General features: G+C 44.5%; 1 protein-coding gene across 1 annotated transcript; it reads left to right on the forward strand.

The window, feature by feature from the left end:
- Positions 1 to 23,893: 23,893 nt before the first annotated feature.
- Positions 23,894 to 56,667, forward strand: LOC138800449 (heparan sulfate glucosamine 3-O-sulfotransferase 2-like). The gene is made up of 2 exons (XM_069982119.1): positions 23,894 to 24,598; positions 55,564 to 56,667. Exons 1-2 carry the CDS (start codon positions 24,081 to 24,083, stop codon positions 56,180 to 56,182), a joined length of 1,137 nt encoding a protein of 378 aa, XP_069838220.1. The 5' UTR covers positions 23,894 to 24,080; the 3' UTR covers positions 56,183 to 56,667.
- The last annotated feature ends 15,422 nt before the right edge of the window (positions 56,668 to 72,089 follow it).

Here is a 72,089-nt window from a genome sequence, read left to right on the forward strand (position 1 = left end):
GAGGATGTGCAACATAGTCTGAGGCATGACGTTCCTCTTTCTTGGAAGGATCATACCTCTTAGCAGTAACAGCTACCTCTCCTGGCATCCTTGCTCAGTTTCCCACCCTGAGGGATAGACATCCAATAGAGTACCATCCCAAGCAGAAGAACAGAACAGGACATCAGAACATCAAGACCCGTAAGGGACTCCACCAGCATCATGACTAGTGTTGAGCAGAGGCCAAACTGTTTGGGTTCAGCAACATTCTCCAAACCTGAACCCTTTGCATTTAAGTTCCCAGGGCTGCAGAAGTTGGATGCAGCCCTAGGGAGTCCTGGAAAAGTTGGGTATGGCCTATGGTCTATGGCTGTATCCATGTTTTCCAGGGCTCCCTAAGGCTGGATGTAATCTCTTCGGCCCTGGGGAGTGAAATGCTGAGCGTTCGGGTTTGGAGAACATTGCCGAATCAAAACAGTACGTCCTCTCCCGCTCAACATTAGTCATGACTACTACCCAACAGTCAGAGTAGAGTAGTTACAGGCAGCCACTCACACCAGTCAAGTGACAATTCCAGAACCTTCCTCAGTCCTCTCATAGATATTACCATAAAATTAGATAAGTGTTAGCCAAACCCACCAATATCATCAGTTTAGGCCACCCATCTAATGACTCTTTCTCAATGGATAATGTCGTAGTAATGAAGGATCAGGCATGTTGGATTTTTTTTTTACCTGCCCAATCGTTTTGTTAATTGGATGAGATACAATAACTGTCAGTCGAAAAAAATCACTGCTGTCTGAACCATAGCCCAGAGGCAACTGTAACATCTCCGCCCTATAGCTAAACACTGAACCCATAAAACGTCTACCTCCACCTTATGTCACATTTATACATGGTATACATTTATATGTTTTCTTACCTTATTGCTATTCCGTGTGGCTCCCTAATGATTCCGCCTGTTTCTTTTTACAGTACGTGAAGAAATTGGATTTGATTGATTTATTTTGTCCACCTTCTTATTCACTGTGTTAACCATGTACGAGAAAATCACCTCCCGCTTGAAAGTCGCAATTAAATTGGTCCTCCACGTGGAATAATGCCGAGAATGGTTAATATTTCTGTCCACCCGCAGATATAGATTTACATTGAAAATGTTCCCGGATCACTGGTTCCTGGTGGAGACTGCGAATAAGCCAGGATTAAATAGTCTACCAAAAGAACATATTTATTAGACTTACACAGCGACGTCCATGAAAGAGAGGGCCCCCATACCAAAGGTTAAACTAGGCCCCCTTTATGATGGTGCACATGTAGAGACCGGTGTTATTTTCTCCTCCCCACCAGTGAGACAATTCTCTGTTTCCTTTGCATTTTTGCCACATAGACCAAATAGGAAATATGACGGATGAACCAGGATGAGGCCTCGTCTCTCCCTCGGTTGCCCCTAGTAACCAATCAGATTCCACCTTTCATTTTCCAAAGAGTCTGTGAGGAATGAAAGGTGGAATCTGATTGGTTGCTAGGGGCGACTGAGCCAGTTTTACTTTATACCATGTTTGATAAATCTCCCACATAGAGAACCCCCAGAAAAAAGTACAAAAACTAGAAAATGGGGAGGAAGTGGCAGATATTTACATTTCTGGACTATTAGGTACAAAGATGCACTTTAATAGTAATATATTTGCTTTATGTATTTATTATCGTGCTTCTCCAAAAATAAGACCCACCTTGACGACCTAGCTTAATTTTGCAGGCTGCTTGGAGTAGGCCAGAAATATATATACTCCAATAAAAAAGCCCCAGTTACAGTCAGTTGACCAGATCCCTGACACTGGGTGCTGAGCATAAGCCAATCAGGGCCAGGCTTGTTATGCTCCGCCCCCACCTGCTCAACACAACCTGCAGGGGGGCAGGAGGGGTAAGAAGATGCACAGTAGGGGACATTAAGTACGGGGATGGAGGGGATGTGGGCCAACTATAGAGGGGGGAGGGAAATATACAATATGGGGACTACCTGCAGAGGAGGGAGGTATACAGTATGGGGACTACCTGCAGAGGGGGGAGGGAGGTATACAGTATGGGGACTACCTGCAGAGGGGGGGAGGGAGGTATACAGTATGGGGACTACCTGCAGAGGGGGGATGTTTTCAGTATGGGGAAACAACTACAAAGGGGGGGGAGTATACAGTTTGGGGACTAACTGCAGAGGGGGGATGTATACAGTATGGGGACTACCTGCAGAGGAGGGATGTATACAGTATGGGGACTACCTGCAGAGGGGTATGTATACAGTATGGGGACTACCTGCAGAGGGGGGATGTTTTCAGTATGGGGAAACAACTACAAAGGGGGGGGAGTATACAGTTTGGGGACTAACTGCAGAGGGGGGATGTATACAGTATGGGGACTACCTGCAGAGGAGGGATGTATAAAGTATGGGGACTACCTGGAGAGGAGGGATGTATACAGTATGGGGACTACCTGCAGAGGAGGGATGTATACAGTATGGGGACTACCTGCAGAGGGGTATGTATACAGTATGGGGACTACCTGCAGAGGGAGGGATGTATAAAGTATGGGGACTACCTGGAGAGGAGGGATGTATACAGTATGGGGACTACCTGCAGAGGAGGGATGTATACAGTATGGGGACTACCTGCAGAGGGGTATGTATACAATATGGGGACTACCTGCAGAGGGAGGGATGTATAAAGTATGGGGACTACCTGGAGAGGAGGGATGTATACAGTATGGGGACTACCTGCAGAGGGGGAGGTATACAGTATGGGGACTACCTGGAGAGGAGGGATGTATAAAGTATGGGGACTACCTGGAGAGGAGGGATGTATACAGTATGGGGGCTACCTGCAGAGGGGTATGTATACAGTATGGGGACTACCTGCAGAGGGAGGGATGTATAAAGTATGGGGACTACCTGGAGAGGAGGGATGTATACAGTATGGGGACTACCTGCAGAGGAGGGATGTATACAGTATGGGGACTACCTGCAGAGGAGGGATGTATACAGTATGGGGACTACCTGGAGAGGGGTATGTATACAGTATGGGGACTACCTGCAGAGGGGTATGTATACAGTATGGGGACTACCTGCAGAGGGGTATGTATACAGTATGGGGACTACCTGCAGAGGGGGGGAGGGAGGTATACAGTATGGGGACTACCTGCAGAGGGGTATGTATACAGTATGGGGACTACCTGCAGAGGGAGGGATACAATACAACAACAATAGAGAGGGGAGATATACAGTATGGGGGGAACAACCACAGAGAGGGGAGGTATACAGTATGGGGGAAGAACTATGGAAGGGAGAAGGTATACAATATGGGAACTACTTGCAGGGGGCATGTATACAGTATGCGGGAATACCAACAGGGACAGTATAAGAGCCTAATAACAGTGGGGCAAACAGTATGGCGGCTAACCACTGTATAGACTGGGGCTACAGTGTAGGGGTATACTGTGTTCTCCAAAAATAAGACCTACCCCAAAAATGAGCCCCAGCCCTTTTTTTATTAGAGAAAAAAATAATATAAGACCCTGTCTTATTTTCAGAAATAAAAACGGGACATGTCTCCTTTATTTATAGTAAGATACAGGGCAGTACAATCTAGATATAGGTAGACATGGAGACATTATACTGTCTGTATACAGTTTATTAGAAGAGACCAGGAGGCAGTACTTTCTGAGCACTCCTCCTATGATGGCCATATAATGATATCCATATGCCCTCATACACTGGGGTTGTCTTCGTAATATAGTACAATTCCTTTAATAAAGTCTATTTCTCCTTTCCTAATCATCGGTGTATGACTCCAATCCCCATTAGTCCTGTCCCTTTTCTTAACCTAATCTTGACTTTCTCATTCCACTTAAGCCCAACATCCGACACCAGGCAGGATTCGGCCCTCATGTATGATTCAGAGCTCATCCCTGTGACACTATTAAGTTACCGGCTGCTAACAAGCTGCTCTCCACAACAGGCGGCATCTCATACATACACTCTACCCTCTGGTCCCTTTCATCTAAGTAGCCCACACAGTATATAAGGGACGACTTATAGACAGTCCTGACCATAGCGATGACACATACTAATATAATAGTGTCAGGGTGCGGACAGCGGCGGGGGATGGGCTGACTGCGGCCTTGTTGCCTGATGTAGTTGCTTGCACAGCAAAGAATTAACAGATGGAGGATATGCAGACTACTGAGTAAAGGCTCCTTTATTTGTCCTAGGAGGTAAAGCTGGAAATATTCTATCATCAGAGGTATTTTTCATCTTTTATTTCCAGCAGGGCTGCGGCCGAAAGACAAGATGAGAAAAAAAAAAAAGATGAAAATAAGCCGGTATTCTTTTCTGCTATGCAGGATAGAGCGGCCTCTTCTCTTTCTGGAGTGAGCGCTAATCCCGGAGGACAATGTCAGTGTGGTAGTAAAGGCAGACGTCCCTGTTATTCTTCCCCTCACACCTTGGCGTTGTCTCCCATCCATCACAGGCGCTCGGCGCGGCAGAAGGAGGCCGTATAATGCTGAGGAATGGGCTCCACTTTCCAAATATTTTCTAGCAGGCACGCAGTTCTATAAAGCATTTAAACAGGGGCATTAGTCAGCCGCTAGTCTTACTGTTCCCTATCCTCATGCACAGCAGTATCCCATAAATTACTCCAAGGGGCGCCGCTATTACTGAATCCTAATGAAGAAATCATTAAAGGTCCAGATATGCCCTGGAGCGGAGATCAGTGGCTAAGCAGCTCTAAAGGAACGTTATCTAGAGACTTGTCTTATGACTCGAAAGAAAAGTTCTAAGGGTCCTCCAGGACCTTAACATTGGTCTACCATCAATATGTGATGACCTCCAAAGCCCCCACCAATCAGCACAGTGATGGCGCCCATGAGAGAGACACATCCCATTCATTGTCTCTGCAAGGGTTCATCCAGAATACTACAGCTGCTCATCCCATTCCCTCCTGACTGGCAGAGATTGAAGATTAGACTCACCATCAAATTGCTATAGATATGGTGTTCGTCTACCCCTGCCACCTCCTACACACATGACAACCAGTTCATTCCAACCAGAGACTCAGGTCCCAGTATTTGGGCACTGGTGATGATATACTTATCCCCTATTCTGTGGATAGAAAAAAAAAAACACCTTAAAGGGGAACTCCAGCCTATTAAAAAAAAAACTTCCAAACAATGTAAGGTTCCCCTGACACTCTTGAAGTGGTTTTATAGTAGTCCCGTTTCTCAGTTTTTCTGCCTGCTCCATTTCTCTTGCTGTTCCTTGTCCCCTGCACTACTATTAGACTACATTTCCCAGCAGTCTTTGTGGTGCACACTCAGTACGTTCTGTTTCTCCCGTCCCCGCCCCTCTCTGCACACACCACACATGCCTCCCACCCACTCCTGCCCTCAGTCTGTGCTCAGCAAACAAATTAAATGTGAGACAGTGGTCACATGATCTCTGTCTCCTGGGGAGGTGTGCAGCAAAGGGAGCAGGAGACAGAGTGGATTGCAGGGAGGCTAGTTTTCTTCACTTCCTGGATGTCAATCAACTTTCAATGTATTTTTATTATTTATTTATAGAAAATTATTGTCCCCATCTAGAGTTCTCCTTTAATGGTGGGACAACTCCTTTAAGGATATATTCTAACATGAATGGTTGATGCTCTGTGCAAAGTTTCTATTGCAGTCACACTTTAAGAGTACCTGTCATTAGGCGGCTTTACATGATCAGCACGCAGTCGCTCCTGCTGGTAACTATAGATATGTCCATGGCGGTTGAGTTCTGTTCACGAGCACTATTGAAGCTGCTGCTGAGACCGCGACCAATCAAAACTTTTTGACAAGTCCATGTGACACATCAGAAGTTTTTGTTATGACAAGTACACTCTGAAGTTTTGTTATGAATGCAGGTACAGAACACCGACCACACAGTCACTTTATGAGCATTGTGAGTTTAGGAAGTCCTGGGAAGGCAGAACAAACATTCACTCTCCCTTATGTCTTGTCCGTCAGTCATTACATTGCACCTAGGAGACAGCGAGGAGGTGTGAGTCTCACCTTCTCCAAAGACATAGCTTACAGACAGCTAACATGACACTCTGTCACTTGATTTTGTCACTTTGTCACTTGACTTGATACACATAGAATGTTCTCCAAGGAACACAATATGTGGTGCGGATGCCTCAAGGAAACAGATCCTATGTAGATATGTCTTGTCTGGTGATACGACTAGTGTTGAGAGAGCACTGAAATGCTCTAGTGTTCGACTCGAGTAACAAGCTCCATTGAAATCATTAGAAGAGTCGAGCATTTTGTTTGGTTCTTCCCTGCTCGGCAGAAGGGAGGGTGTCCGGCTCACCCTGCTTGGCAGAGCGAGGAGAACCCGACTCACATAAAAGTTATAGCTTGGCCTCTAGGTGGTTAACTTAACCCCCTGCGCTCTGTTGATGTATGTGTGTGTGTGTGGGGGGGGTGTTATACTTACCAACCAGGGATCCCGGCTGCGTCTTAACTCTTCATCTCCTTCTTCTACAATGACCCATCAGCGTCTGAGGTGGGACACCACTGCAGCTGCTGATTGGCTGAGCGGAGATTCCTGCAGTTTCTACTCAGCCAATCAGCTGATGTCCTGCTCATTATGGCCACCAGGGAGTTAAGTGGGGATGCATAACATCTCCACTTAACCTCTTGGAGGTATTATGCTTTTCCACAGCCATAAGCTTGGTCAGTTGCTTTTCAACAAGATTTTTTATTTTTTTTCCTAACAAGTATCCTGATGCTGGAGCGAGTAGTATGGTTGGATTAGCATGCTCACTCATCTCTAGATGCAATATGGACCCCACTGTGCACACTCGTGGGCTGAAGGAGATGTGTCATTCATACTGATGAGCATCTAGAGATCACAAGGCTGCAGTGATTATTGGGTTTAGTGCCATCTGTGTAGATTTTAGTATGGATGACAAGTCTCCAACAAACAGGCTTAGTGGGCAGGGGGTCTGGTCGCAAGTGACATCCACATTGATGGCTCTGGAGAGTGGGGACTGGTAGGGTTACGTGGTAGTACAAGTAACTTATCCAATCACCTGTGTAACAAGTGGAGAAGTGAACCTCCTCCTGTGCAAAAGAATTAATCTATATAGCCTATTTGGATGTCAGTAGCAATGACCACTATATTTTTTAAACCATGTCCCCTGATGAGCCCTAAATCAGATTGAGGGAGAAACATGTTGGGGCATCAATTCTGACATTTATGGCCAAATAGTGGACAAATAGAGGATCACCAGTAAGGATGATCCAATGTAGATTCAGGAAACAAAAGGAAAAGATAGGGACCTTATCAGCTGCCTGCACCCTGTCTTATCACCAACAGCTATCACGTGGGTGCTAACTCTACCAAGTGTAAGGGTACTATTGTGGTGCGGTGCCATGGGGAGTTGGTGGTCTCCCTGCCGGGTCAGTTGGTACAGTGTGTGGGTGCGAAAGGATAGGCTAGGGTCCAATGCTTAGAATCAGAATAGAACAGTTTACTTGAAGTAGCAATACAAAAAAAATACGTTGGTAAGAACACAGTTCAGTGAAATACAACAATACAATCTTGCGAGTTACTTTGGTGCTTGTAGTTGAGGTAGAGACAAGGTGCTTTTAAAAAAAGAGCTTTGTAGAAGAGAGAGGAGAGGGAATGCCTGAGGGGCCTTGTACTCTGCCTGGAACAGTTGTAGGTATGTAGAAGAGAGACATAAAGAAAATGCTTGTACTCACATATAGACACTAGTCTGACTGCTTTCTGCCCTCTAGTTGCGGGCTACCCGTCCTAGGTGGGTAGTATGAGCCAGGGCCGTACTGGGGCTGAAAAGCAGCCGGGGCACACAAACCCCACCAGCCCACATATATATATATATATATATCGCCCCCCGCGCCTCTCCCCCACACACACCCACACACCCATTGCGCCAACTATGTTGAGCAGAAGAATTTTTAGCTCTACTTAGTCACATAATTTTCTTACATATGTGAAGCCCAGGATTATCACAGACGAAAAATAAGTGTACATTACCAATATAATCAATAATACCACCATACACTGGCCATATAGCCACCAGATACCAGGTCTACACAGATGCTGCAGAATATTACACTAGAGAATAGAATACAGCAGTGATATCACATACCAGGTGTACACACATGCTGCAGAGTAATATACCCTGCAGACTACAGAAGAGTATACAGCAGTGATCAAGCGCAGTCACAGGTAGAATACAGAACAATTACAGAGGATCTGTCCGCTCTCCTGTCATTGTGCTGTTCCCCTATTAGACTAAATAAATTTTCCCAGACCCCTGACTAAATGGAATCTGCCTCTTACTCGCACAGAAAACACTTGATGATATTATTACGGTGTCACACACTATTAGTACTACTATATAATGTGTGAGCAGCAGGACTGTCCTCAGAAGATGCAATATTAGCTGTCAGCAGGGGTGGACACAGACAGCAGAGGAACCCTGTGCACAGAATGTGCCTAAGGCCCCCCCCCCCCCCCCCCCCATAAGCTAAGTGTCCCCCCCCCCCACTCTCCTCCCCAGTGGTTACACTGTAGTTACACACTTTTTTTCTTCTGCCTCTGGCCCAGCCATTATGACGATTCTCCCGTGCACAATTCGTCTCCACAGGATCTGCCAGACTAAAAATGTAGGCTCCTGGCATTAGCACCATCCTCACCTCTATACACAGTCTCCATGTATTGCCCCACACTGTAATAGTGCCCACTTTGTGCCCATATAATAGGCCCTCTCTGCGCCCCCATATAGTATACATAGCCCCCTTTGTGAACTCATATAGTGTATATATCCCCTCTGTGCACCCATAGGCTATGTTCACATGCTGTAAGAGTTATTATACAAAGGTAGGAAGAAGAAGCGTATGTGTAGTAAGTAGTAAGTCATCTTTATTAAGTACAAAAAACACCACAAAAAAAGGTTAAAACCACTTAAAAATGACCATGAAGGTCATATACATAGTGTGATGACCCCCACAATCATTGGGGTAACATCATAGTACTGGGAGACAAAGATCACAGGTCCAAATACAGTACACACACAACACAAGATGTGCACACTACACTGGAGGGTACCATGTTGTGGCACTTTGTGTATTTGTTTGGTTTATTGGTTCACTGCATATGATTTTGATTCATTTTTGTTATTAACACTATTTTGTGTATACTTTGTAGTGCCCCCCTCCATCTTGTGTTGTGTGTGTACTGTATTTGGACCTGTGATCTTTGTCTCCCGCTACTATGATGTTACCCCAATGATTGTGGGGGTCATCAGACTATGTACAGGACTGTCATGGTCATTTTTAAGGGGTTTTAACCTTTTTTTTGGTGTTTTTTGTACTTAATAAAGATGCCCCCTTAGTACCCCAAATAGTTATTCTATGCCCCATATCTTTAGACCATTTGTGCTCCATATAGTTGCCCCCCCTCTATGTCAATTATTACCCCCCCTCCCCAGCAGTAAAAAAAAAACAACAACTCACCTGTCACCCGTTCCCGGCCTGCAGCTCCTCCCCCGGCAGTGCGCATCTTCCCTCTCCTCTTCCGGCGCAGGCAGCTAGGTACAGGAGACTCTGCCTGGGCCGGACGTCACCGCAGCCTCTATCAGACCTCGGCGCATGCGTCTTAAACTTACGTTTTGTGAACATAGCCTAAAGTTATGAAGAAATAAAAGTTCCTCTCCATCCTTCACGAGGGAGCCCCCCTTACACGTTCACTACAATCTGTCTCACTTGGCAGTGAAAGGGTGTTTGCCGGTGCTCAGTATTAATTTCACAGTAATTAGCTCTAGGATTGCGGTCCCTATAGATCCCACCATTCCTGCTCCTGTGACTGAGAGGCTGGGTTTGTCCTGTTCTTTGCACAATGCTAATTGCCTGAATACAGATTTCTGGGTCACTAATTATCAGCAGCGCGGCTCGGCTCAGGGACACAATTACAGAGAGAACCCTAATTAATCAGGGGTAATTAAGAAACTTTATAATTCTGCAAGAGATTAATGAAGGTGCTGGAGCCGGAGAAATCAATGTGCACAGGCTGGGGCTCGGACTCTTGGCTGCGGGATGTATAGTCTCTCTTCTGCGGAGTCTGTAAACTGTGTCATGCGGTGGTCGGACTATGACATTGCAATGGGAAGGCGTCCAGTACTAGCGCCTCAGTATTTATCACATGACCAGTTTTCAAGTACTAATAAGTGAAGTGCATACAGGGCTACTAGCCGCGGCTGCTGCATGCATTCCCTAATTGCAGGCAGCTCCTAGACTCGCCACTTTAAGCAGTGTTAAAGTGGTTATTTGGTTAGGTAAAATACATGTTGAATCACCCCCTTCCTGGAGACTAACAATTCCTTCCATACTTGTTATTATCTATTTAGTCTCCTGCCCCCAGTTCTCAGATACTGCTTTCTGCTGAAGACACAAAAATGTGTCTTCTCCATCTCTCCATCCATCTCCTCCTCCCTCCCTTCTGAGACAGCTTATGTAAACAAGTCCCTGGCAGGCTTTATCCGCAACATTGTAGCTCCTTTGTAATGCAGGAAGGGTTATACTGAGGTCATGTTGCTGATGATCTCACTGTGACTAATCCTCCCAGCATTACAAAGAAGCGACATTGTTGCAGATAGGGAGTTGCTTATATCAGCTGTCTCAGAAGGGAGGCGGAGGAGGGGATCGAGAGCAGAGATAGACTGAACAGCTCAGAGACATTTTTTTGTGTCTTCTGCAGAAAGCAGCAGCACAAAACTGAGGGAAGGAGACAGATAAGGTATTGACATGTTAGAAAGTGTTAGTCTACAGAAGTGGATGATACATATATTTTACCTTTAGGTCCAAATGCAGCCTGCAATCTTGCCACTGATGCACAGGTCCAAAGGCCACCTGCAGTTTAGGTACACATGCAGCAGCCATAGCCAGAAGCACCACCTGTAAGAGCATCCGAAAATTCTAAGAGGGGCTGACAAAATGTGGCTGTTTCCTTAAAGTAGTACTGTCAAGAAAATATTTTAACAGGGGTTGTGATCGCAAGCAGTTTTGCAATATACTCCTTTTAAGTTTTTTTACATTTCCTATTAAAAAAAAGAGACCAAACACTGCAAGTCCCAGTCCCTTCTGCCATTCCTGAGCGCACACGGCATATACTTTCAAGAATATTTTACCAGGACAAGGTTCACATTGCATTTAATGGATCCATGTTTTAAATGGTTAGTTTTTTTTTTTTTAGAATGGAAGTCAATGGAAAAAACACAAATGCATCCGTTTTTGTATTTTTCAATCTGTTTTGTTTTTTTCCATTAAACAGAAATGTTAAACGGACTGCAAAAACGCAGTGTGAACACAGCCTAAGCTGGAGGAGAGAAGTCAGACTGCTCAGAATTGGTATCTAAGCGTAATAGTTACATGTAATAGCCGATGGCTGTCCCTGGCCAGTGATTGGCTGAGCGGGCTGTCAGCTCTGACAGGCCGCTCTGAAACTGCAGCACAAAGGACTGGGGAGGAAGCAGAGAACAGGAGGAGACCAGGAAAGTGGATAGCTGATGTAAACTGTTTGGGCAAAAGCTGCACGGACATCGCTAACAATGTCCGTGCATCCCTTGCTAAACGATTGTTGGGCCGTGTAATAGGCCCAGTAAACGAGCTCCGATGTAAGCAGATCTCGTTTACAGTATCGACCAGGCCTTCATTGTCCCATGTAAGAGAACCCTAAGGCAGTGTGTGCACCACTCTTTTAGTGATTACAGGCAGCAACATTTACAGCACAGGAGGATTGTAGTCGTAGTCATACATTGTCACTGCATATGGTGCAAATAGAATAGGGTACATAACCAAAAGTAGGTAATACTGACAACCATGTGCCCACATGAGAAACACGCAGTGGGACACTGCACAGCAATCCTATTAATCCATATGGAAGGCAATTTCCATCATCCCCTGATAACCCTGCAGATATCGCAGTGTGAGTGACCACCGTAAGCTTTGCCGCTCTTTCTATAACACTTACTTCTCCTTTATAGCCAATTGATGGATGTAGGTCACAGTATATTACAATGAAACATAAAAACAAGAATCAATGTTTAATCGTAAAAGTCTAAAGTGTATTCCACAGGGGACAATGACGGCATATTACAGACTTTATGTGTTAATCAATCCTCAGCTTGAGAACACCTAATAAGAAAACTTAATGAGAATCCTTTATAAAAAGCAGAAAATCACCCAGAATTATTTCTATAGTCATCCCACTCCGAGCGGCCGCTAAAAAATAAGGAAAAAAGAAAAACTTTTTATCCACATAATTAGCTATCATTATGGGCTGCCGCTTCTTTACTTCATGGATCCTGGATAAGTTATAGTGAAAGCCACAAAATCACATCCCCAGTTCATATAGTGTTAGTTTAGGGGGAGTCCAATTCTGGGCCCTGTTTTACCAACTCTATATAGATTTAATGGGGGAAATATTAAACTGGTGTAAAGTAGAACTGGCTGAGTTGCCCCTAGCAACCAATCAGATTCCACCTTTCATTCCTCACAGACTCTTTGGAAAATTAAAGGTGGAATCTGATTGGCTGCTAGGGGCAACTGAGGCAATTCTACTTTACACCAGTTTGATAAATTTCCCCCAATGCCTGTATAAAGTTGTGTGAGTTCATATAGACATTGGGGGAGATTTATCAAACATGGTGTAAAGTGAAACAGGCTCAGCCGCCCCTAGCAACCAATCAGATTCCTCCTTTCATTTTCCAAAGAGTCTGTGAGGAATGAAAGGTGGAATCTGATTGGTTGCTAGGGGCAACTGAGTCAGTTTCACTTTACACCATGTTTTATAAATCTCCCCTATTGTATTAGTTATTGTCTCACAGCCTGTATTATAGACCAGAGCTGAATTCAAAATTCTGCTGGTTCTCATTGGAAACAGTCAGCAAGTTTGTTGACAGACACGCCCCTTACAGGTTATCAGTGGCACAGATACTTACTCCTCCATCTGATTACTGTACAGTATCCAGCGTTTCTCGTTCGCGTGGCCGGACCTTCAGTCATTGAGCCGTGTAAAGGTTCATTAAACAAGCGCCAATCAATGAGATCGATACTCGTCATCGTGCGGCCCTCAGCATGTGTATACAGGCCCTAAGGCTGGGTTCATATACGTCTGGTATCCCTAAACTGTCCCAGATAGGAACGCCAATATACCAAGCTGGATCGTTTGCATTTGACTTCCCATTCATTGCCCCCTAGGCTAAAATGGGGCGCTGTGCTAGACCTCTGGACCATCTGGTATACTAAGGTAGTTGCCCTTCCACATGGTTTTGCCAGATGAAAATACACTATATATTGAACGCCTGCATGGTGGATAGTATCCTGCATGGTGGATAGTATCTGTGCTGAATCTCTCGATGAATAAGGAACGGGCCTTAATACAATGCAGAACTACAAAAGTTAAAGGGGTACTCCAGTGATTTTTTTTGTTGTTGTTTCAAATCACGTGGTTATAGAAAGTTATATAGATTTGTAATTTACTTCTACTTAAAAATCTCAAGTCTTCAAGTACTTATCAGCTTCTGTATGTCCTGCAGGTAGTGGTGTATTCTTTCCAGTCTGACTCCAGTACTCGCTGCTGCCACCTCTGTCCATATCAGGAACTAATCCCTATAGAAACCTTTCCTGCTCTGGACAGTTTCTGACATGGACAGAGGTGGCAGCAGAGAGTACTGTGTCAGTCTGGAAAGAATACCACTTCCCGCAGGACATACAGCAGCTGATAAGTACTGGAAGACTGGAGATTTTTAGATTTTCAAATAGAAGTAAATTACAAATCTTTATTACTTTCTATAACCAGTTGATTTGAAAGAAAAAAACATCGCTAAGTTTGCCCTTTAAGCAGCCATAGTTCTTATGACTTTTATAGGAGTCTTTTTGGTTGTCACTTTTTTGACTCCTAATTAGTGTTGAGCAGACATTCTGAACTGTTTGAGTTCAGCAACATTCTCCAAACCCGAATGCCCAGTGGTTGGAGAAATTGGATGCCACCCTAGGGCTGCCAGGAAAACATGGATACAGCCTATGCTGCCATTCAACTTCTTCAGCCACTGGAAGTCAAATGCTGAGCATTTGGATTTGGAGAATCTTGCCAAACCAAAACCCAAGTCCACTGAACACTACTCCTGATATATATATATATATATATATATATATATATATATATATATATATATATATATATATATATATATATAATACCATGATCCCTCTCAATGTTCTGGGCCCTTAAAGGGGTTATCCAGTGTTGAAAAACATGAAAAACATGGCTGCTTTCTCCCAGAGACAGCATCCCTTTCGTCTGCTGTTTAGGTGTGGTTTGTAATTAAGCTCCATTCCCTTCAATGGAACAAAGTTGCAAAACTCCACCCAAACTGGAGACAAGAGTGGTGCTGTCCCTGAAAGAAATTGGCCATGGTTTTCTAACACTGGATAACCCCTTTAATCGCTTTGTATTGGCACTTTAAGAAAGACTATAAGGGGTTGCAGAAGCTACATAGGACAAAAGACCCAAGGCACACATGTACAGTACTTGCCTCTGGTGCCCAGTGCTGGCAATGCCACCATGGGTGCCACCTACTTAGTAGTAATGATGAGCAAATACTGTTCGATCGAATAGTGAGATATTAGAATATTCGATATTCGTACAAATATCCCGCGAATATTCGATAAATATTCGATAAGCGTTCAAGTCCCCCAGCTTCCGGTTTCACCCTCCAAATGGTCAAATAGATGTCTTTCACTAATCGAATACTTGTTCCCATAGACTTTAATGGGATCAAATATTCGATCGAATATTCGAATATCTCACTATTCGCTCATCACTACTTAGTAGCATTGCGCCATCTATAAGACGTTCTCTTTATCACATTTTCATGTTCATAATCCTATTTCACCCAATCCAATCAATTCGGCCCAAATTCTGCAGTACGATTCCGGTGCAGACATCCAGCCGTGAGTGTCACTTCTGGGTGACAGATAAAAAATGACTGCATTTAGCGGAGATGAGATGCGCTCATTGTATGGGGTGGTAAGGCCTCCTAATCCTGTTACTGCCCCAGAGGCTCGCATTGCATTGCAGCAAAAGGATTAAACTCCTTCAAGAAGAAAGACCAAGAGAGACGGCGAGTTTATCAGCTCGTACAGATGTAGCTCGTGTCATTGTTGCACCAGATAAAACACTTTTTATTAAAGCCCCCACAATATCATAGGGTGAGTATAGAATGAGCGGCCATGGGAGCTTTGAAAGTTACAACATAATATCACGCCAGAGGGGATCATGAAACCTGCTGGAATGCTATAGAAAATCTGATGACATGCGGAAAAAAGGCTCCTTATCTCCGTACCGGGGACGGCGCCCCCCTGACTGGGGATGGGCCCTGCAACCCTCCTGGCGCTGCCGCGGCTCTGGAATTGTATAAACCGATGTGACATATTTCAGGAAGATCATGTCTGGGTATCCAGCGAGCTGGGACATGAGACACAAAGCAACATTCCTCAGTCACAGATGGCGAAGCCGGGGGTCCTCGTGTAACTAGCCAATAAAATCAGGACGGTAATGACTGCTCAGCCGTGGGACCAGCAGACCGAGCGTCTACAATTAAAGGAAAATTACAGATGTTAGTCCAAAGCCAGAAAAAGTCATCAGCATGCATGAGAACGATGTATCATGTTTCATACTACCTCATTAGGATTCATCTGATCATCTTAGAGGATGTGTATACTTTGGCGGTATTCTTTATGTCTACGATGCTCATGAGATTGAGAAAAAAGAAATGATAGAACATTAAAAAATGTTTGGTGTAGACAGTTTCTGAGTGTTTCCATGGTAACAGACTACAAACACAAAGGGTGTAGTCTGATCTTGCAGTAATTCTATTTATCCAACAGAAAGATGTGGCGGGGCGGGATTATAAGGAGGGACAAACGGCAATGGTTTAGGCCTCTCCTTTACCATAGAAGATATTAAAGAAACCCAAGGGTTAAACATGTATGTGAATTGCTAAGAGAAGAGGGAACAGACCCTATTGACAGCAGTAGTGGCCAATTATCCATTGCCAGGGTGAGTTTTGCTGTCACCATATATACTATTTTATTCAATGCTCTTCCAGATTGGTGAGATCTACCTGAGATTATCTTACTGAATTTTACGGAATCTTACTGCTTGGTTTAGACAGTTTCTGAGCAGGTCTAAGTGTTTCCATGGTAACAGACTACAAACACAGTGTGTGTAGTCTGATCTTGCATTCATTCTAGCTTTCCAACAGAAAGATAGTGGTAGGGCGGGATTATAAGGAGGGACAAACGGCAATGGTTTAGGCCTCTCCGCAACCATAGGAGATTTTAAAGAGTAGATCCTAGTTGACTCCAATAGTATCCATTGCCAGGGTGAGTTTTGCTGTCCCCATATATGCTATACTAGTCAATGCTCTCCCAGATTGGTGATATCTACCTGAGATTATCCAATGTCTATACACAGTTTAGAGAAGACCTGTGACCTCTTAAAGGAAAAGTCCAGTGAAATTAAAAATGAAAGGAAGGCAGGGGGGTGCAGGAACATAATAAAGAAAGTATACTTACCCATCCCTGTTCCCAATAGCGCTGCTCCCAGGTCTCGCTGACGAGGGGAAGGAAACAGGTAAGTATACGTTATTATGTTTCTGCAACCCCTGCTTTGTTAAATTTCACAGGACTTCTCTTTTAAGGCGAGACAAATAGAATTGTCATTTTGTCGACAGTTATTTCTCGTGACTTTCCCACACACATGAAGGTTCAGCACCACCCATCTGATTCGCCAGCAATAGTTTCAGCAACCCATATGCAAATAAAGGCTAAAACTGTCAACTGGGAGGTCACTATGAATTAGTTCTCAACAGGTTTATGACTCATTGAGAGCATTGGTGAATGACCCCTTGACAATCCTGACTGCAACTCTGTTCATAGACTGTCAAGGGGGAGATGACTGCTGCTCTCAATGGGGCATAACCCTGAGTGCTGAGAGCTCTTGTGACCGCCCAGTTGACAGCCAGGGCCCTCATTAACATATTGGGCATCAAAATTAATTGCCAGTGAATAGGAGGCCGGGAAAAGCCAAATTTGTGGAGCAAGAGTTCCGCTGGACAATGACAACAAACTTTTACTGTAGAGGATCGGTCTACCGTCCTGATGTGTCTGTTTTACTAAAGAACAACTGTTTTACTAAAGAACCGTTCTGCTGCTGCCACCTCTTTCCATGTCAGGAACTGTCCAGAGCAGCAGCAAATCCCCATAGAAAACCTCTCCTGTTCTGGGCAGTTCCTGACAGGGACAGAGGTGGCAGCAGAGAGCACTGTGTCAGACTTTAACTCTTTACACTCCCTGAGCCAGACACTTTACACCTGGCCCAGGCAGTAAATTGGCCAAAGCCAAATTGACCATCAAATCCAAAGAAAATTTCCGGGATTTTTTTTAGGTTTTATAATAAAAGCCTATAGAGAAGCCTATCATGAAGAAGTATCTCATAACCTTTAAAGTTGGATTTTATTTAATTTTTTTTTTTAGAAAATAGCCCCATATCCATAAAAAATCTATTTGCATTGAATTGAGTATGTAGAAAATCTTTAATGCCAGGTCAGCTGATGAAGCCGCACAGTTCATTGTGCATTGATCCCGGCATGGCAAGGACATTGTCACTACGTCTTCCATCCTTTTCTTCGTCCATAAATTTGCATATGGTGATGGGAAACATGCATTAAGTGCCATCCCGCTCCATTCATTTGCCTTCAGTTCACCGGTGACAATGGCAGAAGCCTATTATGCGCTGTTCTGCCCCTTCATCTATAATGCATTGTGGTGGAGAGGGGGTCTGTCCCTGCTCTGACCACTATAAGGCTGGGATCTCCCATACCCAGGGATATGACAGCAGATGAAAGCCGCCTCTGTGCCCCTTTGCCCTGGCTCTGGCTGCTCCTCTCATTAACATTGCAGGCTGGAGATGGACTTTGCAGAGAACGACTGTCTCAAAAAATAAACCTTCTCCGCAACTCTGTCAAATGCAACAGTACTGGATCAATGAGGGCATCAAAATGTGTCAGGTTACATGGTATCCAGCTGTCATGAAGAAGACATGCAGAACAGAGGAGCTGTGGTGTGGGCCCCCAGAGCCCCCGGCCCTAAGCCAAGTCTGCCGCAATCTCTAAGAAGACGATCGAATATCCAGACGGTTAGGACACTCTGTAAATTACACATTGTTCAGATGAAGCCCCTGAGATGCCTGATGATATATATATATATATATATATATATATATATATATATATATATATATATATATGCTGCGGCTCATGTAGAAAATGTCAGAGATGGGTTATTAAAATGCATTTTCCATTGTGTTTATAGGTTCATGGGCCCACTTATTACCAAGATCATCAACCTGGTAGCACTCACACCATAGTACCATATAGTGCTTTCATAATACTTCCATGAGGTGTCCATATAATTCTGCCACATAATACTTCTATAAACTGCAATAAAGTACTTTCATAACACTTCAATGCAGTGCCCTCACAATACTGCCTTAGGCTATGTTCACACTACGTATGAGTCCTGCCGTAGTTCGTACGCAGCCGTACATGTGCGGCTGAAAGTACGGCCGTGGGAAAAATAGACATGCGGCCGGATTGCGAACATGCGGGCGAACCGCGAACATACGCCCGTAGTACAGTTATGCTTCCCTAGCTTGTTTCGAAGCGATCTGAGGCAGGTCATTTACTTGGAAATCTTCGCCCAGCCCAATAAAACTCACAGAACCTTTTGGATCTAAAAATCAAGTTCAATTTGGCTGAAATAAGTACTCCGTACGGGACTGCATGGAAATCCACGGCCGTGAGCTGGAACATTTCCGTCCTCAAACAATGGTCTTGTTCATTTTTCACGGCACCGTATATGATCTGGCCGTAGGCTCATACGTAGTGTGCATTGTGAGGCCGTATATCGTATACTTTCAAGCGAACGCATCAACCTCAAAACTACGTGCGTATATTCGCGGTTCGCACTACAGCCGGAAAGATACGTAGTGTGAACATAGCCTTATAGTGCTATCATGCTGCCATATGGTACCTTTATAATACTGCTATATAGTGCCTTTATAATACTTTTTTATAAGGTGCCAACATAATACAGCCATATAGTGCTTACATACATCATACAGTGCCCACATACAGTGGTCACATATTGCCTTTATGATACTTCAATACAGGGTCTGCATAGTACTGCCATACTTCATACTGTGCCCTCATAATACTGCCATATGATGCTTTCATACTGCTTCCATGCTGTGCCATCATAATGTTGTCATATAGTGCCATCATGATACTTCCATGCACTGATTCTATAATAAAGCCATATAGTGCTTACATACTTCATATAGTGCCCACATAATATGGTCACATATTGCCTCTATGATACTTCAATACAGGGTCTGAATAATACTGCAATACTTCATACTGTGCCCTCATAATATTGCCATACTTCATACTGTGCCCTCATAATATTGCCATACTTCATACTGTGCCCTCATAATACTGCCATACTTCATACTGTGCCCTCATAATACCGCCATACTTCATACTGTGCCCTCATAATACTGCCATACTTCATACTGTGCCCTCATAATACTGCCATACTTCATACTGTGCCCTCATAATACTGCCATACTTCATACTGTGCCCTCATAATACCGCCATACTTCATACTGTGCCCTCATAATACCGCCATACTTCATACTGTGCCCTCATAATACTGCCATACTTCATATTGTGCCCTCATAATATTGCCATACTTCATACTGTGCCCTCATAATACTGCCATACTTCATACTGTACCCTCATAATATTGCCATACTTCATACTGTGCCCTCATAATACTGCCATACTTCATACTGTGCCCTCATAATACCGCCATACTTCATACTGTGCCCTCATAATACTGCCATACTTTATACTGTGCCCTCATAATACTGCCATACTTCATACTGTGCCCTCATAATACTGCCATACTTCATACTGTACCCTCATAATATTGCCATACTTCATACTGTGCCCTCATAATACTGCCATACTTCATACTGTGCCCTCATAATACTGCCATACTTCATACTGTGCCCTCATAATACCGCCATACTTCATACTGTGCCCTCATAATACCGTCATACTTCATACTGTGCCCTCATAATACTGCCATACTTTATACTGTGCCCTCATAATACTGCCATACTTCATACTGTGCCCTCATAATGCTGCCATACTTCATACTGTGCCCTCATAATACTGCCATACTTCATACTGTGCCCTCATAATACTGCCATACTTTATACTGTGCCCTCATAATACCGCCATACTTCATACTGTGCCCTCATAATACTGCCATATGATGCCACGGTGACTATTGCTGATTAAAAAATATTAGTATCTCCAGACACATTCCTCATAGCTTATACCACAATGACTTTACTGAAGACGATAACCCTTTGTCTGTGTATTGCAAATTGGATTTTTACTGATGACGCTCTGACAGGTGACTCACCAGATGTAATCATCACTTCTATTGTACTAAAAAAAGATTTCCTCCGACTGATAGAACTTTCCCCTATAAGTGCATTGGAGCATCAGCCAAACGCCCCCCCCCCCCCCCCCCCCTTACACACACACACACACACACACACTCCACCCCCAATATGGTGAGTGCCTTGCTATTGAAATGATGGGGGCCCCAAGTAATACAGCACAATAGTTTGATAAATGAGAAGGTTATTCTAATGCCTGCCCACTGTGTTAGTAATTGTGAACAGGTGTGACCCTGAGGCCCTGCCCAAAGTTTCCTACCCTGGTTTAAAAAGTGGCGTAAAGGTTTTATAAAGAACACAATGGACCTCATTAAAGTAGATGTCTGGAGATTCCTCCTGGTACTGACAAATCAAACAATAACCCATACTCACCTGCCCTGATCCCCTACCTCTGCCATTCCAACAGCCCTTGGTACTCTTTGTTTCTTCCTGCTTGTGATGACAGGTCAGCCTTGCCACAGCAGCGACCTGTGCATAGCAGTAGGGGTTTGGGGTGAGTATGAGTACTCATCATCAGAGACAGAAGGACCGGGGACTGTGCATAGCAGTGGGGGTTTGGGGAGAGTATGAGTACTCACCATCAGAGACAGAAGGATTGGGGACTGTGCATAGCAGTGGGGGTTTGGGGCGAGTATGAGTACTCATCATCAGAAACAGGTAGGAATGGGGACTGGGCATAGTAGTGGGGGTTTGAGGTGAGTATGAGTTCTCTTCATCAGAAACAGGAAGGACCAGGACTGGGCATAACAGTGGGGGTTTGGGGCGAGTATGAGTACTCATCATTAGAAACAGGAAGGACCAGGGACTGGACATAGCAGTGGGGGTTTGGGGAGAGTATGAGTACTTTTTATCAGAAGCAGGAAGGACGAGGACTGGGCATAACAGTGGGAGTTTGGGGCGAGGATGAGTACTCATCATCAGAAGCAGGAAGGACCGGGGACTGGGCATAGCAGTGGGGTTTGGGGTGAGAATGAGTTCTCTTCATCAGAAACAGGAAGGACCGGGGACTGGACATAGCAGTGGGGGTTTGGGGAGAGTATGAGTACTTATCATCAGAAGCAGGAAGGACCGGGGACTGGGCATAGCAGTGGGGGTTTGGGGTGAGAATGAGTTCTCTTCATCAGAAACAGGAAGGATCGGGGACTGGGCGTTGCAGTGGGGGTTTGGGAAGAGTATGAGTACTCATCATCAGAAACCGGAAGGACCAGGACTGGGCATAACAGTGGGGGTTTTGGGCGAGCAAGAGTACTCATAATCAGAAGCTGGAAGGACCGGGGACTGGGCATAGCAGTGGGGATTTGGGGTGAGTATGAGTACTCATCATCAGAAACAGGAAGGACCAGGACTGGGCATAACAGTGGGGGTTTTGGGCGAGCAAGAGTACTCATAATCAGAAGCTGGAAGGACCGGGGACTGGGCATAGCAGTGGGGATTTGGGGTGAGTATGAGTACTCATCATCAGAAACAGGAAGGACCGGGGACTGGGCATAGCAATGGGGGTTTGGGAAGAGTATAAGTACTGATCATCAGAAACAGGAAGGACCAGGACTGGGAATACCAGTGGGGGTTTGAGGTGAGTATGAGTACTCATCATCAGAAACAGAAAGGACCAGGACTGGGCATAGCAGTGGGGGTTCGGAGCGAGTATGAGTACTCATCATCAGAAACAGGAAGAACCGTGGAGTGGGCATAGCATTGGGAATTTGAGGCGAGTATGAGTACTTATCATCAGAAACAGGAGGAACTGGGAACTGGGCATAACAGTAGGGGTTTGGGGCGAGTATGAGTACTATTTTATTTTGACAGCACCTGGGCAAAAAAAAACCTTCAAACACCCCCCCCCAAAAAAAAAAAAAAAAAAATTCTATAATCAAGTTACATCAGTCTGTTCCGTATAAAGTCACTAATCACATTTGCATCAAATTTTTTTAAAGCATATAAATTTTAATAAATTCCTAAAAGAAATTGGATGTAGCGTTCAGGTTCTTTGTGGTGTTTAGGCTATTGTCTGACTACAGAGGGTCCACATTTAGTAAGGGCCCTATTCCACGGGACGATTATTGTTCGAAAAATCGTTAGATTGTTCGTAATTTAACGATAAACGACCAAGAAGAAATCGTCGGTCGCCTGATAAGAATTTGGACCTATTTTTATAATTGATCGTTTCCAAATCGTTCGGCGCAATAAGACATCGTTCGCAGTAGCGACGACAGGACGACCGCTAGAAAGACCATAAGTAACGGTGCATTTACACAGAGAGATTTATTTGACAGATTTTGGAAGCCAAAGCCAGGAATGTATTTGCAAAGAGCATACATCTCGGTCTTTCCTTTATGACCTGTTCTCTGTTTATAGTCTGTTCCTGGCTTTGGCTTCAAAAATCTGTCAGATAAATCTCTCCATATAAATGCACCCTAACAATCATCATGCCATGTAATTGGGTGAATGTTTCAGGTCATTCGCCATGACGGTCGTCTGCGATTGTTTATCGTTAGTCGTCAAAAAATCGCTTTATGGAATAGGACCCTAAGAGGTACTCACCTTTAAGCAAATGTATGTATGTGTGGACCTATAGATTTCAATGTTTCCAGAAAAAAAAACTGTTTTTTAAAAGGAAATTTGTAGTTTTCCCTACAAAAATATTGATTCTAAAGAAAATAAATAAATAAATAAATAAATAAATACATAATAATAAATAAAATAAATAAATAAATAATAAATAAAATAAATAATAATTAACAAATAAATAATAAATAAAATAAATAATTAATAAATAATAAATAAAATAAATAATAATTAATAAAGAAATAATAATAATTGGACTCTCAAAGGAAAAGGATAAATGTAATAAATAAATAAATAATAAATAAAATAAATATTAATTAATGAATAAATAAATAAATAAATAAGTAATAATAATTGGACTCTCAAAGGAAAAGGATAAATGTAATAAATAAATAAATAATAAATAAAATAAATATTAATGAATGAATAAATAAATAAGGATAAAAGGAAAAGGATAAATGTGAGGTGGGATTGCCCCTATCTGTGTCTATATAGCAGAGCCTCCATTCTGATCGCTGCTCTGGAGGCTGCTGCCAGCACAGAGGCTTGGCTGTGTTATACAGAGGCTTGGCTGTGTTATACAGAGGCTTGGCTGGCACCGGCAGGGCAGGGGTTAAGCGTTGTGTAATCCATCTCTGCCCCGCTTTAGCACAGGGTGGGTTAAGGCAGGAGGGTGTGGGATCTGGAGAGCCCTCCTCTCCCAGCTGATCTCAGGCAGGGGTGGGGGGGTGTGCCATCCCCGGTGCCGGGATCTGTGTGCAGCTCTTACCGGGACAGTCACACATGCAGGAGCCCGGGGGGCCACAATGTGGCCCCTGTGCATGGAGCCATGGCACCCAGACTGAGCCCCCGCAATGCCCGCAGGTATCTCTTCCTCTGCACCCTCTGCCTGTCCTGCACCCTGCTCTGCTACAACCTCATCCTGCGCGGGGGGCACCCCAACATGCACAGCCGGGGGTACCAGCACCTCAGCTGCCCCCCACTACTGGGGGGCAAGAAACTGCTGCAGAAGGTGCTGCTGTGCCCACACTCCGGGGATGCCCTGGGCTTCACCAACACGGACCTATCCTCTTACCCGGACTGGAGTGGCAAGAATCAGACTGAACCCCCCGAAATAAAGGGGACCCCTGCCAACCCGACAGAACACCAGGCGCACCCCACTGGGAATAGCACAGCTGCACTAAGATATGGGCACAAGAGGTTGCCCCAGGCTATCATTGTGGGGGTGAAGAAGGGGGGCACTAGAGCAGTCCTGGAATTTATTAGGGTGCACCCCGAAGTGAGAGCTATGGGCACTGAACCCCACTTCTTTGACAGGAACTATGAGAGGGGGTTGGATTGGTACAGGTAAGTGGAATCTGATGCATCAGTATTTCTAAGCTGCCTATCACTGCTACAATACAGAGCAACGACCGTTATCAGTAACGGTCCCAGAATGTCAGTTGCAATTCAAATTTGTTTTTCATAAATATTTAGCTTTTTGGCTTGTCACGCTTAACTGATCTGTCAGCAGTCATAAAATCCGTACTGTCTCTTTAAATGTCAGCATGTTCTAGTAACGAGTAACATATACATCACATATAACTACAGAGAAGAGCAGGGAGTATATATAATAGCAGTTTAATAGCTGTTATAGTGTAATAGATAATATTGATAATTAATTAAAATTTTCATAACGACCAATGAGCCAATCAGAACGCAGGACTCATACAGGTGCCATGTCCACATGTTTCTATAGGAAAATCTAATCAATCTTAATAGGCAATTTTTTTATTTTTTTTTTTTGTATTGTAAATGGGACTTCTTCCCCTTTAAATCAGTCCAGGATGGCACAGACATGGATCTGTGGGGTCACATGGCGAGAGCGTTTGCCATTTTCATCGTTTAAGGAATCACTGAGATTTCTAATTCTTCAAACTTGCATCTCGAGCCGGAGTCATTTAGAATGATGGAGCGCGGTTACCTAGAAGCATTGCAAGGACTGCACAAATCCCGCCAGCAAGGTGACCATGACAGATGGCTGGTAATATTGTATAATATTCACTGGAGAGCATCCCTGCAGTGGCTTCACCCCAAAAATTCCATCAGACCGGTGTATCCCAGCAGCAGCCGGTCTGGCCAAGGAGCTGGGATCACCTGAGGTCTTCCTCCTGGATACAGGAGACCCTCCCAATATCTTAGATAATTCAATCAGTGGAGAAGGTAAATATTTACCCCCCCCCCTGTGGGATCCCAGGGGGCACAAACTGGTTCCAACACCGTGGCGGTCATACTGGCGGTAATCACCGAGGCCCCCCGACTTCCACAGCCGCACATTAACCCTTCCATTGCCCCCGGTTTACCTTGTGGTAATTGCCTCCAGTTCATGTCGTAATCGTGTTTATCCGTCAGTCATCCGTAGACCATTGGACTACGTTTTTATGATATGCGTCAGTCAGATTACGGTGAGGGTTTATGGGTTTTGGCAATAGTTCCTTAACTCTTAACATAGTGCAGTCCTGATATACTGCTGAGATGTCATGTCACATATTCATCTACACATATAGTATACACATAGGAGTGCAACATAATGGGATGGATGATAGATGGATGGAGAGATAGGTAGGTAGATAGATAGATGGATGGAGAGATAGGTAGGTAGGTAGATAGATAGATAGATAGATAGATGGAGAGATAGATAGATAGATAGATAGATGGAGAGATAGGAGATAGAAGATGGATGGATGGATAGATAGATAGGTAATAATAGGTAGATGGATGGATGGATGGATAGATAGAAGATAGGTCAGAGAACGAAATACAGAGATGACAGAGTTAAAGTTATATTAAGAAGTTTGATGGTACCAGTCTATGGCTATGTTCACACATAGTATTTTGGCCAATGTTTCTGTCAAAATCAGGAGTAAAAACAGATAAATCCATTCCTGGTTTTAGTTGAAAAAATAATGAGGAAAATCCTGTATGTGAACATAGCCTATTAGTGCAAATTCTGAGATTGCAATCGCATAAAATATTTTATTATTGGGCTATGTTCACACACCGTTAAAATGGCGTGCGTTTTTATTGGGTGGCCGTCATAAACCGCGTTGCCACCACAATGTTTAATGAGTATAATGGATAGATAGATAGATAGATAGATAGGTAGATAGATAGGAGATAGATAGGAGATAGATAGATAGATAGATAGGTAGATAGATAGATAGGAGATAGATAGATAGATAGGAGATTGATAGATAGATAGATAGATAGATAGATAGATAGATAGATAGATAGATAGATAGATAGATAGATAAGGAGATAGATAGATAGACAGATAGATAGGAGATAGATAGATAGATAGATAGATAGGAGATAGATAGATAGATAGATAGATAGATAGATATGAGAGAGAGTGAGATAGATAGATAGATAGATAGAAGATAGACAGATAGATAGGAGATAGATAGATAGATAGATAGATAGATAGGAGACAGATAGATGATAGATAGATAGATAGATAGATAGATAGATAGATAGATAGATAGATAGATAGATAGGAGATAGATAGATAGATCTGCCTCCAGGATCACAAGTTTTTATATGGAAGTTGTTCTTATATTGATGATTCTTGGTTTTGGAGGAGGCTGGATCACATTAGTACATAATATGGGACTTGGGTTGATGTTGAAGAATTTGTTTGTTTTAGAGAAGTCATTTTCACATAATCCACTATGGAATTGTGAATTAATGGAGATAAAGTGGATCTCACTTCTAGATCTCCTTCTATAAGCCAGATCATATGGAAACAGCATCTCTCTTCTCTCTACTGTGCATTGTAAGGGCAGACAACAGAATGGACATAAGAATGGTGTAATGCTTCATATGCGCCCCATAGTGGCGCTGCAGAAAAATTGGACACATGCTACTAAATTCCTCCCCCACAGAATATAAATGAGGGGTCCGAGCAGATCATCCTATTGTTGGGGAACCCTCTTGATCAAAAAGCACAGTCCAAATTTGGTAACAGCTTAAAAGACAATTTTATTATTTGATCATAGGTGAACATAAAATAACCACATTCACCATCTACATTCAGCTTCTTTGTCTTGCTCATTAGCAATATAAAATCTTTCGGTCTGGCTTTGTAGTCTGGACCGCCCCCCCCTGTTAAATCTGTTAAATTACAGTCAGGGGGCGGGCCAGACTACACAGCCAGATGTCAATCCTGTTCAGATTTCTCCTGCAGAGTCTTCTCATTGTCAAACAAAATTAAAAAAAAAAAATCTAATTAAATTGGAACTTTGCTTATTTCTAGGTTTCCCAATTATTTAGTAAATAAATACTTAAATATAAAATATTCATAAGATCAGATCAAAAATTTTTTATACTTCTCGATGCTCAGGGTGAAATCCGTGGTGGTAAACATCCACCCTGATATCTCCCAACCTAAGATTCTGTGTGATTTCTCGTCGACATTGTTCACTGCTTCCCAATAATGGGTGATATCGTGCACAGCGAGGATTCATTCTTCCAGAAAAACTTCCCTTCAGCAAGAGCATTGGAGGCAGAGGTTACGGTGTACGAGCCGGGCGCAGACACTGCCGGTGGCCATATTTATCATGTAGACGCAGATGCTGGGGAAGGGAACTCAAGTGGAAAAGTGGAGTAATATATGTCTTGGTTACGCCTCGATTAGTATTTATGATGGAACCAGGGAGAATTCACCCACTTCTAGAGAAGGATCTTAAAGGGGTAGTGCACAAAAAAAAATCTTTCAAATCAACTAGCACCAGAAAGTGCCAGAGATTTGTTATTTACTTCTATTAAAAAAATCTCAGTCTTCCAGTACTTATCAGCTGCTGTATATCCTGCAGGAAATGGTGTATTCTTTCCAGTCTGACACAGTGCTCTCTGCTGCCACCTCTGTCCATATCAGGAACTGTCCAGAGCAGCAGCAAATCCCCATAGAAAACCTCTCCTGCTCTCCAGACTAGAAAGAATACACCACTTCCTGCAGGGTATACAGCAGCTGATAAGTACTGGAATTCTGGAGGTTTTTTATTAGAAATAAATTACAAATTTCTGGCACCAGGTGATTTAAAAAAAAAATTTGTGAACTATTCCTTTAAGTAATGTCTGTGGCATGCATGAATTATTAATATATTCTATTATTTTATTTTTATATTGTATTATTATATTCTGTCCTCTGACCTGTTGCCCTCCTGCTATCCAGCTAGAAAGCTGCATGTTGGGGGACACTGCTTTAGTAAATGAAATGGGTTGTCAAGGAGTTTACCTTCCTCCCATAGACTCTCTCTGGTCTGTAGGCTGTGTCTGGTATTATAGTATTTACTTGTATGGAACTGAGCTGCAATACCACACACAGCCCATGGATAAGGGTGGCGCTGTTTATGATCAATTTTAGTAATTCTGGACAACCCCTAAGATTTTACCCCCATCAGGTGAATAAAATGATAACATAATCCCATAAACCCATCAATTCTGAATTGACTTTCTAATTTTTTAATTTGCCACCCAACCCAATTCCATAGAAAAGTCTCCGAGTTTCATAGCCTGAAACACTCATAGAGTCACCATAAACCCTTAATAACTATTGAAATCTACTGTACCAAAATCTATGGTAGTATACACACCCTAGCCACAAAGCACCCTTATAAACACCTAGGTAGACCATATTAAACTCTATTAATTAACAATGCAAAAATTACAAGAAAAACTACCCCCCTCTCCCAACACACACCCACACAAGCTACCAATGAAAACAACCACCCATTCAAAGCATGCACACAAAAAGAAGAGTCTCAACACCAATGTATAACAACTATAAAGCAGGATCAGATGTGCAGTAATACAATCTATATCTATACAATAAACCACAATTGGAGAGACAATCGCATGATCTGAAATTACCATAGTAAGCACATCTTGTTCAAACATTGAGATGTAGGATTCCTCTCCACGTGTCTTGATGTGTGTTTTCTCCTCTTCATCAGGGAACACAGATTAGTGAGCTATAGGCTCTTTAATAAGAACCAGTAATAAGACCGACCCCAGCCAAGGCAATTGTTTAACGTCTCTGACTCACATGTCACTATTATACTTAAAGGGAACCTGCCATGTCTAACAAGCAGTCTGATCTACAAGCATCTGGTTAGGGAGCAGGAGAAGTTGAGGCGACTGATTTACATAGTTTTATTGTTCAATTCATATTCATGTATAGTTCAATTAAATCTCTGCACATTCTGGATTTAGGAGTCCAGTGGGTGGTCCTAAGGACTGACTGCCAATCACTGAGTTATCCCGCCCAATAAGCACAGAAAGAGGAGGGATGTCAATGGAGACAACATGGAGATTGAGTTACCATCAGACGCCACCTGAATCTCTCCCCCCGTTCCCCATTTTTTCATATCTCAGCATATAAGCTGAGTGCTAGAGATGTACTGCGCTCCATGTGGGTCTGTCCATTTACCGTCCTTATAGAATCAAATACACAGGTCTTAGGTTTCTCCTCATTTCTCCGAAAGCCAATAGACCATGACACAGCCAGCATGGCCCAAAGCTAACGCTAAGCTTCATTCTCCATGCCCTGTCCGAAGTGCGGAAGTATATGCCAGCCATCTCTACAATAAGGAATGCCTCCAAATGTGCCCATAAAAGCTACAGCTCTCCTCCGTGAGGCATTGACATGGTGGGTATCTGGCTCAGTAGTCCTCGCTATTCATGAGCACCAGCAGTCCTCGCTATTCATGAGCACCAGCTCTCTCTGCCCACCGGCCGCTGATTGTCAGTTGTCTGTCTATACTGTGTACATATATATATATATATATATATATATATATATATATATATATATATATATATACACTGTGGCAGATGGTTGTCAATCAGCAGAGGGAGTGATGTGGCACAAAACACATTCTCCTGCATATCAGGAGAGCAGAGTGATGTAAGTACACTGTTCTAGTTTATGCCGCCCTCTTTAAGGCAGCATAAACCTAGAGGCAAATTCCCTTTAAAGAGAGAAGACACTTCCCTCATAGTGTGTAACCCACCCCTCCGCCCAATACCTTATAGCTACCTTGGTACTATACCTTGTAGTACTGAGGCATATTCAAATGACACTCTAATCCCGGCTCCCGGTGTCAGGTAAGTAGGTATAGGGATGGAGCGGGGCCAGGTAGTCATGCTGCCTCAGTCCTCCTTCCAGCCATTCGTGCTTAATAAGCTTTAGTGTTATTCTGAATATGCAGCAGTACCACAGACTTGCAGGGTAGCTGTAAGGTATTGGGCAGGGGGTGGGTTACACACTATGAGGGACATGTCTGGTCTCTTTAAAGGGAATCAGTCTCTAGTTTATTGCTGTCTTAAAGAGGGCAGCATAGACTAGAACGGTGTACTTACATCACTCTGCTCAGTGGTTCTCCTGATATGCAGGAGAATACGTTTTGTGGCGCATCACTCCCTCCGCCCCCCAGCTGCTGATTGACAACTGTCTGCCACAGTATATATATATGTTGCAGTGTAATGACAGAATCCAGGGATTTCATCAAATCCTGGGAAATGATGGAATGAACACGCCGTTCCATCATTTCCCTAGGGATTTGATCAAATCATTTCACTGCAACATATAGACAGTAAAGATAGACAACTGACAGCGGCCGTTGGGCAGTGGCAGCTGGTGCTCATGAATATCGAGGACTACTGAGCACATGCACATGATGGAAATGGAGTCTTCACTATTCAGAAGGATATCTGCAAATCATCTGCATAAACCTACTGACAATCTCTTTAAAGGTTTTTTTCTGGGCTAATAGAATTAGTGGCCTTTCCTCAGGATCAGCTGTCTGGCTCCTCCCTGATCGGGGCCAACAACTTTGTTAGTCTGGACAAAGCTTTTTAGGCCTTTATATGTATTAGAAAGAAACCATTTGAACCTGTTGACTTTGGCAGCACCAGCTGACTATCTAAGGTGTCTCACAACTCTCTAACAAAAGTAGTCAGGGGAGAGAAGGATTGGGACGTTCATCCGGTATGGGTAACTTTAATCTTTCTTGGTCTCAGTCTTCATGCCCCTCACACCCGCTTTCCCTTTTCTCCATTATTAGTGCCCATAGGGGTATGTTACCTTTCCACATTGTGCTGTAAAAGAGATTCTTAAAGGGGTACTCCAGCAAAACTTCTTTTCTTTTAAATCAACTGGTTTCAGAAAGTTATATAGATTTGTAATGTACTTCTATTTAAAAATCCCCAGTCTTCCAGTACTTATCAGCTGTTGTATGTCCTGCAGGAAGTGGTGTATTCTTTCCAGTCTGACACAGTGCTCTCTGCTGCCACCTCTGTCCACGTCAGAAGAGGATTACTATGGCCATTTACTACTACTCTGGACAGTTCCTGACATGGACAGAGGTGGCAGCAGAGAGCACTGTGTCAGACTAAAGAGAATACTCAGCTTCCTGCAGGACCTACAGCAGCTGATAAGTACCAAAATACTGGAGATTTTAAAAAATAAAAATAAATTACATATCTATATAACTTTCTGAAAACAATTAATTTTAAAGAAAAAGATTTTTGCCAGAGTTCCCCTTTAATTGCTAAAACACTGCAGATTTTCTGCTCACATATTCGCACCCTCAACTTGCAGCAGGACTTCATGCCTCGCTTTACTGCTTATGGTGCATAATTGTTACTTGACTACAATCCCCTATAGACGCAGCATCTCCATAATCCTCAGCTTACAGGAACGGCCTGATCCTGCGCTTTGCTGCCGCAGTATATACCTGCACCCTTCCTCCTGATGTACAGGGTTGAGGTTCAGCACAATTTGTTAAAAAATATATTTTTTTCAGTAAAAACCTATTTGTAAAAAAAAAAAAGATCTGATTTACTCCAGGCAGGAAGAAAAGACACGTGAGCCCTGTGATATATGGCTGTGCTGGGGAGGAACATGGCACATACATTCATCATGGATACATATATACAACTTATGGGGGATAGGGTTCAGGTGCAAAACCCAATTCTGTCAGATGGAATAGCCTAGATGGCTGCGATCCCTAAAAAGCAGGGAACTGGCTGCCCTCCAGCTGAGGAAGAACTACAATTCTCATCATGCCTGGACAGCCAAAGCTAAAGAATTCTAGTTCTGAAGGGCCACAGGTTTCCCAGCCAGTCTATACAGTTTTCTAATCTAGTGGTGTGCATCCTGTTACAGAACTACAAGTCCCAGCATGCAATGCTTTACGGCCACAGTTTGGAAATTACCTACTAAGGGGGAGATTTATCAAACATGGTGTAAAGTGAAACTGGCTCAGTTGCCCCTAGCAACCAATCAGATTCCACCTTTCATTCCTCACAAAGTCCTCGGAAAATGAAAGGTGGAATCTGATTGGTTGCTAGGGGCAACTGAGCCAGTTTCACTTTACACCATGTTTGATAAATCTCCCCTAAATCTATAATTTTGGTGACAAAGTATTCCCTAACCTAGCATTCCCCAACCTGTGGCTCTCCGAAAGGCTGTCAGAGCATTCTGGGAGTTGTAGTTTAGTGGCAGGGTTAGGACTTTATCCTATAGCAGGGATGGAGAACTTTCGGCCCTCCAGCTGTTGCAAAACTACAATTCCCATCATGCCTGGACAGCCGAAGCTTTAGCATGATGGGAATTGTAGTTTTGCAAGAGCTGGAGGGCCGAAGGTTCCCCATCCCTGTCCTATAGTATAGTGACAGAGCCCCCTTAAAAGGAACTTATGACATTGTACGTGCACTCCTATCTGCAGGCATCATTCTCTAGAGGAGGAGGAGCTGAGCGGATTAATATATATTTTTGTAGGAAAATATTATATTTTCATCATATTTATCCCTGTATTTAGTATAATTGAGTCAAGTGGGAGGTCCTAATCAGTGATTGACAGCTATCTCTGTGTGTATCCATAGGAGGACCACCCATAAACTATATATCAATCTGCTCAGCTCATTCTGCTCTAGAACTTCCCGCTGGCAGATCAGACACTATGATTAACATAACAGGTTCCCTTTAATAGACTCTATCTTTTATCAGCTAGCGGATTGGGTCATGCCTCTTAGCATGCACATCCCGTCACCTCCACTTGATTCCATCTTCTTCCCTTGGATTATAAACTCATTTTTTAGCGCGGCTCTTGTGCCCATTGTATCTTGTTTGTTTAAATTATTTAATTAATGATGTAATTATAATAATTATCCGGAGTAATCCCGGCTCTGAAGAGCACTGCAGGAGACGCCGCTCTATCAATTCAGCCCGAGTAGGAGCTGTCTACAATAACGTCCTTCACAGGAGGCTCCTGTTTGAACAAGTATATCAGTATTCATGAATATTTCGCCTCAAGTATTTTGCTTTAAAGGGTTCTGGTTTAATATCACCTAAGTGAATAGAGATGCCCCCCCCCCAATCCCACTTTATTCAGGACCAGCACCTACAGCACAGATCAGGGCCTAGCACTTCTCTGCATTAAAGGGGTTCTCTGGCAAAAATCTTTTCCTTTGAAGTCATCTGGTTTCAGAAAGTTACATAGATTTGTAATTTACTTCTTTTTAAAAATCTCAAGTTTACCTATACTTATCATCTGCTGTATGTCCTGCAGGAAGTGGTGTATTCCTTCCAGTCTGACACAGTGCTCTCTGCTGCCACCTCTGTCCATGTCAGGAACTGTCCAGAGCAGGAGAGGTTTTCTATGGGGATTTGCTGCCGCTCTGGACAGTTCCTGACATGGACAGAGGTGGCAGCAGAGAGCACTGTGTCAGACTGGAAAGAAAACACCACTTCCTGTAGGACATACAACAGCTGATAAGTACTGGAAGACTGTAGATTTTTAAATAGAAGTAAATTACAAATCTGTATACTTTTTATTTTAAAGCAGTTGATTTTAAAGAAAAAGATTTTCTCTGGAGTACCCCTTTAAACAGACAACCTTCTGATATGAGTGGGCACTATGTAATTCTTTGTTTCCCCTGTGGTGGTGCTGCAGAAAAATGTACCATCTGATACTTCACCAGTTAATCACTACTCCTTTAATGGGTGAGACTTTAATTGTAGGTCATGTTACCTATACCCTGCCTTACCTGCAATGGTTAATCTACAACTCCCATTATCCCCTGACAGCCTACCTGATGGACGTTATAGTTTTGCTACTACTGCAGGACCACAGGTTAGGGAACACAGCATCATGGGGGCACCAAAAATTTACATAATCTTTGCTAGTCTTTTTAGATATAAGTTCTGGACAGCTTTAGTGCCCTCCATTATTATTGATGCTAGTATACTGCCCTCCACTATTATTAGTGCCTGCATAGTGCCCTCCATTATTATTAGTGCCAGCATAGTGCCCTCCATTATTATTAGTGCCAGCATAGTGCCCTCCACTATTATTAGTGCCTGCATAGTGCCCTCCATTATTATTAGTGCCAGCATAGTGCCCTCCATTATTATTAGTGCCAGCATAGTGCCCTCCATTATTATTGATGCTAGTATACTACCCTCCACTATTATTAGTGCCAGCATAGTGCCCTCCATTATTATTGATGCTAGTATACTACCCTCCACTATTATTAGTGCCAGCATAGTGCCCTCCATTATTATTGATGCTAGTATACTGCCCTCCACTATTATTAGTGCCTGCATAGTGCCCTCCGTTATTAATAGTTCCAGCATAGTGCCCTCCATTATTAATAGTTCCAGCATAGTGCCCTCCATTATTAGTAGTGCCAGCATAGTGCCCTCCATTATTATTAGTGCCAGCATAGTGCGCTCCATTATTATTAGTGCCAGCATAGTGCCCTCCATTATTATTAGTGCTAGCATAGTGCCCTCCATTATTATTAGTCCCAGCATAGTGCCCTCCACTATTATTAGTGCCTGCATAGTGCCCTCCATTATTATTAGTGCCTGCATAGTGCCCTCCATTATTAGTAGTGCCAGCATAGTGCCCTCCATTATTAGTAGTGCCAGCATAGTGCCCTCCATTATTAATAGTTCCAGCATAGTGCCCTCCATTATTATTAGTGCCAGCATAGTGCCCTCCATTATTAATAGTGCCAGCATAGTGCCCTCCATTATTATTAGTTCCAGCATAGTGCCCTCCATTATTAATAGTTCCAGCATAGTGCCCTCCATTATTATTAGTGCCAGCATAGTGCCCTCCATTATTATTAGTGCTAGCATAGTGCCCTCCATTATTATTAGTGCCAGCATAGTGCCCTCCATTATTATTAGTGCCAGCATAGTGCCCTCCATTATTATTAGTGCCTGCATAGTGCCCTCCATTATTAATAGTGCCAGCATAGTGCCGTTCATTATTAGTAGTGCCAGCATAGTGTCCTCCATTATTAATAGTGCCAGCATAGTGTCCTCCATTATTAATAGTGCCAGCATAGTGCCCTCCATTATCAATTGTGCCAGCATAGTGCCCTCCATTATTATTGGTGCTAGCATAGTGCCCTCCATTATTATTAGTCCCAGTATACTGCCCTCCATTATTATTAGTCCCAGAATAGTGGCCTCCATTATTATTAGTGCCAGCATAGTGCCCTCCATTATTATTAGTGCCAGCATAGTGCCTTCCATTATTATTAGTGCCAGCATTGTGCCCTCCATTATTATTAGTCCCAGCATAGTGCCCTCCATTATTATTAGTGCCAGCATAGTGCCCTCCATTATTATTAGTGCCTGCATAGTGCCCTCCATTATTAATAGTGCCAGCATAGTGCCGTTCATTATTAGTAGTGCCAGCATAGTGTCCTCCATTATTAATAGTGCCAGCATAGTGTCCTCCATTATTAATAGTGCCAGCATAGTGGCCTCCATTATTATTAGTGCCCGCATAGTGCCCTCCATTATTAGTACTGCCAGCATAGTGCCCTCCATTATTAGTAGTGCCATCATAGTGCCCTCCATTATTATTGGTGCTAGCATAGTGCCCTCCATTATTATTGGTGCAAGCATAGTGCCCTCCATTATTATTAGTGCCAGCATAGTGCCCTCCATTATTATTAGTGCTAGCATAGTGCCCTCCATTATTATTGGTGCTAGCATAGTGCCCTCCATTATTATTAGTGCCAGCATAGTGCCCTCCATTATTATTGGTGCTAGCATAGTGCCCTCCATTATTATTGGTGCTAGCATAGTGCACTCCATTATTAATAGTGCCAGCATAGTGCCGTTCATTATTAGTAGTGCCAGCATAGTGTCCTCCATTATTAATAGTGCCAGCATAGTGTCCTCCATTATCAATTGTGCCAGCATAGTGCCCTCCATTATTATTGGTGCTAGCATAGTGCCCTCCATTATTATTAGTCCCAGTATACTGCCCTCCATTATTATTAGTCCCAGCATAGTGGCCTCCATTATTAATAGTGCCAGCATAGTGGCCTCCATTATTAATAGTGCCAGCATAGTGCCCTCCATTATTATTAGTGCCAGCATAGTGCCCTACATTATTATTAGTGCCAGCATAGTGCCCTCCATTATTATTAGTGCCAGCATAGTGCCCTCCATTATTATTAGTGCCTGCATAGTGCCCTCCATTATTATTAGTGCCAGCATAGTGCCCTCCATTATTATTAGTGCCAGCATAGTGCCTTCCATTATTATTAGTGCCAGCATTGTGCCCTCCATTATTATTAGTCCCAGCATAGTGGCCTCCATTATTAATAGTGCCAGCATAGTGCCCTCCATTATTATTAGTGCCAGCATAGTGCCCTCCATTATTAGTACTGCCAGCATAGTGCCCTCCACTATTATTAGTGCCTGCATAGTGCCCTCCGTTATTAATAGTTCCAGCATAGTGCCCTCCATTAATATTAGTGCTAGCATAGTGCCCTCCATTATTATTAGTGCCAGCATAGTGCCCTCCATTATTATTAGTGCCAGCATAGTGCCCTCCATTATTATTAGTGCCTGCATAGTGCCTTCCATTATTAATAGTGCCAGCATAGTGCCGTTCATTATTAGTAGTGCCAGCATAGTGTCCTCCATTATTAATAGTGCCAGCATAGTGCCCTCCATTATTAATAGTGCCAGCATAGTGTCCTCCATTATTAATAGTGCCAGCATAGTGCCCTCCATTATCAATTGTGCCAGCATAGTGCCCTCCATTATTATTGGTGCTAGCATAGTGCCCTCCATTATTATTAGTCCCAGTATACTGCCCTCCATTATTATTAGTCCCAGCATAGTGGCCTCCATTATTAATAGTGCCAGCATAGTGCCCTCCATTATTATTAGTGCCAGCATAGTGCCTTCCATTATTATTAGTGCCAGCATAGTGCCCTCCATTATTATTAGTGCCTGCATAGTGCCCTCCATTATTATTGGTGCTAGCATAGTGCCTTCCATTATTATTAGTGCCAGCATAGTGCCCTCCATTATTAATAGTGCCAGCATAGTGCCCTCCATTATTATTAGTGCCAGCATAGTGCCCTCCATTATTAATAGTGCCTGCATAGTGCCCTCCATTATTAATAGTGCCAGCATAGTGCCCTCCATTATCAATTGTGCCAGCATAGTGCCCTCCATTATTATTAGTCCCAGTATACTGCCCTCCATTATTATTAGTCCCAGCATAGTGGCCTCCATTATTAATAGTGCCAGCATAGTGCCCTCCATTATTATTAGTGCCAGCATAGTGCCTTCCATTATTATTAGTGCCAGCATAGTGCCCTCCATTATTATTGGTGCTAGCATAGTGCCTTCCATTATTATTAGTGCCAGCATTGTGCCCTCCATTATTATTAGTCCCAGCATAGTGCCCTCCATTATTATTGGTGCCAGCATAGTGTCCTCCATTATTATTAGTGCCCGCATAGTGCCCTCCATTATTAGTACTGCCAGCATAGTGCCCTCCATTATTAGTAGTGCCATCATAGTGCCCTCCATTATTATTAGTGCCAGCATAGTGCCCTCCATTATTATTGGTGCTAGCATAGTGCCCTCCATTATTATTGGTGCTAGCATAGTGCCCTCCATTATTATTGGTGCCAGCATAGTGCCCTCCATTATTATTGGTGCTAGCATAGTGCCCTCCATTATTAGTACTGCCAGCATAGTGCCCTCCGTTATTATTAGTGCCAGCATAGTGCCCTCCATTATTATTAGTGCCAGCATAGTGCCCTCCATTATTATTAGTGCCAGCATAGTGCCCTCCATTATTATTAGTGCCAGCATAGTGCCCTCCATTATTATTAGTGCTAGCATAGTGCCCTCCATTATTATTGGTGCTAGCATAGTGCCCTCCATTATTATTAGTGCCAGCATAGTGCCGTCCATTATTATTAGTGCCAGCATAGTGCCCTCCATTATTATTAGTGCCAGCATAGTGCCCTCCATTATTATTGGTGCTAGCATAGTGCGCTCCATTATTATTAGTGCCAGCATAGTGGCCTCCATTATTATTAGTGCCAGCATAGTGCCCTCCATTATTATTAGTGCCAGCATAGTGCCCTCCATTATTATTGGTGCTAGCATAGTGCGCTCCATTATTATTAGTGCCAGCATAGTGCCCTCCATTATTATTAGTGCTAGCATAGTGCGCTCCATTATTATTAGTGCCAGCATAGTGGCCTCCATTATTATTAGTGCCAGCATAGTGCCCTCCATTATTATTAGTGCCAGCATAGTGCCCTCCATTATTATTAGTGCCAGCATAGTGCCCTCCATTATTATTAGTGCCAGCATTGTGCCCTCCATTATTATTAGTGCCCGCATAGTGCCCTCCATTATTATTAGTGCCAGCATAGTGCCCTCCATTATTATTGGTGCTAGCATAGTGCCCTCCATTATTATTGGTGCTAGCATAGTGCGCTCCATTATTATTAGTGCTAGCATAGTGCCCTCCATTATTATTGGTGCTAGCATAGTGCCCTCCATTATTGGTAGTGCCAGCATAGTGCCCTCCATTATTGGTAGTGCCAGCATAGTGCCCTCCATTATTAATAGTGCTAGCATAGTGCCCTCCATTATTAATAGTGCCGGCAGAGTTCCTTTCTATTAGTAGTATTTTCAGAGTTCCTCCCATTATTTATAGTGCCAGCAGAGTTCCTCCCATTATTTATAGTGCCAGCAGAGTTCCTCCCATTAATAGTACTGTCAGAGTGGCCTCCATTATCAAGTGTTTCAGTGCCAGCAGAGAACCTTAGCACCAGAACATACATCTACAGCATTGGAAGTCCGCTGCCATGGATCAGCTCCATGAATGTACGCCATAGTGATGAAACAGAAACTGCACCCCCACACCATCATACACAGAAGTTGACTGTGATTGACCTGGGCAATGGAGATAACTCAGATCTTGGCTGTTTAACCCCATACATGCTGCTGACAAAATGTTACAGTTGCACATTAACATACACTACCGTTCAAAAGTTTGGGGTCACATTGAAATGTCCTTATTTTTGAAGGAAAAGCACTGTACTTTTCAATGAAGATAACTTTAAACTAGTCCTAACTTTAAACAAATCCACTCTATACATTGCTAATGTGGTGAATGACTATTCTAGCTGCAAATGTCTGGTTTTTGGTGCAATATCTACATAGGTGTATAGAGGCCCATTTCCAGCAACTATCACTCCAGTGTTCTAATGGTACAATGTGTTTGCTCATTGGCTCAGAAGGCTAATTGATGATTAGAAAACCCTTGTGCAATCATGTTAACACATCTGAAAACAGTCTAGCTCGTTACAGAAGCTACAAAACTGACCTTCCTTTGAGCAGATTGTGTTTCTGGAGCATCACATTTGTGGGGTCAATTAAACACTCAAAATGGCCAGAAAAAGAGAACTTTCATCTGAAACTCGACAGTCTATTCTTGTTCTTAGAAATGAAGGTTATTCCATGCGAGAAATTGCTAAAAAAATTGAAGATTTCCTACAACGGTGTGTACTACTCCCTTCAGAGGACAGCACAAACAGGCTCTAACCAGAGTAGAAAAAGAAGTAGGAGGCCGCGTTGCACAACTAAGCAAGAAGATAAGCACATTAGAGTCTCTAATTTGAGAAACAGACGCCTCACAGGTCCCCAACTGGCATCTTCATTAAATAGTACCCGCAAAACACCAACATCTACAGTGAAGAGGCGGCTGCGGGATTTTGGCCTTCAGGGCAGAGTGGCAAAGAAAAAGCCATATATGAGACAGGCCAATAAAAGAAAAAGATTAAGATGGGCAAAAGAACACAGACATTGGACAGAGGAAGACTGGAAAAAAGTGTTGTGGGCGGATGAATCCAAGTTTAAGGTGTTTGGATCACAAAGAAGAACGTTTGTGAGACGCAGAACAAATGAAAAGATGCTGGAAGAATGCCTGACGCCGTCTGTTAAGCATGGTGGAGGTAATGTGATGGTCTGGGGTTGGTGCTGGTAAGGTGGGAGATTTGTACAGGGTAAAAGGGATTGTGAATAAGGAAGGCTATCACTCTGCACCGCCATGCCATACCCAGTGGACAGCGCTTGATTGGAGCCAATTTCATCCTACAACAGGACAATGACCCTAAACACCTCCAAATTGTGCAAGAACTATTTCCAGCAGAAGCAGCAGCTGGTATTCTATCATAGGTAATGGAGTGAACAGCGCAGTCACCAGATCACCACCCCATTGAGCTGTTGTGGGAGCAGCTGGACCGTATGGTACGCCAGAAGTGCCCATCCAACCAATCCAACTTGTGGGAGCTGCTTCTAGAAGCGTGGGGGGCAATTTCTCCAGCTTACCTCAACAGATTATTAGCTAGAATGCCAAAGGTGTGCAATGCTGGAATTGCTGCAAAAGGAGGATTCTTTGACGAAAGCAAAGTGTGATGTAAGAACAATGTTATTTCATATACAAATCATTATTTCTAACCTTGTCAATGTCTTGTCTCTATTTTCTATTCATTTCACAACGTATGGTGGTGAATAAGTGTGACTTTTCATGGAAAACACAAAATTGTTTGGTTGAGACCAAACTTTTGAACAGTAGTGTATATGTATCCCCAAATGGTGCTATTAAGTAATACAACCTATCCCACAAAAAACGAACCCCCTATACATGTATGTGAATAGGAAAACCTGGCTGTGCAGAAAAAATGTACTGTGAATCCTTAAAATAGAACAATATAATCCATCCCTCACCCCTGGAAAGGTTGTGCACCCCTGGATTATACCATTATATTACAGTTTTGCTGATAACGCCGCCTCTAAGATGATCTGTCGGGTGTCTTTACACTGAAGCTTCCCTCTAATTTCTTATCATGCAAACTCTTCTGAAGACTTGTCATAATTCTTCGTCTCCTTTCAAGATAAAAAACAATATATAAAAGTATAGATTTCTACAGAGAACAAGAAGCAATAGTCTTGGCTGCCTCCCAAGTTCTCTGGGAATGAACGGAGAAGGGAGGGCACACAAGGACTTGTGGACTCCTATGAATTATAACATGACAGCTGAACTCGCCAAGTCGTAGCTAAGTGTTTTCTTATAATATAGCAGTCCTTAAAGCTTGCTGGAGATTTAACTCCTCGGGACGACGCTACATTTACAGGGTCAGGAAAAGGCCCCTACCCTTGTAACAATAAACTAAACTGTAATGATGCAGAACCTATCTTTCTTATTATAGAGAGAGGGCAGAAGGCTACTATGGGGTCTATGCTGGAAGGGGACCTCTAAGCTGCACCCCTTCTTGCAGTTACACTACTAGCTACCTGCAGCCACCACTAGGGGGAGCTCCCTGCATACATATGTATACAACTCCTATTGCATCAATCCTTAGGGGTGGATGCAAGCATCATTTATCATAAGGTGAATAAGATAACAGGAGACAAGCTTTATTAGATCACATTTTACCAGTAGTGTGCATGTCGGCACGGATGATCTAATGCATTTCAAGATTGGTGGGATGCCGACACCTGGCACCATCATCGATCAGCTGTTAGTCAGTGCCACAATGCCAGCATACACAGAGAAGCAGAACAGGGGCTGTAACTGCAGCTTAGTTCCTATTGAAGTGAATGGGAGCTAAGCTGCAGTAACACAGCCCAGCCACTACACAATTAATGGAGCTGTCTGCTTCCTGCTCAGTTTTAGCTCTGGGAAACTGCTGATCGGTAGGGGTTCCAAGTGATATTGGTGACTTATACTGAGGATAGATCATCAATCAATTTTTCTAGGAAACCTCTAGTTTCTGTGACCCACAATAATACAAAAAGGCTTGTTGGATTGGGGGGGGGGGGGGTTGCATAATTTTATTTCATGTGTTTCTTCAGTTTCTAGGAGGAAGGAAATGCAAACCACCTTTTCCCCGCCATCTTTAGAAGGTATCTTTTCTTTCACGTCAGTGTGTGACCATGCTCCTCCGTGCTCAGTCCCATCTTATGGCAGGAGGGATGGGGAAAGGAGGGGGAGGTCCTTCTTATATCTCGAGAGTGGGACTAAGCGACAGGAGCCATAGCATTACTATTGACGTACACTTAAGAACTTTATTAGAAAGTGCCCAACCGCTTAAAGTTAAGTCAGAAACCCCTCCTAAAGGAGAGGTTACCCAAGTACTTCACTTAATTTTTGTAAATTTAATGGGTTTATTCAGCGCTACAAAAACCGGTGGCTGAAGATGACCATGTTTTCCAGGCAGACTTAGGGATACATCCAACTTCTTCCACCACTGCTAATCCAATGGTGCACACTCGGGTTTGGTTGAACCCTAACGTAAGTTAAATGGCAGACTGGTACATGGGGAAAGAGGACCCTGCCCACGAGGGCTTACAATCTACAAGGTAAGGGAAGAGATACAGGAGGTAAAGTGCAGCCAGTCACAATGTAATTCAGAATTGTTATAGGTTATAGCCTAGTTTAAAGAGATGGGTTTTCAGTAGGGATGGTCCGAACCTGCCGAGGTTCGGGTTCGTACGAACTCGAACTCTCGGCACTGATTCCCGCTGTCTGCCCGCTCCGTGGAGAGGGTGGATACAGCGGGAGGACCGCCTGGAGAACTGGGATACAGCCATAGCCACAGCCTGTTTCCCAGTTTTCCAGGCGGTCCTTCCACTGTATCCACCCGCTGCACAGAGCGGCCAGACATCGGGAAGCTGATGCCGAGCGTTCAGGTTAATACGAACCCGAACCTCGGCAGGTTCGGACCATCCTTAGTTTTCAGGTTACTTTTGAAGGTCTTGATGGTGGATGAGAGCCGGATGTGTCGGGGTAGTGAGTTTCAGAGTATGGGGGAGGCTCGGGCAGAGTATTGGAGGCGGTTGTGTGAGGTGCGAACAAGGGGGAGCATAAATGGAGGTCGTTGGAGGATCGTAGGATGCGTGAGGGACAGAGATGTACAGAGGGGGAAGGTTGTGGATGGCCTTGTAGGCCATGGTCTACTTCTACTTCACTAGAACTAATACAGGCGCCAAGAAACTGAAAGGTTAGGGGGTGCTGGCTGTCAGCACCCCACCGCTCAGCCTGTGTTGAGTACAGGCCATCAATCTTATTAGCCTAGAAAACCTGCTAAACCACTATTACATCCAACCTTGGTGCGGTTTTTGGCTCCATCTGGAATCCCACTTATTCTTCCAGTATCTGAGTCTCCTCCACCACCTCCTCCGTAGACCATGTGCAGTCTCTTTGTACTAGTTCACGACATGAGTTGATCAGTGACAAAATGAAAAGTAAAGAAACAGATCCATCGGGTTGGTAATTAATAGACTGTCCTCCAAACGGGTCAATAATTCTGATCAGAGGTATAATGGGAAAATCTATGGCGGGCCGTGATTAGATTCTGGCAGCAGTGCGGATTTCTCTCACTCCCAAGTTCGTCCTTTGATTTATATCCTTAGCGTGGCAGATAGGTGCTCGGCAGGCCTAGGAGCTGTTCGCGATGGGTCATCGGGGAGCTGCCTCAGCCAAGATCCTAGTACTTGAAAGGTACTCTTAGCGGGGGAATGCGCTGACTTAGGCCACTGAAGAGCGGTGTAATAGCACAGCTTGGGGAGAGTACACTGCCAGCAGTGGATCTGATTTGTGCTGTCCTAAGGCTTCCTGACTAATGCGCCAGTGATTAATATCAGAATGTTCCTGCCAAATGCTCTTTCCGGTAGTCAAGCGCCATCGATAGGTGACTTACTTTTACTGACGGCCATATTGTTCAATGATATGAAACAAATGAGATGTCTGATAAGTGATAAGGAGAGATGGGAAAAGGTTACGAGAGGAGAGAAGCTTTGAAAAACCGTTTTGCTGGAAATCTTCTATTTTTATTAAAGTGGTGATATGCTACGGTGGTCTTGATTGTAGGAACTCTAAAAGGGTTCCAACGCACTAAGTAATCTGTGACAGTGGGACCCTCACCATCATCCTTTCCTATATAGTACACTTTGTCCTACCTAATGTATCGGGAATATTAATACACCACTATTTACTCGACCACTACACAACGGGTGGCATGTAGGATCACTATACTGGAGAGATGCAAAACAGACCTGTCAGGAGCCAGCCGCCACGCTCGGCTCCCGGCACTGACGGAGTGTGTGGCCGGCCTCCTGTGTCACTGGCCAATTGGCTCAGGTGGTAATCATTGTGATGTGCTGACTGGCGGCTGGCACCGCCAGTCAGCTCTGCAATATGCTGGGCAATATGCTGGGTCTCTGCCCCAATCATGCCTGGGGCTCCAGCCTCCATAATCTACTCCCCTCATCATCCTCCTTGCCTGCGATAGAACCTCTGCCCCCTCTGCCTTATCATTGTCCCTATAGAAGAAGGTGAACCCTCCCCTAATCATATTAGTATGGCAAATCCCAGTCATGTTCTTGGTTGGTCAATGGCAGACAGCCATCACTCATAAAAAAAAGTTTTTACCATTTGCAAGATCTCTGCGTTCTGCAAAAATCTTGTTAACAACCAATGCTCTGGATGTCCTACAAACAACAAGTCCCTGGCATACTCACATACATAGTAGAGCTAATTCATCAAGTTCTGTGACCTAAAGTAGTTGACCCTTCTGGACAAGTCATTTCTCTATGTCCCATTAGGTGGACAGTTGGACCCACAGTGACCAACTGATAGGACAACACCCTTTAAGAAGGTATTCCTATGTCACAATGTTATCCCCTACCAACAGGGGACAGCTTTTTTTAGATGAGAATACAATAACCCTTTAAGTATGTTTTTGGTGACAGTATTAATAGTAGCCCATACTCCCCCAGGGCTAAGTCTAAGCAAAGGTGGGCATGACTATGGGAGGGGGGGACCTATAGTCCCCGCAGTCTTGTCTAATGTATAATGCTATATATTTAAGCACAGGTGGTTCTGCTTTAAGAGGCAGGGGTATATGCCTAGTGTATTGCTATGAGGAGGGCGGGGTTAGGAATAGATATAACTTCCTGTCTTCTCTCTTCCTTCCTCTCTCTCACAAGAAGATCTGAAGAAAAACATTTCCCTCCCACCCTCCCCTTTTTTAATCTCTACTTTACAATTGATTCTGTTTTTGCAATTGTAATAATGCATATATTATAGTACATCTGTTTGTGCATGGTACTATATCGTACTATAAGATGACAATACCAATTTTATTTTCATTTGATTTATAACAGTTTGGCATTAACCCTCTAAGCCAAAGGGAAGGGCAATCTTAAACCATGGTTTACTACGGGTTTCCTCCACAAGGGATTTTTCTTTTATGAGTCATGGTCAAGGTTTAGCTTTGTTTTGCATAATTTTCATAGTTTTGTCTGGACTTGTAGTGCTAAATTATGCGTTCATGGCATTGAATTAAGTTTGCAAAAATCTGTAAAAGCTATAAAAAAAAATGAATAAAAAATAATAAATTAAAAAATAAATGAAATAAATCAAATAAAAAAATATATACATATAGTTAGCTGTCACAGCTTTGGTGGTTCAAGAGTCAGGTGTAAGTTGCAGGCAAGATATGGTGGACTCCTTTTAATTCATAAAGGAATGTTAAACCTCATGGTGGTGAACAGCCTGAGCCTTGGAAGGATGTCATAATAGTAACCTCATCCAGGAGCAGGCACAGTGTTTAGGCACAGGAGTGAGGATCTTTAGTTAGGTCACTACTGCCCTTAAAGAAGACTGTCTCTACTAGAATGGCTATCAAAGGAATAAACAAGATATCATCATAACACGTAGTCGTAGTCAGATTGTTGTCATGTAGGGTCTTTTCTTGGCTATGATCCCACACTAAACCAGTTTTGTGAATTTCTACCTCCTTAAAGAGAATCTGTCAGTTGTAATTCATGTTCTAAATGGCTAACACTGATTCTGTTAGGACCAGGAGACACATGATAGCTTTCATATATCTGTCTTTGCTCCAGGTATAAAGAGTCAAAGAGGCTTTCCCAAGCTCCTGATCTGATATGAGCTGGAATGTCTCCTTGCCCCTCCTAACTGCTTGACCGACACCTGGAAGCTGAGCCTCAAGCAGAGTCAGAGATTGGAGGGGGAGTTAGGAGGTGTTACATCTTGCCGCTTATCAAGAGCTCAGGAACGCCTCTTTGACTCTTCTTACTTTATAATAAAAGCATTTTTCTATGTTCTGGAAGCACAGATAGCTATATGAAAGGTACCATGTGTCTCCTTTACCTAATCACTATTCAGCATCCATTATCCAGTGTAAGCAGTTTGGAATGTGAATTGCAGCTGACAGATTCCCGTTAAGGGTGCCTTCACACCTACCGTATCGCAGTAGAAAATCCGCTGCGGATCCGCAGCAGATCCGCAGCGGATTTAACTAAATGAATGAACACAGCACTAAATCCGCACTTACAAATCTGCTGCGGATCCGCAGCGGATTTGACAGTGCGTATTTAATGCTGTGTTCATTCATTTAGTTAAATCTGCTGCGGATCTGCTGCGGATCCGCAGCGGATTTTCTACTGCGATACGGTAGGTGTGAAGGCACCCTAAAATAAGATTAATGGGGAACATTTATGAAAAGTCCGGCAGAGGCGTACTCCCTGGCTTACGCCTACTGTATACCCCGCTTGCCCGATGTGTGGGCAGGGAGGGCTAGGGGGTGGCACAGCAAGGCGGGAAGGAGGTGTGGCCAACTCTCATCCCTCCTTTATCATGATTTACACCTGGAAGCAGGTACAGATTTGGTGCGCAGGTTCAGGCGCCCAGACGGCCGGATTTACTAAGGGCCCTATTACACGGGACGATTATCGTGCGAAAAATCGTTAAACCGTTCGAATTTAAACAATAATCGTTCTGTGTAACTGCAGGCAACGATCAAAAAATCGGTTGTATGTCGTTAATCGTTGATTTAGATCTGAACCTAAAATTATCGTTAATCGTTCGCTGTAATTCCACATTCGTTCGCTCAAGATCCGCATTTGTTCACTAATTGTTCAGCACATGGTTTATTGTTTTTCTGACATCAGAAGGAATTAACGATCGTATCTAACGTTCTGTGTAATATGGTGAACGATTTCAGGTTAATGATAAACAATCTCGTTTGCGATCGTTAATCGGTAAAAATCGCTCAGTGTAATCGGACCCTAAGAGGTGTGCGGCGGGAAACAGGGGGTGGGGCCTAATTTAAGACCAGTGCATTGATAAATCCCCCTCATTGTTTTTTAACTATTTCTTATATATGCCACAAAGACAAGAATGGATTTATTATTATTTTATAAATCTTTGGGCCATAAGAGAGTTTATAGAAGACCTTAGCTGGGCCTGAGGTCCTCCTGGTCCACTGCCTGTGAGAAACACTATTATGAACAATGCCGCTATATTCATGGTAGAGCGCACGAGCAGGAGCTTCCCAGGGTGTATATCTATGTTATGTCTGTACGCTGTGTCTGGAACCATCAACACTTGTTGTGCCAACCTAAGCTTTGTCTGGGAGGATGGCTGTAAGCAAGGCCCGGCGGGGGGATTGAGGTTGTAATCTGCAGATTCCAGGGTCTCTGTGACATATCACCCCAGTCATGATATAATAACTGATATATAACAATAGTAGACATCACCGGGAGACTTTGCTTTTCCTTTTCTTATAGGTCTGTCTGTCCTGTCGTGAAATATACAGGAGAATGACTTCATGTCCAGGTGGTTATTATATTATATAATAGGTCTCTCCTTGTAAACATGAATTGTGCAGAACCTGAATAGTTATATTCTCCCAGTACTGTACATCTCCCATCACATTGCACAGAGGTTGTAAAGCCCCTGATGCCTCAGCACTCTGTATGCTCGAGGAGTCTGTGTGAATAGGAGAATGAATATTTAACAAAATATACTTATTAAATAAAAGAAACCGTTGTATGATTAATATTACAAGACAAGAACCTTGAAGAGAAGTGTTTTGCATCTTTCATAAGGGCTTAAAGGGGTAGTTCACTAAAAAAAAAAAATGTTTTCTTTCAAATCAACTGGTCCCAGCAAGTGCCAGAGATTTGAAATGAACTTCTATTAAAAAAAAACAAATCTCAGGTCTTCCAGTACTTATCAGCTTCTGTATGTCCTGCAGGAAGTGGTGTATTCTCTCCAGTCTGACACAGTGCTCTCTGCTGCCACCTCTGTCCATGTCAGGAACTCTCCAGAGCAGTAGCAAATCCCCATAGAAAACCTCTCCTGCTCTGGACAGTTCCTGACATGGACAGAGGTGGCAGCAGAGAGCACTGTGTCAGACTGGGGAGAAACACCATTTCCTGCAGAACATACAGCAGTTGATACGTAGAGGAAGATTTTGAAATAGAAGTAAATTACAAATCTATATAACTTTCAGAAAGAAAAATATTTTTTGCCAGAGTACTTCTTTAACTAAACTGAACCAAAGAAAAAGGTGGAGACATCTGTAGGTTTAGAAGACTAAGGACTGGTATTAGGACTAAAGCTGCCCGTATTATGTACGCCTGTCAATCCATCTAATGGAAGCTGATATGATTCTGACCACAGAGAAGTTGTCCAGGATAGGCAGTTGTCTAAGCCAGGCAAGGCTGCCTGGGAAAAATATCAGCTTTCCGGCAGAAGGAAAAGAGTTGGGTCTTATCGTTGCAGAGTTGCTACCTCCAGTAGGGGCACTAGAGAGCCAGCTTTCTTTAATATCATTGTCTTATCATAAGATCCATCGCTCAAGAACACCTATTACCCAAGTCTTGCCTTATACAGTGTTACATAGAAACGTGGGGTTATCCAACCTTAGAAAAACACGGCCGCTTTCTTTCAGAGACAGCACCGCTCTTGTTTCCAGTTTGGGTGCAGGTTTTGTAACTCAGTTCCATTGAAGTGAATGGAGCTTAATTACAAACCTCACCTGAACTGGAGACAAGAGTGGTGCTGTCTCTGGAAGAAAGCGGCCATGTTTTTCTAACACATGATAACTCTTGAGTTGTACTGATTCTCCTTGTGGAGATTGACTGCTGCCATAGGGAGTCTTATAGGCCAGGCAGTGCTTCCTGGGAGGAAGTTTATGTAAATGATCTCTCTACCAGAAGGAAACCTTGCATGGTTTAGTTTACGTGTAAATGGCAATGGCATGTCCATTAAAGAGATTTGAAACATGACTAGGGACCATGTTTAAAGGAAACTTGTGATCAATTTCATGCTGCCCGAATCACAAGTTATCTGGGTGATCCCCAACGGCTTCTTTCAACCCCACCAGCCAACCAGAAAGAGACCTAATAATTAAGGCTGGTGAGAAGCCAATGTGGGTGTTCCGACTTGTCGTTCAGGCAGCATAAAAGTAATAACAATATCGCTTTAATGGGTCAGACACTGTCTACCCCCAACAGATGGTACTAGAGAGGTAGCAATTATTGTACAATCACAGTTTAATGTTTTTTTGTTTGTTTGTTTTTACTTTTCTTTAATAACTTTGTACTTTTTACATTGACTGTCAGCAGTAAAGGGGCAACACAACGCCCCTGCTACCACCAGTGGCTGTGTTGGGAACTGCAGGGCTGCTCAAACACTGGTCCCAGCACAGTTACATATCTGTAGCACTGCTACACATAGATACTAAGCCTTGACTTATGTCTATATAATACGTTAGCTAGTCATGTGGGCCAGGGGACCTGCACGTGGTACAGGAGGCAATATGGTTTGATCAAATTATATACCAACATCGTAGCCAAGAGGCCATAGGTATGAGGTGCATTAGCTCCTTTCTCTCCATGTCCGTATGTCCGTTAGCATTAGAATAGACATTACACTGGGAGAATCTGTCTGTGTCACTAGTGCTGCAGCCTCCCCTGATATCTATATAATACACTTCGCATTAGAATAGACATTACACTGGGGGAGCTGTCTGTGTCACTAGTGCTGCAGCCTCCCCTGATATCTATATAATACATGTTACCATTAGAATAGACATTACACTGGGGGAAGCTGTCTGTGTCACTAGTGCTGCAGCCGCATCACCCTGTAGCAGAGCCAGTGGTAACTGACAGTTATCCCCATGCTCCCTGCTACACTGTGCCGCCACTGTAGCAATAGTGACACAGACAGCTTCCCTATGTGTAATGTCTATTCTAATGGTAACATGTATTATACAGATATCAGGGGAAGCTGCACAACTAGTGACACAGACAGCTTTCCCAAGTGTAATGTCTATTTTAATGATAAAATGTTTCATACAGACATCAGGGGAGTATATAATTGAGGGCCAGGGCTTAAGCAGCCCTGCAGTTCCCAACACAGCCAGTGGTAGCAGCTAAGAGGCTTATCTCTATAGCGCCACCTATAATGGAGCTCAGAATATAATGTTAAGAAATAAATGAGTTTATAATTTGCTGTATGGTCAGATGCAGCGAATATGATGGGCATTTCCTATAAGACATCTTTAAGATCCTAACCAGAGAGACGTATCTGTGGATGAATGCCTTTTGGCCTGTTGGATGTTTTATTTTTTTATTATTTCTTATTTTGCTACAACAGCTTTTGCATATTTTACCTAGAAAGCTTAGAATAAAATCTGCTTACTCTCTATTCATATGCAAAGCGAGAAGAGAAAACCTGCTTGTTGTTCCTTGGAATATGTCTCGGGCTTCTCTACATTCCCGCACACAGTTCTATGACCTAACAGCTTAGCTCCAATTAGATACCTGCCATCTAACCTCCCACAATGCACTGCGTTCTGCTAACAGAAAACCAGCACAATTACCTAGTTGAGCAAACGTAGCTTTGGATGTGAACAAAGACGACAACTCCCAATGTGATGGCTGACGCTGAAGAGGGAAAAGACTGCAGAAGGTTAGGATGACACTGACTATCAGATATATAACATCTCCTTGAGGAGACCATCAGCTGACTTAAGGAGTCTTAGAAAACAAGCAATGCTTTCTGGGAAGAAAGATATGCAAATTAATTCTCCCTCAGAAGGAACAGGATCCTGTTTCTTTAGCGCCACCTACTGGAGGTTACTTTTTAATACATAATTTAAAAAAAATATTGCTTTTTAAGAGGGTATTAAAGATTAGAATACATGGATGATTTCTCTCCAAAACAGCGCCACCCCTGTCCCCAGGTTGCGTGGGGTATTACAACTCAGCTCCATTCACCTCAATGGAACTGAGCTGCAATACCACACATAAACTGAGGACAAGAGTGGCGCCGTTTCAGGAAGAAAGCAGCCATGTTTTCTAATCTTGAATAACCACTTTTAGTAAATGACAGACAGCAATAGACACCAAAAACAATATATAGTGACTTCTAAACCATGCCCGCAGATTTATTGATGATTTATGTTCAGGACAGGCCATCAATATCTGATGGGCACTAGTCAGCTATTCACCACATACACAGCACCAGCACCTACAGTGAACAGAGATGGAAGAGGACAGCGCCATACATTAAGTAGTGGTCATGCTGTGTTACTGCAGCTCAACTCTCTATGAAGTGAGTGACCACTGAGCTGCAGTAACCCGGAATGGCCACAACACAATGTACAGCGCTGTCTTCTTCCAGCTAGGGTCTCTGCATATGTGGGTGTCATGGTTCTTCATTGGCGTTAAAGGAACTTGTCGAACTGTTTAGGTTCAGCTACGTTCTCCAGACTCAAATGGTCGGCGTTTGACTTCCATGAGCCGGAGAAGTTGGATGCTGCCATAGGCTGTATCCCTGTTTTCCTGGCAGCTCTGGCATCCAACTTTTCCAGCCTCTAGGAGTCAAATGCTGAGGGTTCTGGTTTAGAAAACGTTGCTAAAGCCAAACAGTTGGATAAGTTTGCTCGACCTATCCCATCAATGTGTAATTGATGAAGAATAGTGTGATCTGTTAAAAAAAATTCTCAAAAATTCATCAGATTGTGCTGGGAATTCCTGCTTTACTTTCTTATACTCATGAGTTGCTGTATGTCCTGCAGGACATGTTGTTCTCTTTCTAGTCTGACACAGTGCTCTCTGCTGCCACCTCTGTCCATGTCAGAAACTGTCCAGAGCAGGAGAGGTTTTCTATAGGGATTTGCTGCTACTCTGGACAGTTCCTGACATGGACAGAAGTGGCAGCAGCGAGCACTGTGTCAGACTGGAGAGAATACACCACTTCCAATAACAATACAATTGTTACAATAACAATAACCCTTTACACAGTTTAGCTGTACAGCATCTGAACACATACATCTATAACAGCGACATCTAGTGGTGAAACTTTATCACTAACTTCATCACCACACAAGTACAATAAGTACAGGCTTTTACGAAGGGTGTATATAATAGTAACACCCGTGGTAGGACACCACAAGAGCACTGTGTCAGACTGGAAAGAATACACCACTTCCTGCAGGACATACAGCAGTTGATACGTACTGGAAGACTTGTAAATTACAAATCTATATAACTTTCTGAAACCAGTTCATTAGAAAGAAAAAGATTTTTGCTGGAGTACCCCTTTAGTAGTCAAGACTACTTAGTTATTAAGTAGTCAAGTGGGCGGTCCTAATCTGACAGCTATCTGTGGCTGAGTGCATATAGAGAGAGCCAGAGGACTACTGAGTTATCAGTCCGCTCAGCTCCGTCACCTGATGCGGTTACATTTTCACAGCGACAGGTCCCCTTTAACACATCTGAGTGGCATGGCGGTCCTCAGGGACTAGCCGCCTTATTTAGTCCACCTCCTCACTTGTGAAGAAGGATCAGCAACATCCCCGTTTTTTAGGGGCGCTCAAGCAGAGAAAGCAAACACGGTCCCGGCTGCCGGCTTCACATGAGCGGCTGCGGTAATTTCCAGTCTGCTTCTTGCGCCGTACACGGATAAATCTTCATCCCGACAAGCTTTTGATTAGGAAATAATTGCAGCAGCTGTAGCTTATTATGAGGGTTTTTAATGAATGTAGCTTGCTTTATCTGGGTTGGAATTTCACCTCAGATTAATTACTTTGAGACAAATTAACTGCACATAAATGCCTGTCTCCGTTAGGCAGAGACTGGGGTAGTAGATGGCAGCACCCGCATCTATAGTGGAGTCTCTGTCGGTTTTAATGATTTCCAGCTCCGTCGGGTGCTAAGAGGGCTTTATGTACTGAAATTCTCCTTCTCGGGTGGCAGACTGGCAGAGGTTTGATTAATTAGGGCTAGCCTAAGTCATGGGTGCGAGCAGCTGTCACTGGCAGGAACAAAGCCCAGCCGCTCCTATCTTGTGTCTGAGTAGCACACGGATACGGAGCCCTAAACGTCTTCTTCATCAGGGTTTATTATTAACCTGTTGAGGACCATCTTGCAGCCCCCGTTGGGTGCAATGGATAAAGTGATGACCGGTCATGTGATCGGAAACCCAAAACTGTGACCAAGCTGGAGCAGGAGTTTTAAACTTAGGTCCTCCAGCTGTTACAAAACTACAATTCCCATCAAGCTTTAGGCTGTCCAGGGGTGATGGGAATTGTAGTTTTGCAACGGCTGCAGGGCCTGAGTTTGACACCAGTGCTATAGAGGTGTCACTCATTGAAGCTTATGAAAAGAAAAGTGGTCGCATTGTGACCTGCAGATTTTTTCAATCGCAGAACAGTTGCCGGAAATCGATCAAGAGTGAATTTGTGATTGAGGTCTCAGAAACTTAAAGGGGGTTGGCCACTTTATAGTAAAATTGTTCAGTGTATAGTATTAGTAAGTGTATTTACAGCACTTACTGACTCCCTGTGTACCTCATAGAACTACCATCAGACACCCCTCCTCCAGGCTGTGCTGTCCTGCTCTGTGGTGAGTCTGTCCATAAGATGGCCGACATGGAGGAGTATGTGACCATGCCCCGCCCTCACTGACCTCCATAGGTATATACAGGTTCAGTGGTGGACACTGGGTGCACTGGAGGCACTATAGACAGCCTCAGTATAGAGCAGAGCAGCACAGCCTGGAGGAGAGGAGCCTGGTAGTTCTATCAGGTACACAGGGAGCTGCTGTCAGTATATACAGTGAGTACACAGGGAGCTGCTGTCAGTATATACAGGGAGAACACAGAGAGCTGCTGTCAGTATATACAGTGAGTACACAGGGAGCTGCTGTCAGTATATACAGTGAGTACACAGGGAGCTGCTGTCAGTATATACAGTGAGTACACAGGGAGCTGCTGTCAGTATATACAGTGAGTACACAGGGAGCTGCTGTCAGTATATACAGTGAGTACACAGGGAGCTGCTGTCAGTATATACAGTGAGTACACAGGGAGCTGCTGTCAGTATATACAGTGAGTACACAGGGAGCTGCTGTCAGTATATACAGTGAGTACACAGGGAGCTGCTGTCAGTATATACAGTGAGTACACAGGAAGCTGCTGTCAGTATATACAGTGAGTACACAGGGAGCTGCTGTCAGTATATACAGTGAGTACACAGGGAGCTGCTATCAGTATATACAGTGAGTACACAGGGAGCTGCTGTCAGTATATACAGTGAGTACAGTTACTAATACTGTACACTGAACTATTTTAAGGTTTAAATGTGACCACATTCCCTTTTATTTCCCTTTGGTTGCTCCCAACCAGAACGTTGGTCATTTGACTCTCGGCCCCTGAAGAAGTTGGATGCCGTCCTAGGAAGTCCTGGACTTAGCTATAGGATGTATCCATGTTTTTCTGGCAGCCCTAGGACCACATCTAACTTTGGATTTAGAGAACATTGCCAATTCTAAACTTGAAAAGTTGAACCAAGGGTGATCTGGTGATCCTCACGAGAGTCAACCTCTAATCGAAGTGCTGTCTCTATCTAGTATTATTGTAACTGACCAGAAGAGGAACGATCCAAAATATAGATATAGGGGCGGAATATGAGACGTAAGATCCCCCTACTATGCACATTCTGGGTCATGAGACAGATGTATAAATACTTTGTCAATAACGTTCAAGTATTTTTCAAGGATTTTAATATTTCAATTTTCCTCTCTTTAAAAATAGAAACTTGATGCCTCGATCCCTGGATCACCAGATTACTGTGGAGAAGACCCCCAGCTACTTTGTGACACGGGAAGCCCCTCGTCGGATTTCACACATGTCACCTAGAGTTAAGCTGATAGTTGTAGTCCGTAATCCTGTGACTCGGGCAATCTCTGATTACACTCAGACTCTTTCCAAGAAACCGGACATCCCCAGCTTCAGCGAACTCGCCTTCCTCAATAGGACAAGTGGGGAGGTGGACACTTCCTGGAACGCCATCCGGATCGGACTCTATGCGTTACATCTGCAGCCCTGGCTTAGTCATTTCCCAATATCCCAAATGCACTTTGTAAGTGGAGAACGTCTTATCACAGATCCAGCCGGGGAGATGGCAAGAGTACAGGACTTCCTTGGCCTCAAACGTCTGGTTACAGAGAAACATTTCTACTTTAACAAGACTAAGGGTTTTCCTTGTCTCAAAAAGCCTGGCGGTGGAGGAGCACCACGATGTTTGGGCAAATCTAAAGGTCGGGCTCATGTACAGATCAACACTGAGGATATAGAACAGTTACGAGAATTCTATAGACCCCATAACATTAAGTTCTATGAAACTGTTGGGCAAGACTTTCACTGGGAGTAGGGTAAGTGGAAACCATTAAAAAGGAAATTTTTGGAAAGGACATAAGGTAATGGGAAACAGGTAACTTTACCATGTGGACGAAGAGTAGACACCAAGAGGTATAACGAAAACAAGACAGTAATAGATCAAATGGTATAGAAACCTCCACATCCCCGAAATCCTTAACCACCATGGATGGACTTGTCCCACATACTGTATGAAGGAGACATGAAGCACGATGCACTTTGCTCTTCCAATGCAAATACAAGAGAACATGATCCATAGATGGAGCCAAAAGCATCAGAGAAGGTCCCAGTACACCAGACCCAACAAACTATTCATCCCAGTTGAGGTCTGGTCACTCCATGTTGTTCTCCGATAAAGGAAGGCTCAACTTGTCTGAGAAAATCTCAGCAAAAAAAAAAAAAAAAGTTTATGTAAAAGATTGTAATCACAAATTAAAAATTACTATTAAAGGATGAAATTCTAATAAAATGAATGAATAAGAGTTGGGATCGTCATCAATATAAAAAATTCTTGTCAATTTTCTTTTCTTAAAGGGGTTGCCCAGGATAAATTGATATATAGCGATCCTGCCGGGGTTGCAGAAGACATTGCAGTGATATATACTTACCTGTCCCACTGTGCCGCAGCTGCCTGTTCCTGGGCCACCAGCTCTCCGCTGCTGTCATTGTTTCTATACTGTCTATGCTGAGTGGCCAGTTCCGGTGGGAACAGCACATCAGCGAATGTTGCTGAAGTGACCTGGGAACCTTAAGCTGCGGTGGAGCGGGACAGGTTAGTATGCACCACTGTCATGTCCCTCACAGCCCCAGGAGGATTGACAATTATTACAACCACTTTAAGTGTTAAATATTTTGAATGTTGGCATCATTTCAGATATGTCTATGCCTAATTGGATTGTCAGAGTTACTTTTCCCTGTCCTCTATGAGATCATGGAAGGTCCAGCCCCCCTGGGATCTCTAGAACGGCACCCAACTCCTGTATTTTGAGCCGTGGGTCAGTAAATGACTTAGCGCTCGATTCATTCTCTATAGAGACACTGGAGATAGCTAAGTGCTGTACCTGGATATCTCTCTGGCAGCTCTATACAAAATGAGCAGAGCAAGTAAAATAACTCCAACAACCCCTTTTAATTCTGAATTGAGTAAGGTGACGGAGAATTATGGTCCAGGACTTGGGCATGTCTTTGCCTAAAGAAGTCCCCCCTCCTTTCCATGACCCTAAAGACCATTAATGTGTACCTCTTCATGACTCTCTCCTCACACATACACCATACGGGTCTGAACACTCAGACCTGGACCGATCAAAACTTTTGACATGTCTCTCAAAAGTTTTTTATGATGGCTTTAAAGTGTAACTGTCGCAAAAATTTGTAGAATGTCCCTGTGAGGTTATAGAGATTTTGGTGCTGTGTGCCAGGAGAGCTGACGGTACAATGCAAGCACGCTCAGGGTTGTCTGCTACTGAATGTGGACACGCAGCAGCTGAACACATGCACAGTGCAGGCTTCTCCTGTTCCATGCACGCTCAGTAATGGCTCTCAATCAATACCAAGCCATATCTGTGAGCGTGCAAAGGATCGGGACTTCCTGTGTTTGGTCTTTTTTTAAACAAAGAAAAGAACAAATATCAGCATGAAGGGAGCATGGACAGGAAGGGAGACACCTGGTGGCCATATGTATAAGGTTAATTTAATCATAGAAAACGTTAAAAAAAAAAAAACTGATTTGTTAAAAAAAAAAAAAGGAACACTGCCTCTTTAAGTCTTTTCTGAAATGTCTGACCAACTTAAAGTGGTATTTCCTGCCCAGATATTTATGGCATATGTACAGGATGTGCCATAAATGTTTGATAGATGTGCATGATATCTCTAGGATCAGCTTTCATGTAGAGAGCAGGGGTCTCCTGAACTCCTGGCGGTGATGTCGCCTGGTGGGCCAGGGAACCCTTGTTCTCAACATATATCTGATCAATGTGGATGCCACCTCTAGAACCAGCTGGAGGACAGTGGATTTCATAGGTATCGATCAGATATATATATTGGTGTAACGCCTGGAGTAGTGGATCCACTGGACCGTCACCAGCAATGGCACTAACCTCACCAGGGAGCGGAGTCTAAGGGGCCGCTGGTTTTCACCAGAGCCGCCGCAAGGCGGGATGGACTTACTGCGGCAGGCGACCCCCAGGTCGCTACCCCTGGCTTGGTTGCTAGTGACGGCAGGCGAGGTGTGGCAGGAGCAGTAGGCAGGAGATGGTGCTGGCAGAGGTCTGTAGGCGTAACCGCAGGTGACAGGCTGAACACAGGAGCAATAGTGTAACAGAGGAGCAGGAACCAGGAACAAGGACTAGGGACCAGGTAGCGGACAGGAATCAGGAACAAGGACTAGGGACCAGGTAGCGGACAGGAATCAGGAACAAGGGCTAGGGACCAGGTAGCGGACAGGAATCAGGAACAAGGACTAGGGACCAGGTAGCGGACAGGAATCAGGAACAACAGGGAGCTGGGCCAAACGCTATGGGAAGCATGTAGAGGCTCCAACACCTGGAAGGGGGCAGGGCTGGAACTTATAGGGGAGTGATTAACATTCAGCCAATTAGGAGCGCACTGCCCCTTTAAATCTGAGACAGCCGGCGCACGCGCGCCCTAGGAGGCGGGGACGCGTGCGCCGGCCGGCACAGCGACGGACAGGAGCGCGGTGAGGTGAGGCGCCCCCCGGGGCCGAAGCAACGGCAGCGCCGGGTCCCTGCATATGGACACCGGCTGCTGCAGAAGTGGGAGAGAGGGTGCGGCGGCGGTCTAGAGCACGGGACGCCGCCGTGGCCCTAACAGTACCCCCCCCCCTTTGGTCTCCCCCTCTTTCTGGTCTGCAAGAATTCCTTGATGAGATCCCGATCCAGGATATTAGATTCGGGTTCCCAGGATCTCTCCTCAGGACCAAAACCTCTTCAGTCCACTAGGAAGAAACGTCTTCCTCTGACAGTTTTCATCGCTAGGATGTCTTCAACAATGTATACGTCGTCAGAGACGGCTTGTGGAGTGGAGGACGAAGCTTTACTGGAGAATCGGTTGAGGACCACTGGCTTCAAGAGGGAGACATGGAAGGAGTTCGGGATTCGCATAGTAGGGGGTAGACGGAGTTTGTAGGTGACTGGGTTAATGCGTTTTAGCACTGAGAAAGGACCAAGAAATCGAGGACCCAACTTGTAGCTGGGAATCTTGAGACGGACATACTTGGCCAGGAGCCAGACTTTGTCACCTGGGAGAAAGTTTGTGGCAGGTCTCCTCTTCTTATCTGCCTGGTCCTTCATGCGTTCAGAGGCTTTGAGTAAGGACTGTCGAGTCTGTTCCCAGATCGACTGAAGGTCAGAGATCAATTCCTCCACGGCAGGAACCTCAGATGATTGAGAGAGAGGCAGAGGAGGACGAGGATGATGCCCGTAGACCACATAGAAAGGAGACTTGCCTGTGGAACTCGAGTCCAGATGTTTATAAGAAAACTCTGCCCATGGCAGTAGATCGGACCAGTTGTCTTGGCAGCTGGAAACAAAATGACGTAGGTAGTTACCCAGGATCTGATTGACTCTCTCCACTTGCCCGTTGGTCTGGGGATGATAGGCGGATGAAAAGTCCAGCTTCACTTGGAGCTGCGAGCAGAGGGCACGCCAAAACTTGGAGACAAATTGAGAGCCTCGGTCGTACACAATGTGAAAAGGAAGTCCATGCAGGCGGAAGATGTGTCGGAAGAACAACTGAGCCAGACGGGGAGCAGAGGGTAGTCCAGGAAGGGCCAAGAAGTGAGCCATTTTAGAGAAGCGGTCAGTCACCACCCAAATGACTGTATTGCCCGCGGATGGAGGTAGGTCCGTGATGAAGTCCATCCCTATGTGGTGCCAGGGACGGTCCGGGACTGGCAAGGGCAAAAGTAGGCCGGCAGGTCTTTGACGGGGTGACTTGTTCCTGGCACAGACTGCGCAGGAAGCCACAAAGTCCTTGACATCCTGAAGGAGATTGGGCCACCAGTAGTGACAGGAGATCAATTGCCCGGTCTTTTGAGCTCCCGGATGCCCGGCCACCAAAGAGGAATGACCCCACTTCAAGATGCGTTTACGGAGTGCGGGGCGCACATAAGTCTTACCAGGAGGCAGTCTCTGCAGAGTAGAAGTGGCCACTGGTACTAGGCGATCGGGAGGTATTATGTGAAAAGGGGATTCCTCTTGCCCCATGACATCGGATGCTCGGGATAATGCATCGGCTTTTATATTCTTCTCGGCTGGACGGAAATGAATAGTAAAGTTGAACCGTGAGAAGAAGAGGGACCACCTGGCCTGCCGGGGATTGAGACGTTAAGCCGATTGGAGGTAGAGGAGGTTCTTGTGGTCCGTGTAGATGTTAACGGGATGTCTAGCCCCCTCTAGGAGATGACGCCACTCCTCCAGTGCCAACTTAATAGCCAGGAGTTCACGGTCTCCAATCGTATAGTTCCTCTCGGCAGGGGAGAAAGTCTTAGAAAAGAACCCGCAGGTTCTGGTCTTGCCTGATGTGTCCCTTTGCGAGAGGATGGCTCCTGCGCCCACAGAAGATGCATCGACTTCAAGAGAAAACATCTTGGAGACATCCGGACTGACTAGAGCAGGAGCAGAGGCAAAGGCAGACTTTAGGCTATTGAAGGCTTGTTCGGCCTCTGGAGGCCAACGTCTGGGATCCGCCTTCTTCTTGGTGAGAGCCACTATGGGTGCGACCAGGGTAGAGTAGTGAGGGATGAACTGCCGATAGTAGTTGGCAAATCCAAGGAAACGTTGGATAGCTCTAAGTCCCACAGGACGTGGCCACTGGAGAACAGTTGAGAGCTTGGCTGGATCCATCTGTAGGCCCTGGTCGGAGACAATGTATCCAAGAAACGGCAGGCTGCGCTGATGGAAAACGCACTTCTCCAGCTTGGCATACAAATGGTTGGCCCGTAGTCTTCGTAGAACCTGCCGTACATAGGACTCGTGGGTCTGCTGGTCATGGGAGAAGACCAGGATGTCGTCAAGATAGACAATGACGCAGACATAAAGGAGATCGCGGAATATATCATTCACGAATTCCTGGAAGACCGCTGGGGCGTTGCATAGGCCGAATGGCATGACGAGATATTCGTAGTGCCCATCTCTGGTGTTAAAAGCGGTCTTCCACTCGTCTCCTTCACAAATACGGATCAAGTTATACGCTCCCCTGAGATCCAGCTTGGAGAAGATCCTAGCTCCACGGAGACGGTCGAATAGTTCGGGGATTAGCGGAAGAGGATAGCGGTTCTTGACAGTCACCTTATTTAAGCCCCGGTAGTCTATGCATGGGCGGAGAGAACCGTCCTTCTTCTGCACAAAGAAAAATCCAGCGCCAGCGGGAGATGTGGATTTACGGATGAAGCCCTTCTGTAAGTTCTCCCGGATGTAGGAGGACATGGCTTCAGTCTCGGGCACAGAGAGGGTATACTCGACCACGTGGAGGAGAAGTTCCTGGAAGAAGGTCTAAAGGGCAATCATAGGGCCGATGAGGTGTTAGAGAGTCCGCCTCCTTGGCCGAGAAGACATCAACGAAGTCTTGGTATTCCTCCGGTAGTCGTGATAGAGGGTTGGCGTAAGCAGGTGACCTCGTAGAGCACCTGGGTTGAGGAGACCTCAGACACCGATTTGGACAGTCCTGACCCCAGCTGAGAACCTCCCCAGTTCTCCAGTCCAGCTTAGGGGTATGTAATTGGTAATTCGGTAAGAATCTCGCCCGTGACAGAAGAGATAGATCGGGGTTGGGCTAGCTGGATCACGGGTAGCCGCCATCTTTGGACCAATGAAGCAGAAATGAAACTGCCAGCAGCGCCAGAGTCGATGAGGGCAGTAGTCTGGAGAACTTGCCCTGAGGGTGTCTGGATGGAGACTGGCATAGTCAACCTTGGAGAGGTGGCATTCACACCTAGGGAGGCCTCTCCCACCGGACCTAGGTGCGAGCGTTTCCCGGACGCTGAGGACGTTGGGGACATCTCTGCCAATAGTGATCAGCCCCACCGCAATAGAGGCAGAGATTCAGCTCCAGTCGACGGGCCCTCTCATCAGTCGTCAGGCGAGCTCGTTCCACCTGCATAGGAACTTCTGGAGACGACTGGGGCATAGGAGCAACGGGATTCTGGAACACCGGTGCCAGCTGGGGATGGCGAAGGGGCAGACTCAAACGCTGTTCTTGCCGGGCCTCCTCCTCTCTCTCGGAAAACCTGGTGTAGACTCTGGTAGCCAGTAGAATGAGTTCGTTCAAGGAGGTAGGAAGGTCTCGGGCAGCGAGCACATCTTTCACTCGACTGGACAGGCCCTTTTTAAAGGTGGCAATTAGGGCGGCCTCATTACAGTCTAATTCTGCAGCCAGGGTGCGGAACTGGATGGCGTAATCACCAACGGAGGATGTTCCTTGAGATAGATTGAGGAGAGCAGTCTCAGCCGAAGACGCATGGGCAGGTTCCTCAAAGACAGAGCAAAACTCGGCCAGGAAGATTCGGAGATTAGCAGCAACAGGGTCATCACGGTCCCACAGCGGTGTGGCCCAGGCCAGAGCTCTACCTTCCAATAGGCTGATGATGAAAGCCACTTTAGAGCGCTCGGTGGCAAACTGACTGCTTAGAAGTTCAATATGCATAGTGCATTGAGTCAGGAATCCTCAGCACAACTTGGGGTCACCTCCATATTTACTTGGGAGAGCCAGTCGTAGTTTTGAAGAGGCTGCCGGAGGTGATGACTGCTGAGCTGTGGTATGCTGCTGTACAGCTGCAGTCAGTTGTTGGATCAGCTGTGACTGTTGCTGGATCTGTTGAGCCTGTAGGGCGACCACTCGGGCTACTTCACGGATATCAGGCACCTCGCCGGGATCCATGGTTGGAGCCTACTGTAACGCCTGTAGTAGTGGATCCACTGGACCATCACTAGCGATGGCACTAACCTCACCAGGGAGCGGAGTCTAAGGGGCCGCTGGTTTTCACCAGAGCCCGCCGCAAGGCGGGATGGACTTGCTGCGGCAGGCGACCCCCAGGTCGCTACCCCTGGCTTGGTTGCTAGTGACGGCAGGCGAGGCGTGGCAGGAGCAGTAGGCAGGAGATAGTACTGGCAGAGGTCTGTAGGCGTAACCGCAGGTGGCAGGCTGAACACAGGAGCAATAGTGTAACAGAGGAGCAGGAACCAGGAACGAGGACTAGGGACCAGGTAGCGTACAGGAATCAGGAACAAGGGCTAGGGACCAGGTAGCGGACAGGAATCAGGAACAAGGAATAGGGACTACAAACACTATGGAAAGCATGTAGAGGCTCCAACACCTGGAAGGGGGCAGGGCTGGAACTTATAGGGGAGTGATTAACATTCAGCCAATTAGGAGCGCACTGCCCCTTTAAATCTGAGACAGCCGCCCTAGGAGGCGGGGACGCGCGCGCCGGCCGGCACAGCGACGGACAGGAGCGCGGTGAGGTGAGGCGCCCCCCGGGGCCGAAGCAACAGCAGCGCCGGGTCCCTGCCTATGGACACCGGCTGCTGCAGAAGTGGGAGAGAGGGTGCGGCGGCGGTCCGGAGCACGGGACTCCGCCGTGGCCCTAACAATTGGAAATACCCCTTTGATAGTGGTATTGGATATGGGAAGGGCTTCTTATTCTGTGGTCATGTTGAGATTCAAGTTATATTCTTACAATGGACAGAGCAATGTGAGGTGAGGGGCACACTGTACTTCATTCATGTTACTAGCTAAATATCTGCCTGAACTTTGCAGCAAGTTGTTTTTGTTTTTTTTTTGTCCTTTTCCTAAAGGTTAATATTCCTGTCAGTTCCCATGGTCCGGGGATTAGCATAGTGATTATCCAGAGATAAGACGTGTTTGGGGCGCCATTCCAGATCATTTACAACAATCCTTCTCCCTCTTGATAATCTTCCCCTAAGAAGAAATGAAGCTTTGGAGTGCGGAGTCCTGTCTGTCAGGAGGTTACGGCACGTTACGAAACATCAATCCAATAAAACCAGCCCGATGCTCTATAGATGTGTGGCATTTAATCTCTTCCTGTGTCTACATACCCAGAATGCACTGCACCACTAAGACGCGGCACCAAGGGATCTTTCTGGTCAGCATTGATCTCGCAAATTGTATACTGTCTGCCAGGTAGTAGACCGCACGATGGAGGATAAAAGCTTTGATGTTCTTCACACCTGGTTATGAGAGTAGATCTGTAATCCCCGGGAAAACCACAAAACACTGAATAAAATGTTAACTATCTTCAAACTAAATCTACAATGCCATGAGAGACGATACATGTGGCTGCAGGAGGTCCTGTACATGTCACTGAGCTGTTAGTGTCCTCATATCACTACTAGAGGAATGACCGTCATGTAATGGTGGTGGGGGCAGTGTGTCCCCCACATCATCACACCTGCAGGGGGCAGTGTGTCCTTCACATCATAGCACCAGCAGGGGGCAGTGTGTCCTCCACATCATAGCACCAGCAGGGGGTAGCGTGTTTCCCACATCATCACACCAGCAGGGGGCAGTGTGTCCCTCACATTATCACAACAGCAGGGGGCAGTGTATCCTCCCCATATCATCACACCAGCAGGGGGCAGTGTGTCCTCCCCACATCATCACACCAGCAGGGGGCAGTGTGTCCTCCCCACATCATCACACCAGCAGGGGGCAGTGTGTCCCTCACATTATCACAACAGCAGGGGGCAGTGAGTCCTCCACACATCATCACACCAGCAGGGAGCAGTGTATCAGTGCAAAAAAAAAAGGCAATTGTGGCTGGCTTACAATGGCAGGACATGTAATGGGCGCCATGACATCAAATTTCCTTCTGCTAAGTGTCAGGAAATGGTCCGAACAGAGACAGTAGGTGTAATGGAGGGGTCTCCTGTGTCTGGATGGTGGACAATGACATTGTGGAAGGTCCTCATGTTTGTCAGCTGCTTAAACAACTCACCGTACTGGTGGTCCATCTAGGCTGTCCGCACACTGGAGGGCGCCCTCTAAGATTCAGTGTCTAATCAGACCTCACCTGAAATCACATATTGGCCCGACACATAACAACGTGCCAACATGGATCCAGCTTCCAAACTGAAGAAAATAAAACCTGTATTAAATTGACTTGATCTTTGAGTATATCCAAGCTTAGATATTAGGCACGCCTAAAGACGCCGAGTTTGGAGCACTAAGATTATCTATGGACAGTAAGATGGCGGAAATATATATGAGACCACAGACCCTCTGATACGACCATCATCAGCCCCATGTTGGCTGCGGATTCTGTGATTGTTAAATATTGATTAATCACATCTCTTTCTCATCAATCCTAAGATCTGGCTCAGGGGAAGCTGCTTCTATATTAGCCATTCTATATATATGTATATATATATATATATATATATATATATATATATATATATATATATATACACTGTATATATGTCTGACATCTGCAGGGAGAGATACCGGAGGTTTGTATGTAATAGTTTTTCCGGGATAATGAGTTCTGCCGGTGTTCCGGGTAATACCTGTGCACCCCTAACATGTAATGCAGGTAGGCGCGGAATGACTTACTGTACACGTCTTATCATGAGACATGTCAGAGAGGGGCGGCGAGCCATTGCCAGCTGCACAGAGAACAGTCCTTCAGTGGTAGCTGCACAACTCTGCTGTGTCAGCTGTATTCCTGGCAGGGTAATATCTCAGGAAGAGCTGGAGGAACTCCCCTGTGCATCCCGGGAACATAAGGGCTGAGGTCTGGGATGTAGCTATGGAATCTCTACATAACATCCACAGGACCGGACACGAACAGATCCCTACTGAAAGAGAATTACAACTACACCAAAGATTCAATGATTTTGAAAATCCAAACTTCGGCCCCCATAATAGGACTGGTTAGAATTCTTAGAGTCCCAAGTATATTGTGCCACCATGCGTGGTATACAACCAAGAGTATTATGACATCATCCTCTCCAGCAGCCACAGCCCGCACAGTTCTGGGAGTCGGTTTGTGACATCACCATTTTATCCAGGAAGTGACATCACCATCTTATCCAGGAAGTGACATCACCATGTTATCCAGGAAGTGACATCACCATGTTATCCAGGAAGTAATATCACCATGTTATCCAGGAAGTGACATCACCATGTTATCCAGGAAGTGAAGCCTTGATACAATAATAAGTGCAGGCAAAAAAACACTTTATGTGCATTTCCTGTAATAAGTGTATATTGCTGATTTGTATAACTTTTGGGGGGCAATACAATACTTTCGCCTGACTTCTCCTTTAAACATTCTGTGCCACCAAATTCTGCCACCAAGAGTGTTCTGCAACCATCTAGTATCTCATACCACCAAAGGTATTACATAACTAAGTGGGTATTGCAACCATCAAGTGAGTCATGCCACTATGAAAAACAGAAATAAAGATATTTGTTAAGCAGAAAAATTCTGCACTGAGCCACCCGCCTCCCCCTCCCATTTCCCCCCATGTTTCTGGCATGAATAATTCTTCATCAGAATGAATAGAGATGTTCAGTAATGGGGCAGAATTGTGTTATATCTAATTACATTGCAGGAATTATATTTATTAAAATGGTTATTCTGTGGGACTCATAATCCTTATTACATTGATTCTGCTCCCTGGAGGATAGAGAGGAAAGCTGCACAATTTCTCGCTATATTATGTTTGACCCGTATTTTATTGTCAGTCACACAATAGCATTATAATGGTATAAAATGTTATCCCTTAAAGGTAACCGATCCCTTGATGGGATTCTGTACTGATCAAGGATAAGCTTTGTCTGATCATAGGGGTAACTCCCGGGACCCTAGTAATACCAGATGACCTGTCCTGAGAATAAGCCAGCCATGTAAAAAACTGGAATCCTACTTAAAGGTTATTCAGCATACTTCTGATTTTCATGATCCTTGATTTTTTAGGCTGGAGATGATCAAAGAGTCACTTGGTCAATCCAAATAGGAAGGTAAGACAAGGAAATATGCTACAAGGATCACTTTACTTTTTTTGAAGGGGTTGTTCACCCCCCAAAATTTTCTTTCGGATTAACTGGTGCCAGAGATTTGTACTTTACTTCTATAAAAAAATCTGAAGTCTTCCCTTACTTATCAGCTGCTGTATGTCCTGCAGGAAGTGGTGTATTCTTTCCAGTCTGACACAGTTCTCTCTGCTGCCACCTCTGTCCATGTCAGGAACTGTGTCTGTGTTTTGTACCACCTATTGCCCACCAGTGTCGGGTTACCCGTCCTAGAGGGTGACACAAACCCCAGACCTTGTTACCTGGAATGAGCAGAGTGGTCAGATTCCTCTGATTACACCCGCGCTGCGAGATAGAGTGCATAGGCTTCTAGCAACTTTACCCTATCCCGATCAGTTCCTTACTTCTTTGTGAATATTGTCCTGCACTGTGTTCCTCTTTGTCCACAGCGTGGCTTAGGATGATCCTTGACTTGTCCTCTCTAGTGGAAGCGTAACACTACATAGTGTGAAGTGAGGTTGCTTGAGAGAAACTGTAGGGAGCGTCCTACCTCTACAGAGTCTAAAGGCAAAAGACCCTATACTTCCCCATGTGACTTCCTTCCTACAGTGCATGTAAGGTGTGCTGTGAGTGGGTGAGGAGTGTGTATGTAATTAAAGAGAGTTGATAGCTGAGAAGAAGAAAGAACTCTCATTGGTGTGCAGACTCATGTGGTACATAAACAAAACAATAACCCTTTGGGTACAACAGCTGTGCAATATCTGGGTATACATACCTGCAATAACACCATCTTGTGGCAAAACTCTGGTACTACTACATTACCACTTACTCTTAAAAGTACAGGCTTTTACGAAGGGTGTAACCAATAGCAACACCCATGGTGGGACACTACACCATGCTACCACCATGTGTACTGTGACACCAAGTGTGTTCTGCAACCATCAAGTCTGTTCTACCACCAGTATATTGTTGTTATCCAGTATGTAATACCAAAAGTGTGTTTGTATATTGTACCACAGAGTGTATTGCGCCCACAAGAGTGTTCTGAAATCGTACAAACAACAATGGTGATGTGAACACAACTCCGGGTCAGCTGCACTGCCTCATGAAAGTTTAGGGAAGTCTACTCTTGAAGTACACCAAAAAGCATATTTGTCTTCTGCAACCATTCCGCCAAGTGTATTGCATCACCAAACGTGTTCTGCAACTGCCATGCATACTGTGCCACCAAGTATATTCTGCTACCATCATGCCACTAAGTGTGTTCTGCAACCACCATGCATACAGTGCCACCAAATATACTGTGCCACCAAGTGTGTTCTGCAACCACCATGTATAAAGTGCCACCAAATGTACTACAAAGTAAATTGTCTACCATGACACCAAGTGTGTTCTGCAACCATCATGCCATTAAAAGTGCTCTCCAACCACCATGCATATTGTGCCACCAAATATATTGTGCCACCAAGTGTATTCTGCAACCATTAAGTTTGTTCTACCATCAGGGTATTCTGTTGCCATCCAGTGTATTAGTGTTTTTGCAACCATCAAGCATATTGTGCCACCATACGTACCACAAAGTGTATTACGGTAACACGACCCCCATCATGTGTATAAGTATGTGAGCCCGCCTAGATGCCACCTCTGTTCTCTCTTTGTGTTTGGAGCTTTCTGTAATGTAATTAACTCCTGGGCTTTGATTTATTAATATGTGATTGGATTGAAGCTTTAGTCATGTCGCCTGCAGCTGGATGGGATTATGGTAATATGGTATTTCTCCTGGTTGGCGGCCCGCATGACGTCTCTAACATGAAGGAAGACAATTCCCTTATATATCAGCCCCCCCATCCCCACCTGGGCTTTACGTCCGGCCTTCAATCTTTCATTATGTGTATGGCAAATGCCCTTTGCCTGCTATGACTTAATCTCCATGATCCAGTCGACTTCATACGACAAGATCCGAACATGAGAACATGAGCTTAAAGGATCAGCCATCTTTTATTTATTGGGCTTCAATACCTCTCCACACCGCACAATAATAGGAAATAATAACGGGAAAATCGCATTCCGCCTATTTCCATTTTTTTTCCTTCTTCTTCACCTTCTACGACCAGAAGGGATTATTATTCACAGGACCATTACCGCCATTATTTTATCCAATTTTGATGGAAAAAGGACAAAATAGAAAAAAAAATATATTTTTTTTTTAGGCTCAAAAAACATCTTTTTAGCCTATCCATGGGCCTTTTATACACAATCATTCAATTGCTTACGTAAATCGACTTTGGTGATCTGCAACGTACAGGCTGTATCAGTGGATCAGTTACAGCAGGCACAGAGGCCTAGCAGAAGGCTTGGGCTGTTGTGACAACTGGTTGGCAGCCCACAATTAGGCTATGTTCACACAGCGTAAAAGTATGGCCGTCGTTGCCATCAGCAACAACGGCCGTACTTTGTACGCGTGGACCAGCCTCATGTTCTTCTATGGGATCCCGGCTGGAGCGTATACACATAGTATACGCTCCAGCTATGATCTCAAGCGCCGCCGCAAAGAACTGACATGTCAGTTTTCTGCGGCCGCAATTCACTGAATTGCGGCCGCAGAAAGCTCTGTCAGTGCACACTATGAAGCAAGCGCCCGCATCAGAACACTGCAGCTGGAAAGATCATCCGGCCGGTACTGCAGTGCCGGCCGGGATGATCTTTGCAGAGACCGGCCATTCCGTGACCCGGCCGGGTCACGGAACGGCCAAGCTCTTACGCCATGTGAACGTGGCCTAACATTGCATAAGGGGGCCAATAAAGGTGACCTCAGTATATACTATGGATAATACAGAAACCCATCACTCACAATAGGTGATGGTTACAGCTCCCCTCCTCCTCCTCCCTACACACCTGTGACCTCTGCACAGGTCACAGTGGGTCAGCTCTAGACTACTATTGTTTCTTATCATACATGTGGATACTGTAAAGCATCCCTCTAAATGCTGTTAAACAGAGCAGATCGGAAGATCAGGCAGGATGGCTGCCCTCATAATGTACAAACAAATACAACTAGGAAAGAGAAACATCCTAGAAAAAAAGAAAATGTTTCAATATCTGTCTCTAATAAGTAATATTTAATATCTAGGCAGCAAATTCCCTTTAAAGTGTCACTGTTGTTTTGTTGTTGTTGTTTTTTTTTTTTTTTTTTGCAGAAATCAATAGTCCGGGCGATTTTAAGAAACTTTGTAATTGGGTTTATTAGGCAAATATGTCATTATCTGCATTCAAAAAGCCTTTCCCCAGGTCCCCCCCCCTCCCTTCCTCCTCTCTCATCCGCTGCTCATTATCAGGAAATCTCCACTGTTTTACATTAGTCGAGCCCTGTGTAACCTATGGAGAGGGGAGGGGGAGGAGGGAGATTAGTCGCCAGCAGAGAGCAGAGAACAAAGGATTACACAGCGGGAGCTGTGTGAAAGCCGGTATTCAGAGGTCAGATAGGACAGTGCTGACTTCAGAGGAGATAGCCCGGTGATGTAGCTGTAAATTAACTCTTTGTTGTCCTGTTTTGGGGCCTCATCTCCCTCAACCCCTCCCCTCTCCATAAGGGAACTATGAAGACGGTGGGAGAGCTTCAAACTGCTTTTTCATGATAAAAATGCATTTTTTTTGGCTAATAAACCCAATTACAAAGTTTCTTAAAATCGCCTCTACTATTGATTTCTGCAAAAAAAAAAAATTAAACAACAGTGACACTTTAAATTAAAGCAACCTCAAACCACCACTTCTTTACACCATTGCTAATCCAAAAGACAATTCACATACTTCTATTGTTTTACCGCCAGATTAAAAGGACAACTCCCACGTCAGGGAGAAAAAAAACAAACAAACATAAACAGACACAGACCCTATACTCACCATCCTCCTGAGTCGATCGCCATTCGAAAATCCTGCCGGCCGCGGTCCCCGCCAACCCCCTTCCACGTCTTCAGTTCTTCTTTAGTTACGGGTTCCCATGAAATGAACAAGAGCGAAAAGGCAGCCTTTTCATTGGCTGGATCACATCACATGGCTTTCAGCTTGCTCAGCCAAACAGAGCTTTCCAGCCAATAAAAAGGCTGCTGGTGCGCACGCGCACTGGCAGCCATTTCGCTCCCATTCATTCTAAAGCAAGACGGGGAAGCAGAGGAAAACCAGGCCCGCCCCCCGCTTGTGACAGGTGACTAACACACATTATAAAGTTATATAACTTTGTAATGTGTGTTAGTTAAGAGGGGGAAAAAAAAAGTGGGAGTTGTCCTTTAAGGTCCCCATACACTTTATAGTTATGTCACCTGAACCCATCACTCGTATAAGGTGTATGGGGCTCTCCTGAGACTCCAGTGGAAATAGGGAGTGGGCAGGATGAAAAATCAACCCCAACCCCTTTGTTCTTGGAGAGATAAGCCAGTGCCAGAGCCATTTGGCTTCGGTTTAGCCCTTGCCATAAACAACACAAAACATTAAGCCGTCATGTTTCACGGGAGAATGATCATTTGACAGACAGTTATTAAAGGTATATTGCCACCTTAAAAATGTGGCCTTTCACGGTCCTCCACTCTTTACAGTGCCTCTTCCGTATGGAACAGTTCCCCCCCTCCCCTCCTAATGGGGCACACAGAAACAGGTTATTCACATGGGCCAACCACCATCAAGGCTCTAGTTACTGGTTTGCCTTATACTTTGTACTTTGTTCTCGGTATCTGGAGCGCCTCGTGTGATCCTGCTCGCGATACTAGACTGGATTTTGGTATATTTCTGAGTTGTACACATTAGCCCCCAGCGTTATTGTTCCTGCTTTTTTCCATACACCTCTCTTCTGGCCTTTGAATCAAATGTTTTTCGCAACCTCTAAACGAGATTATTAA

The sequence above is a fragment of the Dendropsophus ebraccatus genome, chromosome 9, assembly GCF_027789765.1.
Source record: "Dendropsophus ebraccatus isolate aDenEbr1 chromosome 9, aDenEbr1.pat, whole genome shotgun sequence".
NCBI lineage: Eukaryota > Metazoa > Chordata > Amphibia > Anura > Hylidae > Dendropsophus > Dendropsophus ebraccatus.

Excerpts from the sequence above, each read along its gene's own strand:
- LOC138800449 (XM_069982119.1), top strand. The coding sequence starts at position 24,081 with ATGGCACCCAGACTGAGCCCCCGCAATGCCCGCAGGTATCTCTTCCTC. Across the intron at positions 24,599-55,563 it reads AGGGGGTTGGATTGGTACAG|AAACTTGATGCCTCGATCCC; the intron begins GTAAGTGGAATC and ends CTTTAAAAATAG.